Source organism: Paramisgurnus dabryanus, chromosome 11 (genome assembly GCF_030506205.2).
Source record: "Paramisgurnus dabryanus chromosome 11, PD_genome_1.1, whole genome shotgun sequence".
NCBI lineage: Eukaryota > Metazoa > Chordata > Actinopteri > Cypriniformes > Cobitidae > Paramisgurnus > Paramisgurnus dabryanus.
The window spans coordinates 30269903-30341991 of NC_133347.1; the positions used below are offsets into that span (position 1 = coordinate 30269903).

The following is a 72089-nucleotide window of genomic DNA, read 5'->3' on the forward strand; positions in this document are numbered from 1 at the left end:
TGCTTACTCTCTTTCTCTTTCTCCACAGGCAGCGGCTGGGACACAAAGACACAGTTAATCTGACTTGGATGGCTCTCACCTCTTCGCTGGCTACAGCTCCCGGTAAGTACAGGTTTCACACAGTTCGTTCGCTTGGTGCTTACTCTCTTTCTCTTTCTCCACAGGCAGCGGCTGGGACACAAAGACACGGTTATCTGACTGGGATGGCTCTCACCTCTTCGCTGGCTACAGCTCCCGGTAAGTACAGGCTTCACACAGTTTGTCCTCTTAGTGCTTATTCTCTTTCTCCTTCTCCACAGGCAGCGCCTGGGACACAAAGACACGGTAATCTGACTGGGATGGCTCCCACCTCTTCGCTGGCTACAGCTCCCGGTAAGTACAGGCTGCACACAGTTTGTTCTCTTGGTGCTTACTCTCCTGCTCTTTCTCCACAGGCAGCGGCTGGGACACAAAGACACAGTTAATCTGACTTGGATGGCTCTCACCTCTTCGCTGGCTACAGCTCCCGGTAAGTACAGGTTTCACACAGTTCGTTCTCTTGGTGCTTACTCTCTTTCTCTTCCTCCACAGGCAGCGGCTGGGACACAAAGACACAGTTAATCTGACTTGGATGGCTCTCACCTCTTCGCTGGCTACAGCTCCCGGTAAGTACAGGTTTCACACAGTTCGTTCTCTTGGTGCTTACTCTCTTTCTCTTTCTCCACAGGCAGCGGCTGGGACACAAAGACAGTTAATCTGACTTGCATGGCTCTCACCTCTTCGCTGGCTACAGCTCCCGGTAAGTACAGGTTTCACACAGTTCGTTCGCTTGGTGCTTACTCTCTTTCTCTTTCTCCACAGGCAGCGGCTGGGACACAAAGACACAGTTAATCTGACTTGGATGGCTCTCACCTCTTCGCTGGCTACAGCTCCCGGTAAGTACAGGTTTCACACAGTTCGTTCGCTTGGTGCTTACTCTCTTTCTCTTTCTCCACAGGCAGCGGCTGGGACACAAAGACACAGTTAATCTGACTTGGATGGCTCTCACCTCTTCGCTAGGTGCAACGTACAGTAAGTACGGGATTAGCAATAGTGGTTCCTCTCGTGGTGCTCCTCACGTGCCAGTCGTGTACAGTGCGTTCTCCGTCTCTGTCAATCAACGGCTTAAAGGGGTTAGTATACGAATTTTCAAGGTGGCGGACTTACAACAATTGGTCTTTACGATGTGTCAGACGGGGCAGCAGTTCCTATGTGGCGCCAGGGCGAACCCTCTCGGCGAGCTCGATGGTTGCAGAGGGGCAGACGTCACACCGTCTCACCGGGTCGAGCGCTGCCCTCTCCTCGCTACCCGTTGGGTGATCGAACACTGGACAGGGGCGCCCCTTTGTAGAGACCTCGGTACGGCGGAGTACCCACACCTCTCTCTCTCTGCAACAGTAAATACGACACAGATAAAGCATCAACAATAGTGGCCCCTGATCGTACTCACACAACTGCCAATTTTCCTGTTCTTCACCGCCACTCTCCAATCCGCCCAATGTTCCGACGGGAAGTCGTTCCGGGGCACCACACCGTTACTTTAGGGCCTGAAGCACGTTCACAACATATATGTACTAGTTTCTCTAGGACCGATAGCCTCTTCGTCCTTCCTCGACGAAGTGAGTGAAGGCGGGGGTTCGTCTAACAAGACACACAGCAATGCACAGCAATCCACAGCAATACACAGCACCATGTCAAAGTGAAAGTTACTACAGCACAAGGACTCACCCACCACACTCAGGTGTACACAAAGGATGCCAGTCTTCCTCCACTTCGCTCGGATCGGATCTAGCGATGAATAATACGGCCTAGTTGATCGTTTCGTCACCGTGACTGCTTCAGTAAATGCTCCTTCGGCTCACCCACCACACTAGCTTAGGGGTAGGGCCGCCCTCCCTCTACTGGAGGTATCCGGTATAAATGCAAGTTAGTATACAATACGTTTTCAATAGAATACTGGTACTCACGGCTGATTTCAATTTCTTCGTCCCACTATTCTCTGCTTCAGTTCACACTGTAAACACACCAACCACACTAACAGGGCGACTCTTTCCCCGACCGGGTTATACTGCAACTTCCGGTAACTCACACTCTTTCCACAGGTATGTACTCACATCAACGCCGTTTTCTTCTCCTTTGTTTTGTCTCGGTGTACAACGTGTTCCGATCGTTCCTCAACCTTTAAGGTTCACGATGTCCTCACCAACATGCAACTTCAGCCTGAGAGAGAGAGAGTTAGACCGCCACCAGCGGCGCACCAGACGAGCACAACACAGCGCTTCAACACACCAAAAACTCAACCCCAAACTGTGATTTACACTGGTCTTAAGTACTGCCCTGTATAGCGTGTCCTCCAATTGCCAGCCGCTCCTCCTAACTGCACACAGCTGCGCTCGATTTGTTGATTTCTTCCCTCGCGGCACTACCGGAAGTCCGGTGTCTATCTTTCCCGGTCCGGGTAGAAACTTCCGGGCGGAACCAAACTTCCCCAATTTTTGGTTCCGCCCCTGAAAAGATTGTCACCTTGTGACATATAGTTTTTTTGAGGGATCGACTGATATGGATTTTTTTAGTGCCGATGCCGATACCGATTTTTGTTTCATCAGCCTTGGCCGATGACCGATACAGGTTGCCGATTTTCTTGAGCTGATACTTGGAGCCGATACTGCTTCTGCTCACTCAGTTTACTTATAAAAATGACAAAAAGTAACATTTATTGAACTTAAAAAACTATATTTCTGTCTGTAAATAATGCCGGAAAAACTTGGTGAACACAGCAGCCACAAATGGGCCAATGCCGATACACATAAAACTCGCAAAAATCGGCCGATATATCGGACTATCACTAGCTATTTTATATGAAAATTTATTCAACCTACCTCAAATAAAAAATTAAGTTTACTTCTAACTCAAAAAAGTCAAACTTAGCAACAAGAGAATCAGTTAAGGAGGTTTAGAGAAGTTAGAATGTGTAATGGAAAAACAGGCACACATAGGGTTCCCGCGGGGTCTTAAAAAGTCTTAAAAAGTCTAAAATTCAGAATGTTAAATTTAAGGCCTTAAAAAGTCTTAAAAACGCCCAGATTTTTATCATAGGTCTTACATTTAAAAGCGTTGTCCGCAGAAAATAAAATAGTAATGTAAAACGCTGAAGAACTAATCAGTGGCGGAGGCAGAAAGATGGGTGGGTCTCTAAAAAAGAAACCGGCGTCCGCACTTTGTCATAATCCACGCAAATCGTGCCATAAGCTATATTACAGGTATTGTTTCTGAATGTATACTGTGAGCTGGGCAAGAAACAAACCTTAAACTTAGTTTTGTGTAAGCAAAAATCTTTTCTGGGTTAATTTAACCAACTAGCCCATGGCTTATCTGAGTATTTGCCAGGTTCTGAAAGAGACCCAGAAGCGGAAAAAAAATCAACTTTATTGAAAATCAACTTAAACAGTCGGGCTGTCGAGTCACAAGCCACCAACAGCGAGTCAACTTTAGTGTTACACAGTTTTCACTTTGGAGGATATTGTTTACCTCACTGCTCAAAGCATGTTTACTCCTTTGACTTTAATAATGCTCTCTGCTGCAATGCGCTCGAACCTAACGCGCTTCCCCCTTCAGCTCTCAACAAACAGCAGCGATTGGCCGACAGAACGCAAGAAAGTACCGTAATAAACCATATATTGCCAAAAAACGCAATTGTCTTCTTTTAGGAACAATTCAAACTTTTCATAGCGCAAATGCTTCAGGAGTTACGGTTAAATGAATAGCGATAGAATCAGAGCGTTTCTTAATATGAAGGCTGTATCTTCCGGAGGTCGAATAGGAAGGCTGCCGCATACATTATCAAGCCTGGTTTATTAGTTAAGTTAACTGAGCATTACATTCGCAAGTCATAATAAGCATATTACAACAATTTACGATTAACTAATTATCTATACTTTAAAGTTAATTTTAATGTTAATATTCTGAAATAAGACCTAGAAATGCGACCTCCGGCTATAGCCTTCAGATTGAGAAACGGTCTTCGTGGATAACGTTAGCAACACATAATAAAACACAAACAGCCTTTTAATGTTCAATTTCGTTTTCTTAATGCAGATAAACATGCATAAACATTATGGGGTGGTTTCCTGGACAGAGATTAGTTTAAGCCAGGACTAGGCCTTAGTTTAAGTGATCTCTTATTAGTGGATTTTATTTGTCAAAAATACTACTTGCACATATTAGTGTGATATATAAATATTGTAAATCAATGCATTTCTTGACTATTAATTAAGAAAAATCACAGCTCTTTGCCTCTAACTCAATGTATTTCAAGGGCTCACTATGAGCTTCCAGGAACTAACTGAAGTCTCCATGAATCACGTGACGGCCGAGCTTTTTGGACTTCCATTGTCAGTCTCTTCCTAAAGGGCTATGGATAGAATTTGTTGGTGCAAACACTCGTTGTCTAATAGGGTTAAGCATAATGTATTTCCGTGTATTTTGAGTATTTGTTTTAATAGTGTGTTTATTTTATATTTTTCTATAGCTGAATCCATAAAAATAGAAAGTTTTGAGAATTTCTGAGATCATTCGAATGCTTCTAGTAATGTGTCGTGTTGGTCTTAAATTTTACTCATAATGGTCTTAAAAGGTCTTAAAAAGGTCTTAAATTTAACTTGCTGAAACCTGCAAGAACCCTGGTTTACTTCCTGATTTTTTTCAAAACAATCGCATCTTAATGACGAAAGCGCGCCCGGACTCGGATCGATAAGAAGTACAGTGTGAGTGCGTGCATCTGGGGGAGTAGGGAGGGGTGACAATCGCGCTGGGGCATGGTTTGGTTTGGTTTGGATAATGTGAGTGCGCCCTTAAGTCTTCCCACATTCATTCTTTTGTCCCAATATTCCTCACTGAGCCATTAGGGGGTTGGGTCTCCTCAGGTGTGAAATACATCAATATTCATGACCATTGACCCCCCCTGCATATTGCCTTTACACAGTAAAAAAACGTCTTACAAAAGTTAAATCAATGTATTGTTTCATGTGAATGAGTGGGTAAAATGGTTTTGACATATTTTTGTAGCAAATTCAAAAAATTTAGTTTGTGAACAAATGGTCGGACCCCAGATGGTTAATAAATAATTTAATTCGTTAAATTTTTATAACGTATTTTTTGCAGCACTCAAAGTTCTTTACGTATGAAAGGGGGATTCTTCTCAACCACAACCAATGTGCAGAATTCACCTGGATGATGTGACGGCAGCCATATTGCGCCAGAACGCCCACCACACACCAGCTTATTAGTGGAGAGGAGACCGAGTGACATAGCCAATTTGAATATATGGGGATGATTAGTAGGTCAATGGGCAAGTTTATTTAAGATAATGAGATCAGACAGGAGAAACGGTACCTCTCTTTACTTTCATACAGAGTACATAAACAGGCAATATTTGTTTTCGATTGTAATTTGTTTGTTTAAAAGTAGGCATTTCAGGCTTTTTTAGATATATGTATCATGTTTGTGAGATAAGTATTCGCAGAGTTTCAAAGATGGTACAACTGCTGCTTTTGGAGACTTTTTCTTTCAAGGTTAAAGAAAAAGAAGATGGAAAACAGACTCTCCAATGAGCCAATCCTGACGCTCTAACCCTTTCCCCGGCTGAGATACAGCGGTCATTCCCCTGATTTTCCCACGACCGTAGCTTGGATGCCTTTAGGTCGCTTATACCCGAGGGGACTTAAGGTGCCCGAGCTACAGCCGTGGAAAATATCGGGGAAAGGACCACCGTATCTCGGACGGGGAAAGGGCTAGAGACTCGTGGGTGGCTTGTTGGAAAGGCCCTCTTGGGTAGGATAAGGGACCCGAAGGGCGAACGCCCTGGACTTACGATGCCTGAGCTAAGGCCAAGGAAAAATCCGGGAAGGGTTGACCATATCTCGACCCGAGAAAGGGCTAGAGACTCGCGAGTGGGCTCGTCGGATGAAGATTTTTTTGCTTCTTTGAAACCGACAACACATTAAGCCAGCAAAGAGTTGGATGGATATCTGGCCTGAGTTTCAGACACCAGGAAGTCTCTGCTCACGTTCACTGCTATTTGCAGCCTCTCTATCAAGACTACAGGGTTCTTGCAGGTTTCAGCAAGTTAAATTTAAGACCTTTTTAAGACCATTATTAGTCAAATTTAAGACCAACACGACACATTACTTGAAGCATTCAAATGATCTCAGAAATTCTTAAAACGTTCTATTTTTATTGATTCAGTTATAGAAAAATATAAAATGAACACAGTTTTAAAATAGATAATCAAAATACATGGAAATACATTATGCTTAACTCTATTAGACCGCGAGTGTTGGCGCCGACAAATTTTACCCATAGCCCTTTAGGAAGAGACTTCTGACAATGGAAGCCCAAAAATGGCTCACAGTGAGCCATTGAAATACATTGAGTTAGAGGCAAAGAGCTGTGATTTTTCTTAATCAATAGTCAAGAAATGCATTGATTTACAATATTTATATATCACACTAATATGTGTAAGTAGTATTTTTATAAAATTCTATTTACAATGTTTTTTGACAAATAAAATTCACTAATATTAGATCAGTTAGTATGGTCAGCTGCTGGTTTGTGCCTAGTTTTACACTGTCTCATACAACTTTAAAGCTAAAATGCAAACTAACAATCTACAATGATTTTTCACATAATGTATTGACAGTAAAAAAATCTTATTTTGAAGTGTCTTAAAATGACCATTTATATTGCTGTACACTGCAGAATCCCGGGAGTTAAATTAACACTGCTCAGTGTTTCCGTCTGCCAATCGCTGCTGTTTGTGGAGAGCTGAAGGGAAAGCGTGTTAGGTTCAAGTGCATCGCAGCAGAGAGCAATATTAAAGTCTAAAATATAAAACTGTGTAACACTAAAGTTGACACGCTGTTGGTGGCTAGTGACTCGACGGCCCGACTGTTTAAGTTGATTTTCAATAAAGCAGCATTGATTTTTGTTCGCTTCTGTGTCCTCTATGTTTCAGAACCTGGCAAATGCTCAGGTAAGCCACGGGCTTATAATTACCCAGAAAAAGATTTTTGCTTATAAGTTTAAGGATTGTTTCTCGCCAAACCCACAGTAAACAGTCAGATCACAACACCTGAAATATAGCTTATGGCACGATTTGCGTGGATTATGACAAAGTGCGGAACGTTTCTTTTTAGAGACCCACCTTTATACACTTTCTGCCTCCGCCATTAAGTTAGTTCTTCAGCGTTTTAAATTACTATTTTATTTTCTGCCGACAACGCTTTTTGGGAATGAAAAGAGGTAAGAAATTTAAGACTTGGGTAAATTAAATTTAAGACCTGGGATAAAAATCTGGGTGTTTTTAAGACTTTTTAAGGCCTTAAATTTAACATTCTGAATTTTAGACTTTTTAAGACTTTTTAAGACCCCGCGGGAACCCTGAGACTAAGACCTTGTTCACGCTGTCCGTCCAAATCTGATTTTGTTGCATGTCTGACTGGACAGACTCACTGTCCACATTGTGTATCACAACTGTTTAGATCCGATCTGTGCGTCCTGTAGGGTTTTGCAATTTTCTGGATTATCTGCACTGTTTCTATGGCAATGACGTCACACTGGCACAACAATCGTGTTTACATTTTACGTGACGCAACAGCATGACGTAACCGAAAAGCTACAAAAATACGATCAGAGCGGTCAGACTTAAATGTATTTCTGGAAATGTGATGTGAAAAGTATTTCAAACCACCTCTGGATATAGCCTGAAACAGAAAAGAAAAAACAGATTTCATGTGGTTTTTAGCCGTTCACACATTCTAAATGTGATTGGGTTCCAGTCGAATATGCACCAAAATCAGATTTGGACTGACAGTGTGAACAAGAATTAATACAACTCTTTCTGCACTGGCTGTCTGTGAGATGCTTGATACTCAATTTTGAAAATCAGCTTCTGCTTTAGTTAAATTCGAGGTTTCAAAACTTTGAGTAGCATGTTGGATACTGAAATTAGGTTGTTTTATAGTTGAAATACAATTAAATACAAACAGTTGTAAAGCAGGATAAAACCTGGTATGTGGTGCATTCACTTCATGTTTTTAGAGATTAAAAGCTTAAACAAGAATCTCTAGTTTAAATTTTTCCTGTTACTTTTACTTTTTTAATACTCAAGTACAATTTTAACGTGGTACTTTTTACTTTTACTCAAGTATGGTTCTGGCCAGATACTTTTACTTTTAATTAAGTAAAATTTACACTAAGTTCTTGTACTTTCACTTGAGTAACATTTTTGAGTACTTTTTACACCTCTGGTTGAAGGTGATACATTTTGAAATGTCATGCCAAATATTGGCTCATTTTGGATTTCATGAGAGCTACACATTCCAAAAAAGTTGGGACAGGTAGCAATAAGAGGCCAGAAAATTTAAATGTAAATATAAGGAACAGCTGGAGGAGGACCAATGTTTAGGAATAGGAATGTTGTCCCATTCTTGTCTAAAACAGGCTTCTAGTTGCTCAACTGTCTTAGGTCTTCTTTGTCGCATCTTCCTCTTTATGATGCTCTGAATGTTTTCTGTGGGTGAAAGATCTGGACTGCAGGCTGGCCATTTCAGTACTCAGATTCTTCTTCTATGCAGTCTTGACGTTGTAATTGATGCAGTATGTGGTCTGGCATTGTCATGTTGGAAAATGCAAGGTCTTCCCTGAGAGAAGAAGTCTGAATGGAATCATATATATATCTAGAACTTGGATAAACCTTTCAGCATTGATGGTGCCTTTCCAGATGTGTAAGCTTCCCATGCCACACACACACTCATGCCACCCCAAACCATCAGAAATGCAGGCTTCTGAAATGAGCGCTAATAACAACTTGGGTTGTCATTGTCCTCTTTAGTCCGGATGAAATGGTGTCCCAGTTTTCCAAAAAGAACTTTAAATTTTGATTCGTCTGACCAAAGAACAGTTTTCCACTTTGCCAAAGTCCTTTTTAAATGAGCCTTGCCCAGAGAAAACGCCTGTGCTTCTGTGTCATGTTTAGATATGGCTTCTTGTTTGACCTATAGAGTTTAAGCCGGCAACAGCGAATGACACGGTGGATTGTGTTCACCGAAAATGTTTTCTGGAAGTATTCCAGAGCCCATGTTATGATTTCCATTACAGTAGCATTCCTGTATGTGATGCAGTGCCATCTAAGGCCCCGAAGATCAAGGGCATCAAGTACGGTTTTCCAGCCTTGACCCTTACGCACAAAGATTTTTCCAGATTCTCTGAATCTTTGGATGATATTATGCACTGTAGATGATGATAACTTCAAACTCTTTGCAATTTTTCTCTGAGAAACTCAGAAAACTATTTTTCGCCGCAGCATTGGGGGAATTGGTGATTCTCTGCCCATCTTGACCTCTGACAGAAGCTGCCACTCTGACAGGCTTTTTTAAACCCAATCATGTTGCCAATTGACCTTATAAGCTGTAAATTAGTCCTTAAGCTTTTCCTTATGTTTACATTTAAATTTTCTGGCTCTTATTGCTACCCGTCCCAACTTTTTTGGAATGTGTAGCTCTCATGAAATCCAAAATGAGCCAATATTTGGCATGACATTTCAAAATGTCTCACTTTCAACATTTGATATGTTATTTATATTCTATTGTAAATAAAATATAAATTTATGAGATTAGTAAATTATTCCATTCCTTTTTTACTCACAATTTTTACAGTATCCCAACTTTTTCTGATTTGGGGCTGTATTTCTGCAGTATTTTTTCTTCCTGTTGACTTAAATTGCTTTGAATCGTGTCAAACGTCTTATCTCAATCTCAATCATATATCAACATCTCCAACCCAATGACTCATTTTCTCATAATTCTCTCCCTGATATATAATGGACTATATTAACCCCTTCATCTAAATAAATACTGACTGACATTACACTGTAACACTGATATCTCTTTATTAAGAATAATGCCAGAGTCAATATCACTGATACCCATGATGATATTTGATGTGATCATTAAAGTCTATCTGTAGTCGATTATTTATCAGTTAAAACTCTTCAACCCTGAGGACCCTGTCCCGGGTCCAAAATTTCGTATTTTGACTTAATATAAAATATTCTTTTAATCTTTAATGCTCCGTTTTGGACCCCAGTAACACATATGAGATACTGTTTGAAAGCTTAGAGTCTCTACTTTCTGCAGATATGCATCACTTTGACATATATTTTACTGTAAGAAAGTTATTTACACTTAATTTACATTATCACCCCCCCATATTTTTTTATATCATTTAATATTCACATATTTCATATTTTTCAAATATGACAAACATGGGCAAATCTTATATCAAATGAAAGCTCTCATTCTCAGGAATAAGGCATTATTTTTGTTCTAATATCAACACATATCCAACAATCATCGAATGAATAATAGGGTAAAAATGTTTTTTGTAAATTTATCTGAAACTTGAGTGTGGACTGCCTCAGATAGCACAGATAGCCACAAATGCTACACCATCTTTTATTTTAGGTCCTACTCTAAACAATGAGTCCATTCACAGCTTTTTCTTAGGTTGTGTGGATAATTAGTCCCTTGCTATTTATTATATGTGCAAAACAAAAAATTTATATTTATATGAAAATGTATTTTCACACCCTTCAGTAAAATAAGAATATCTTTTGAATGCGACAGAGTTATACACTATCAAAGACAGTGTTTACAACATAAAAAAGAAAATTTGGTGTTTAATCATATGAAAAACAACATAAATAAGAAAATTTGTCACAAACAGCAGCTTTTTATGTAACTTCAAAGGGTTTTCTTTAAAATGATATAAAGAAATTGCATTTATTCATCTGTATGTGGTTATGGGGACACATGTTTTTAGGCAGAAATTGTATACAAAAAGGGTATTATTCCTCCCTTCAGCTGGAGTAAAATAACATTTGCATAGATTATGATAGAGAAAAAATTCCTTTTTCTTCTGTAAGCTGACAATTGCTGGAATCAAACAAAACTGTCTGCAGGCAGCTGAGACACCCAGAGCCAGAGTTATATACTGACATCACATACAACCATGTTTAGCACTTTCAACAGTGTTTTATGTAATTTCAAAGGGTTTCCTGTAAAATGATACCAAACTTTTGTTTGTAAACCTCTGCATGTGGGTATGGGAAGCTTTTGAAATTGGGTAGGCCAAATCCAGGCGAAAATCCCCAAAATAGCTTCAGGGTGGAAGAAGTTAAAACTCATTTTTGATCATGTCTTAAAAAGGCTTGAATGTGACTGTACACCATTACTTAATTTAGTATGCGAGAATACTTGGACATGCAAATTAATACCCACCTCTGCTGAATAACAACAGCTTGTACCATCTGATTCACACTCGATGTGATTGGTTACAGCATGATTATGATGTAGAAAACAAGGAAGTTTGCAAACTTCATTCTTGAAAGCCAACCCAGTCTCACCCCATTTCGTCAATATTTGACGACACTTGACCATTCGTCATATGTTGACGTGAAGGGTATACCTTTCGCGTCATTTTTTGACGAACTGGGGACTTCAATACTATTACGTCCGTTGCATTCTCTTTCCTATTTTATTACCATTTGCGCGTCGGTTTAGGGTTAGATTTACATAATGACATCCCTACCCAAACCTAACTCTAACCCCAACGCCAGGTGACAACTGTTTCTAACCCCAACGCCAGGTGACAACTGTTTAATTTTGCGTACACTGTTTAATTTCGCGTACACTGTTTAATTTTGCGTAATCTAACCCTAAACCGACGCGCAAATGGTAATAAAATAGGAAAGAGAATGCAACGGACGTAATAGTATTGAAGTCCCCAGTTCGTCAAAAAATGACGCGAAAGGTATACCCTTCACGTCAACATATGACGAATGGTCAAGTGTCGTCAAATATTGACGAAATGGGGTGAGACTGTGTTACGAGAGCGTCTTTAGTAAACTGGAGAAAATGTTCAGCAGTGCTGTTTTTGACTGACAGTAAGAGTGTCGAGTAAAATGAAAAGTTGTTCTACCCTTTTGTAACATGTATTACTATTTTACTATATAACCTTTAGAAACCCTTAGAAGAGTTGTATTATGCTATATCACCTTGAAAACTAATACTAACCTGTAGGTTATTTTTAATATGTGCACCAAGCATTACTGTAACCATTAAGTTAAAAGAAAATCAATGTTAAATCACATGTTGTATGTTATAGGAAAAACAAAAACACAATATTGTATTCACTGTTTATTGTAGTAGAATAAAAAAAACACATGTTTTAGAAAGAGTTATGCTAAAATGAGTTACCATCAGATGGGATATCTTGCAAACACGTCGGAGGAGAATGCAGAGAAGGCAAGCCAGAAGACGGAGAACAAAGGAATATTGGCGTATTTATGCATATCTTTTGAAGGCATTCCCCAAGGACTGTGAAATCACTGAATGGGAATTTGAGGAATTTGGACTTGGCAACTTGTCTATAAAAGAATGAAGTTTTGATGAGTCTGACAGAAACTGAACATGGCTTCTTTTCTCCGGTGACTGACAGTCCATTGATCTTTTACTTTAAATTGGGGTATTAGACTTTGTTTTTTTATTTTTACTTAATTGGAAAATATATTTTTTGTACCATCACAAAATTTGATTCATTTAACTTATAAAAGACAAGAAAAGGGCTTGCTTCTACTAGAACCTTAGCAGTAACGAACATCCCACGAAGGAAGTCTCCTAATGGAATTGGAGTGAGAATAATTTTATTAGCTTGTTAGATAGATGGGGACATAGTGATTATTGTACTTACTACAAACAAAAATTGGTAGGTTCGACTTTCCTAGCCTAACCTGAATAAAAAAATAAATAAGGCTAAAGGTGTTTTTAAACCTGCACTGTAAAACAAGAAGTATAAAGAACAACAACTAGAAGATAATTTTAACACTGTCAGGTGAAATGCTTAACATAATAAGTAGACAATTAGGGATGAAGCAATGACACTTTACCTGTATCATGTAGATAGTAAAACAAGCTCAGAGTTACAGGATTTGCTTGAGTTGAAAGAAACAAACTGATAAGATCAGGCTTTGCTGGTGTCATGAAGCAGCTTATCAACTTTCTCTGTAAGGCTTTGATCTCTTAACTTGTGATTAGTTTGCAAGTATGTGTTCACGGTTGTGGTGAAGTGGAGACAGGCAATGACGATGAGGCTGTACATAAACATACTTTTACTAAAACAGAAATAGAGAAATACTTTTATCAACACAATACTTGACTTTATGTAAGGGATAATGTATAGGCATCAGGTTGTTATTGCAAAAATAAGCCCCGACAATGTGATCAGGTCTTATTCCTGCAATAACAAATGTCGGACTGTCAGAACCAAGACAATCAGAATTTGAGCATTTGAGGGAGCCGTGTAATAAACACAGAGGTAATATGAGGACTGACCAGTGAGCACGGGCCTATACCATGAAGCTGGTTTAGTTGGCTAGCCAGGTAAGTTTAGGATTAGTTTGTGCCAATCCTGGGTATTGGGTCGTATGAAAGCTGCTCATTGGTGTTCGTTGCCATAGTAACTGACGCTACACAGCTAACTGGCTCTGAGGGAGCTTATGTTGTGGATCAAAGATCACACACGAAAGTTCATCCAGTCAGCTTTGAGGAAAGTGACACGTGAGTGGTGCGACTACATCACAGTTCACAATTCAGATGCAATCTTATTTTATATTTTTATACTGGGGACATTTATGTGCACATGTATTGTTACAGTATAGTAAACGCATAGTATGCATGATTTTGGTGGATTAATTGCTATTGGTGTTACCATAAGTTTCTTGTGAATCTGTGGTTACTGCGAATAACCCCCAAAACATGAATAGTTTTTATAAAAGAATGGTTGGAAGAACATTTCATAACTGAGATAAAACATACATTATATGACATTACTAACAATTTTGTTTAACTTGAACATTAACACAATTATCATCTATCAATAATAGCAGTACAATGTGACTAACTAGAATAATCAAGGTTTTTAGTATATTTTTTATTGCTACGTGGCAAACAAGTTACCAGTAGGTTCAGTAGATTCTCACAAAACAAACAAGACCCAGCATTCATGATATGCACGCTCTTAAGGCTGTGCAATTGGGCAATTAGTTGAAAGGGGTGTGTTCAAAAAAATAGCAGTGTCTACCTTTGACTGTACAAACTCAAAACTATTTTATACAAACATTTTTTTTTCTGGGATTTAGCAATCCTGTGAATCACTAAACTAATATTTAGTTGTATGACCACAGTTTTTTAAAACTGCTTGACATCTGTGTGGCATGGAGTCAACCAACTTGTGGCACCTCTCAGCTGTTATTCCACTCCATGATTCTTTAACAACATTCCACAATTCATTCACATTTCTTGGTTTTGCTGCAGAAACAGCATTTTTGATATCACCCCACAAGTTCTCAATTGGATTAAGATCTGGAGATTGGGCTGGCCACTCCATAACATTAATTTTGTTGGTTTGGAACCAAGACTTTGCCCGTTTACTAGTGTGTTTTGGGTCATTGTCTTGTTGAAACAACCATTTCAAGGGCATGGCCTCTTCAGCATAGGGCAACATGACCTCTTCAAGTATTTTAACATATGCAAACTGATCCATGATCCCTGGTATGCGATAAATAGGCCCAACACCATAGTAGGAGAAACATGCCCATATCATGATGCTTGCACCTCCATGCTTCACTGTCTTCACTGTGTACTGTGGCTTGAATTCAGAGTTTGGGGGTCGTCTCACAAACTGCCTGTGGCCCTTGGACCCAAAAAGAACAATTTTACTCTCATCAGTCCACAAAATGTTCCTCCATTTCTCTTTAGGCCAGTTGATGTGTTCTTCGGCAAATTGTAACCTCTTCTGCACATGCCTTTTTTTTAACAGAGGGACTTTGCGGGGGATTCTTGAAAATAGATTAGCTTCACACAGACGTCTTCTAACTGTCACAATACTTACAGGTAACTCCAGACTGTCTTTGATCATCCTGGAGGTGATCATTGGCTGAGCCTTTGCCATTCTGGTTATTCTTCTATCCATTTTGATGGTTGTCTTCCGTTTTCTTCCACGTCTCTCTGGTTTTGCTCTCCATTTTAAGGCATTGGAGATCATTTTAGCTGAACAGCCTATCATTTTTTGCACCTCTTTATAGGTTTTCCCCTCTCCAATCAACTTTTTAATCAAAGTACGCTGTTCTTCTGAACAATGTCTTGAACGACCCATTTTCCTCAGCTTTCAAATGCATGTTCAACAAGTGTTGGCTTCATCCTTAAATAGGGGCCACCTGATTCACACCTGTTTCTTCACAAAATTGATGACCTCAGTGATTGAATGCCACACTGCTATTTTTTTGAACGCACCCCTTTCAACTAATTCAACTAATTGCCCAATTGCACAGCCTTAAGAGCGTGCATATCATGAATGCTGGGTCTCATTTGTTTTCTGAGAATCTACTGAACCTACTGGTAACTTGTTTGCCACGTAGCAATAAAAAAATATACTAAAAACCTTGATTATTCTGGTTAGTCACATTGTACTGCTATTATTTTGAACAAGACTGTATTTCTGTTTTGCGACGGTAAGAACAAAGATGGGCCAAGTTGAGCAGTGATTTAACTAAAACTGCAACAAGAGTCAGTGTCTATTTACTTCCATCATTGCTGGTCTTATCAAAACATACACAACAAGCTGCTGCTTCTTAACACTAGAACAGCCATGACGGTCAAAATGACCGTTTTGAAATTTATATTTACAATAACTTTGTTAATTAAAAAAATACAATCTTGCTGGTTTGTGACTTTTCCTAAAACCATTTGTATTTTTACTTACAATAGATTTTATATAAATTACACAAAAGGCAAAGAAAATTTGACCATTTCTACCTATTTCAGCCATAGCGGTCATATTGACCGCTCTAAATTTTGCGCAATTCTATTGTCCTTTCCTCCGGTTTATTTTCTCTGTCAGCATCTCCTGGGGCCTATTGCACAAAACTAGGATAAGGGATTAAGCCGGGATATCTTGGTGATCCTGGCTCAATTGATACGTGATCCGGTTGCACTAAAGCTGGATAGGGGGCAGGAGGATATGTTATGGTATAAATTACCATGGAGATCTATTCTGTGGAGCTAGCCTGCTCCAGACCAGGCTAAATTCCAGGATCTATTTAATCTCATCCCTTATGTCAGTCAGCAATCACCACAAATGGAAACCAATAATTATTTCACTGCCCAATATACATTGTTATCACATATAACTAGACCCACTGTAATTTTATTAAATGTTTGTGATCATTAATTTTTATAATTTTGGATAAATTATGATTTTTAGATGCTGCTATCATTATATAATTTACAGTTTCCTAAAGACTATAAGGCCATATATAAAATGATAGAACATTAGGGCCACAGAGAAAAAAAACAGACAGAGAATGAAGTTGTTATATTGTAACTTGTTGTTTTAGAGGAGGACAGTTGTTACAATAACAGTTGTGGGGCATTTCGTGGAATTGTACTTCAGTATGGTTTCAGAAACAAGGAATTACTTAATCAAATTGTTATAAGTATCAGAACTGTAAAAACAATATGCATCTTTCCACAGAAAGCACCAGCCTCAAATGTATGACTTTCTCCTTTCCTTGGTGTGGCCCTTATACTCTTATAAAATACACATTTCGTATAAATATAAAAGCACAAAGTGTAACATTATGTTTCTTTATTGAATAAGGACAAAACAAAGCAGGTAAACCATCAGCTCCTTTCGACTGCACACTGAAATAAATGCAGGACAAATTCATGCACATTAACTGAACAGACAATTTCAGACAACTGAAAACAAGACAATTAATGAATGCAGTAGCCTCCCTGCAAGCTTGTATTACAAACAGTATACACACAGTATACAGCACAAACATCAAAAAAATGTGAAAGCACACATACTGACTAAAATAATTCAACACATATTGGTCCCTCAGCAGCCGACCACTGTTGTCATCAGAGAAGATTTCCGGATTGTCCCAGTCCATGGCTGGCGGCACTCTGGGTGCCCTCTCCTTCCTCAGGCAGGCCACATTGTGGAGGACACCACAAGCCACAGTAATGTCACAATCCCTCACAGGGCTGACCCTTAATTTGTGAAGGCAGTGAGAGCGTGCCTTCAGGAGGCCAAAGGTCATTTCAACTCTGGCCCTAGCATGGGCATAGTTGTAGGCCTGCTGTGCTTCCTGGGGGTCTGTGAAAGGTGTCAGGAAAAACGGCTGGCAGCCATACCCCCTGTCTCCCAGCAACACACCAGAGAATTCACCTGTCAACACAAAATCTCATCATTACTACCTCATAAACACAGTGATATTCTTGACACAGCCATTATGTAAAAAGTGGTTATATATGGGTTGTGTGGCTCACCTTGTGATAGGCGCTGATAGATTTCAGAGGTCCAAAAGATTCTGGAGTCATGGACTGAGCCAGGCCATTTTGCCAGTGTTCAATGGAAAAGATCAAAAAGTTAAGTTCACCTGAACATTAATGCTGTAAAAAGATTTCATATTTACAAAATCTGCCTCATGGGCACCTGAGGGGGCTTTTATCCTTATGTTTGTGCAGTCCAGTGCACCAATGACTCTGGGTCCTGTAAAAAAAATGAGATTTTGTGATGGCTCCCAATGATGACTCCTTTGTATAGTACTTTCACAAGTTTGACATGATACCTTATGCCTTTTGGAATCCAGCGAGATGGTCTCCTCATCATCATCGCCGTTATGTGCTGATGAAATGGGGCCTTGACCCCATCACATTTAATCGGATTCATATTGAAGCTAGTAGACAAGACATGCCAGGCCTACAGTATGCCTTTGATGGAGTACTCACTGGATCAGCATCGTCAGGTGCTCGTGCTGGTGGCTTTAACAGTAACACAGTGCTGCCAGACACTTCAAGGCAATAGGCAAACCAAAGTCAGACAGTCCAAATAGATTCAATATGAATGTGATTGTGTCCCATGTAGAGATGGAAGAACATACCTTGTATGAAGCGGGTGGCATCTTGTGAGGGACCTATGCTTGTCTCTTTTCCCCCAGGGATCCCCTCCAACAGGCCTGCCTTTATTTAGCTCCAAAACTGGCCTCTGCTGGGGTGAGGTCAGCTTTTGGTGACCCACCACCCGTGCCTTGTCTCTGGGTATTCTTTTTCACTGCTAAAACAGTACAGACAATGTGTGAGCAGGCACCTTCTGGGTACAATCTATGCTTGTGCATTATTAAGTATTAGTCAGGGCCCTTATCATTCTGCAGATTTTGATTTTGACCTGCTGCCATGTCCGTTTTGGCCCGGTCATATTTAATCTACATCACACAACACCACACACAAAAAGAGAGACTTTCTTTAACACACAAGAACATTCAATGGAGTCACACTGCAAAAAATGACTTTCTTTGTATTGTTGTCTTGTTTTCAGTAAAAATATCAAAAACCCTGACCTAGGAAAATAAGCAAAAATATCAGCCAATGGAATAAAAAAATGTTTTAAATTAAGTGTTTATGAAAAAGTATATTTCAAGAAAACTTTTAATACATCTTAATTTAAGAATTTATTGATATTTGTACTGAAAACAAGACAAAAACACGAAGAAAGTCATTTTTTTGCAGTGCAAAGAGCAAGTGACCTTGGGTCGCTTTATAAATTAAATTGATTATTATTAATAGCTCATCTATTTATTCAATTCAAGAAAAAAAAACCGGTGGACAACATAAGAAGCAGAGTACATAATGAGCGTAGTAATAATGTAAGGCTTTCATAATAATTTATTGAAGCCTTATCCAGTGTGATGGAGTTACTTTACACAATTTCACTCATATTTGCAGTCCATTTCAATAAAAAAATTAACTGTTTTATAATCAGAGTACAATTGCGTTTTTGGAGATGTGAATTAAATATTTTAATTGTAATTGTGATGTTTCAGCGGAGCGGTGAGTGTGTAATTGTGCACTACTTACGCATTCAGGCGGTCTGCAATACTTTGTCACGCTTTTTCTCTCTGCTTTACCACTGTGGCGGTGTTGCCTTTCTTCTTAATTATGTCTTTTACCTCCTCGTATGGATTTGTGCCTCTGACGGGGAAAAGAACGCCGCTAGTTGCCATGGTGAATCGGTGAATCTGTGATCGGTGGCGGGGTCTAGTTGAGTGAGCCGTGAGCGCGCACCTATCCAGGATTGGTTTCACCTGGCTTGATGAATCCGTGTCTGATCATCCTGGCTCGGTCTTTGTGCAACCAATTAAGCGTGGACGCACTTGTTTTGGCTTCATTGAGCTCAGCTCAGTCATTTAGCCTGGATGTCTTAATTCTACTTTTGTGCAACAGGCCCCAGTACTATAAGCATATGCTTGTTTGCTTACAAATGCAAATTATTGGAATACAAATTATTATTGCCTTTTAAAAAATAGGTTTACAAAGAGTTTATAGGGAGCGTTTTAGAAATGTGATAATAATAAAATGAAGAGAAATATGACTGCTGTGACAGCGACCTTTCCTGGGTGCAAGACAACAGTTCATCCTCATCAAAAAATGAGTCAGAGTCCTTACCGAGGAAAAAGATGCGGCTACCTTCATGGGAGATTAGGGATCCAGATGTTTCATTCACATCTGACAAGCTTGCGGCTGCCCTGCTCTCCGCTATGCACCGCTGTCCTATCGAGTGCTGCTCTGCGCAAGTTATATTCACTAGTTCTGCTGGTCATATTATTATTATTAGAATATTACTATTATTATTATTATTTGGACCGTCTTTCAGTCAACTGAACGTCCAGGGAGAAGGCAGAGCCTTGTCCTGACTGAAGCTGCTGGCTCCACCGCGCACGTGAAGCGCAACATCGAAGATGTGCTCACGGCCTTTCTGTGTTTGTTTGACGATGCCACAAACCCTTGTGCGGAAATTGTGCGAGGAGAACAAAAGTAACTTGTGTTGACTGTGAAGCTTAAATAGCCGAGCACGGTATTGATCTGTTTATTTAATATAAAATTTGTAGCCTAATTGTTTTATGGTTCTAAACTTCGTTGTGGCTCTTTTTGTTTACTTTATAGCAGCTTGTTTTCAGCTTTTTCGTTTATGTTCTGTGTTATAAGTGTATGATAAATGTTAAAACACATTTTTTCATAGTCAAATAGATCCTTTAATTTGTTATTTTGTTGTTCCGAGTTATGTTAAATAAATACAGAGAAATACTGAATATAGCGTATGCAATAATTACATTTTACTTTATGAGATGGTGTGAATATTTATAAATGTATAATTATCTTTTTAACTAAAAAAATGTAGATGTTGGGGTTATTTGGTTTTTAAAAATATATCCTCACACAATTAATACATTAATCTCTCATTTGGGGAATTTATCATTAGAGATAATAGAGTTTATAATCTAGCGGTCAGAATGACCGCTAACGGCTGTTCTAGTAGTCTTGGAATTCTGGCGCTTCTAGTGTTAATTTGTTGTTTACTGGCCAAGCTGCTTCTTCTTTGGCGGTTGAGTTGCTACTGTGGTTATATGCGTGAATAGTGCCCACCAGTCTACACGTGTTTGCTCGTGCAGACGTATATATGAAAACGACACATGCTGTAGGACGTACGCACAACTATAATGAGCATCACACGTTTCCGTCCAAAAAGGCAATCACCAACGTCTGCAACAAGATGAAGCTGGGGAGAGCACACCTTCACTTCAAAAGACCTTCATCTGTGTGTTCCGGATTGTTAAGGATTTTCTGCACAAACTCCAGGACTGCATCTGCATGTTCCAGATTGCTAGGATTCTCTTGTTGCTTCAGAAGATCAGCATTTCACAGCACTTCGAGTTAAAGGTTGTTGAACAGAATCTGACTCCTTTCTTTCCGGCAGCACAGCAAAGCCTGACACTCGGCTGACGTGCCACCACCGGACTGCATATTGGATCGTAGAGAATGTAAATATCACTTAACCAAACCTCTTTCCTGAGACCTTGGCATTGATTTATTCTGTCAATAACTCAATCGATTATTTTCACTTTTGTACCGGGTTACGATCTCTCTTCCTCTTTCTCTACCAGCAGATTGGCAATCACATTGCATGGCATTAGAGTTTGAGCATACTTCTAAAACACAATCGATCAAAGAATTGCAGAGGTATGACTTCATAAATCATTTGCACCATGATCAAAATAAATTGTTTTACTGCACTAACCACATTTTAACTGGTACACTTTTAACATAGGTTTGAAAGGAACCTAAACATTTAGTCATGTGTCAATCATCATTTGGTAAACGGGAGTCTCCGTGCCTCCGCACCCAGCCACAATTCTTCTGGCATCCCTCCTCCTTCTCTGCTCCTTTTTTTAAGAGGTCATCATACTTAAATGAACATCCTGCAAGTTTCAGAACTGAAAACGTCCGTGCTACTGAAATATAACCGTTTTTGGCACCAAGCCAGTAAAACAAGCCAGTGTGGAATTCGGAAATCTATGACGTCAAAGTAGAATTGAAGCACCTTCCCATAGCAAAATACAAGGACCACTTTTGTAGCCCCGCCCACAGCTTCGTGTGACACACGTGTGTCTCAACAAGTAAATATGTCTTTAAAGATTGACAAATGTAACCAAAATGACTTTTAAATACATTTTTTCTGAGAGACTTTTATTTTGACGCGGTGATCTGTTATGATAGACAAACCATGGAAACGCATTTTTGGTTGTGGAAGAACCGCGTGGGAACAACACAGAAGCTAAATACTTTAATTCGGAGGCTTGGAACATAACATTAAACGCGTATAAAAAGTTTGCTTTTGAAGAAGTTCCAGCTCGCGTGGGGAGTGTTTGTTAACTTTGTGTACACGGATTCATTTGTAAAGAAGTCGATGCTGGATTTGCAGAGAGACTGTGATTAAAAGCACCACTTATATTAGGGGTGGGACGGTTGTCATGACCACCGCACCACCGCGGTGGTGCAATGCCACCGCAGTGGTGAAGTGCCACCGGCGGTTGTGTGACGTCACATATCAGGTGAATTATTAAACAAAATAATAAGTAAAAATTGCAGTTTTTTTACACGTGAAATAATAATAACAAAAGTTGTACAGTAATTTAAAGCCTAAGATACAAATTTATAACATTGTTTTATGTTAATACACAAATCTCCGCTACATTACCATGTATGGCGTTTCCACTAAACTGGTGGATTTTAGCATAACTCAGCACGTTGGAGTTTAGCCATGTCACTGTGTTGTGCGTCTGCTTTAGTTTCTTTTGGTCTCCAGTGACAGTGATACATACACATCACGTTTGTCTTTTGTTGTGAAATAAAAATTTTACCAGGTTAAAGTCGCGCGCATCAGGAAGCGCATTTAGTGAAACTTTATTTTCTTTCACCATTTAAACCACCCTAACCCCCCCATGGACCCCACCACTGCAACACCGGCGGTTGTTGTTGATGGTTCCACCGCGGTGGTAAAAATTTGCCACCGTCACAGCCCTAACTTATATTGGATCTGACAACAATGACACAGCATTATACACAGTAAGACATTTTACTTTATTTAAGTTACTGCGTTTCACTATTGCTTTGTTAGAAGAGATTGCTTGATATGTCCTGTTGTAACATCCGTGTTTAAACACGTTTGTTTGACTGTTTTAATTTACTAAAAACATTAAACGATTAATAAAGGTACAACACTTAACAATACGACTGCAATTTAAAGGTAGAAATATACAAAGTTAGTTATAAGGAAGGATTTATCATCCGCAGTTTAGATTCTGATGCCCGTTTACTGTGTTGTATACGGTAATTTAGGCGAGTTACGTTTGAAAGGTCCAACACTCAACAAAGCTTTTTTATCATATAACTGTGGTATTTAACATTACGTGAATGTAAAAGCAACCTCACAAGCACAATCGAAATATACAAAGTTATTGATAAGGATTTATTAGCCGCAGTTTAGATTCTGATGCGCGCTAACTGTGTTGTATACGGTAATTTAGTCACGTCGAGTTTTGTTTCTACTTTAATATATGTATTGTCATTTATGTGTATCATATTTAGCACCCAGAATCTTTTGTGGCTCAAACATATTGTGTTCGGCTGCTATTTTTATCACATTCATGTTTTTAAAACATTTGCCCACATGTAATGATGGGGAATGAAGCCGTCCAGTCATAGCAGTGGGTGTTTACGTCCAGGTCTTCAGTGCGGCCCGCCCCTTCAAACGAACCGCTTCTCCAGACAGCCACTAATCCATGTTACAAAATAGCCTATTACTTATTGCTTTTGATGTTTTTGAATGTAAAAACCACGCGAACATCATAAGTAGACATCAGGCAACAGTATAAAACAATTAAATCGACAAATTCACCGCCCCTTTAAAATAGAGACGTTATTCATGCATGGTTCTTTGATTTTTACTTCCATTTAAAACATCATACATTGGTGCAAAGGAGGATCAGCACCTTGTTTGAACAGCAAATTCTCAGATTATTTCTCAATAATAATAATCTGCAATATTAAAGGAATATTCCATTTTCTTAAAAGAAAAATCCAGATAATTTACTCACCACAATGTCATCCAAAATGTTGATGTCTTTCTTTGTTCAGTCGAGAAGAAATTATGTTTTTTGAGGAAAACATTGCAGGATTTTTCTCATTTTAATGGACTTTAATAGACACCAACAATTAACACTTAATTCAACACTTAACAGTTTTTTTCAACAGAGTTTCAAAGGACTCTAAATGATCCGAAACGAGGCATAAGGGTCTTATCTAGCAAAACGATTGTCATTTTTGACAAGAAAAATAACAAATATACACTTTTAAAGCACAACTTTTCGTTTAGGTCCGGTCCAGCGCGACCTAACGTAAATGCGTAGTGACGTAGGGAGGTCACGTGTTACATATATAAAACGCACATTTGCGGACTGTTTTAAACAATAAACTGACACAAAGACATTAATTAGTATCAGTTGACATACAAGAACGTAGGAACGGTCCTCTTTCACCACATTTGTAAACACTGGGGCGGAGTTTCGCGTTCGTCCTCTGTGACCTCTTGACGTGATGACGTATTGCGTCGGGTCACGCTAGCGCATGACAACAAACGAGAAGTTGTGTTTTTAAAGTGGATATTTGTTATTTTTCTTGTCAAAAATGACAATCGTTTTGCTAGATAAGACCCTTATGCCTCGTTTGGGATCGTTTAGAGTCCTTTGAAACTCCGTTGAAAAAACTGTTAAGTGTTGAGTTGAGTGTTAAGTTGTGGTGTCCATTAAAGTCCATTAAAATGAGAAAAATCCTGCAATGTTTTCCTCAAAAAACATAATTTCTTCTCGACTGATCAAAGAAAGACATCAACATTTTGGATGACATGGTGGTGAGTAAATTATCTGGATTTTTCTTTTAAGAAAATGGAATATTCCTTTAAGCATGAAATGTATGGCTGTCTCTTCCTAAATAGTCTTAAGTGAGTGTACTTGAGTTATTCATTCTGTGTATATGAGTTAAAACATCTATTGTTTCCTACTTTAACACGAGACCATACTTTATGTCTGTACAGATGCTTCAGATAAAGCATTTACATCATTTCACATACAGTGTTACTGCTGGACTGTGTAAACCACAGCACTGGTACATTATTCTTATCATTATACATAAAAATAAAAATACCCAACACACTAACTAAATGTAGTTTTGTTTCACTGATGAGTGAATTGGTGCATGAGGATAATTCATTTCCTGTGTGTCACTAACATTGACCTATTTTTCTTAACACACACACTCAAAAAGTCCACAAGAGGTCAAAAACCTTTGGTTCCCACAACATGATGATTACCAGGTACAAACACACACACACACACACACACACACACAAAATGGTAATACATCGCTAATGTAATTTTCTTATTTATTAAAAAAACACACCAGCACATGTTTTGGAAATCATTTGAATACAAATAAATTAAATGTCCTGGGTTCACCAGACAAAAGCGGCTCGTTCACGTAACATCCGTACACCAAAACGCTGCCATTCCCGCTGATGAATCCACAGCTCCTGTGTTGTGTCCAAACACGCCAACACCGCTCCACCCTTCCACGCTATAAACCGAGGATCCATGTCCTGTGTAAAAACATTTAAACAACAGTTCACTCAAAACACATTTATTCACACTCCCATTCTCTGATATGTAGATGATCACATCTTTATCTTCAATGGAACAGTTTTACCTGTAACCACGGACATAAGTTCAACAATAGGGGTGCACCGATAAATGCCGATACACACTAATAATACGTGGCCGATAACTATTCTTAATCACACAGCCGATAATATTCACATCTATTTCATGTACTACGGCTTTTATCGATCCTTATCAATCTGAAATCACTGTTAGGTTGAGTTGTTTATAACATGCATTTGAAAAAGCAACACTCGTCAAACATGATCATTATATATATTCTTTATTATCATGAAAATACCTGAAAAGAACAGCAATATAAATATATCCTTAAGCTCCTGGAGCTGCGTTTCATTAAAGCAGCGTGTGTATTGTTCTTCGTCTACAACGCATATTGAGTTTCTGCACAAGAGCGCCCCCCTTGGCTTATGGATGTAGCGGCATTTCAGCGTAATTCATTGAGAAGCATAGCAAGCATCATCGGCTGATATATCGGCTGATATTCAACAAGGTAAAAATTCCACAACAATCTAGGAGACGAGGATAGAATCACACAGCTAATGGACTCTGGACAAAATAATCAACTGATCACCGTGGATTAGCAAACCAGTTCAACCCGGAGATTCAGAGAGAGAAGATTGTGTCTAATAGAGCCTAAGCTGACGCAATCCCGACGAATCTGACGTGTGCCTTCAATGAATAAATTGAACGGTAAGTCAATTACGAATTGCCTGCATATACGTAGGACTAGCTATCCAAAACAGTCTGGGGTGTAGAGACTGCACAGGAATTCACGAAGTCAAAAATTGTCTGAATGAATGTAGAGACTGAACAGGACTTAATATGGGACAAGGAAGTTCCAAAGATGACACAACTAACAGTCAGCCAATTTATAGAGAAGTGATAAAAAAAGTTACCCCTAAACCCCAGACAAGGGCAACCATGAAGACAAAGACTGTGCTATCATTATCCATGCCAATGATACAAGTGTCCGACCCAGAAAGTCTGATGCTGGTTTTCAGACCATGGACTTTCTGACCCAAGCTATGAAACACTTACAGACATTTCTATAGGCAGATGAAGGTTCAATGAGAAATTCAGAGACTTTTGGAAAGAATTTAATTTTATCAACGCTGACCGAAATGTCATGCTGAGAAAACAAGGAAAAGGGAAAGAAGAAACAGACTGAGAAAGAACTGCATATTGCTATGGTCCATCTGGGACAAATGTCTGCTGGACAGTTCCACGGTCCTAGGCGTTACAATGTACGTGGCAGTGGTTCTCAAAGTTATTCCTGGAGGCCCACTGCTCTGCACATTTTGTATGTCTCCCTTATTTAACACACCTGATTTAAATCATTAGCTCATTAGCAGAGATCTCCATGAACTGAACTGAGGCCGACAGATAAGAGAGACATACAAAATGTGCAGAGCAGTGGGCCTCCAGGAACGGAGTTGAGAAACACTGCGCTTTGGCCAATAACAACATCCAGGTCGAGCCTGTGGATGGGGCAGACCAGAATATGATTCAAAGACTTGTTTTAATTGTGGCAAACAAGGACATTGGCGAAATGATTGTCCGGAAGCTCAAACGCAAAGAAGAGGAAAAGAGCATGGCGACTGAGACTGATTATTCTTACACAATAAATTCAAGAAAAATTCAAGAAAAATTTACCTTTTTGCTTGTTTTATGAACAAAATCACTTGGATTGAATATTTTGGGTCTAAAAACTAGACTTGTTTTCTCGGATCATTTTGCTCATCAAGAAAAAGCATCTTAATTTAAGAATTTTTAGATATTTTTTCTGTAAACAAGACAAAAATACTGCTTGAAAATAAGACAAAAATACTTCTTGAAAATATTTTTTTGCAGTGTAGTATGATGGTCGGAGAGCAAAATTTATGTTTTATGGTAGATTCTGGCGCAACTAACTTTGTTATGAAGCATGATGAAGTGTCTGCGTCACTTACTGAACGGTCAGTAGTGTCAGTGAGTGCCGCAGGCCAAACCAGAAGGGAATTTTACTGTGAACCTTTAATATGTGAAGATCAAGGTTGAGCCTTTAAACAGTTTTTTAGTCAGCCATACTTGCCCTGTGAATCTGATGGGAAGATAACTTATGTGTAAAATGGGTTATTCTGAGAAATGGGGAACTGAAACTTAGAAATTGGCAGTGATTCATATCTGGAATAAGAATGTGTATGTAGCTCTCGTACAACTAAACAAATCCCAAAAGATGATGTACGATGTTGAAGGGGCTGTTGCACACATCTCGCTTGCCAAATCGCTCTCTGCAGATTGACAGGATGTAGGTTTATTTGCAGCTGAATGTGCACACACAGCAAATTGGGCAGGTGATGAGAACTTACAGTTTTCAGAGACGTGATAAGACGTTTAGTACGAGAAAACATGTTTAAACTTTCAACCTTTAAACATGTGAAAGGTTTTTTTCCCATTTCAGAAGATCACTGCAGCAGAAGCGTCATCTGTATGACTAAAAACGTGGGAAGAGGAACTGTCACAAGGAAAGCATGGCCCTCCGACCACTTTATGTTTGACTATATTAAACTAACATCGGCTGAATGCAAGAAACATTGTCTAATACTGGTAAACATGTTCTCAATTAGAAAATTGAAAAAGAACAAATTGGCAAAACTGGCTTGAATTGTGTACAGGCACTACTTATTATACTGATGTACATGAGAATGAGAGTAGCAAGAGAACGAGAGACAAGATCTCCATACAAGATACTGTTTGCAAAACCTCCACATGTGATGTGGGAGCCAGGTCAAAAGCCCCAAACCTTTGACCACATGGAAAATAACATGCTTATATATTGTGAGAAAATGTGTGTGGGTTGTTGTCAAATATCTGCTTAACAGGTCAAAGCAGCACTCTCAGGGCCAGCTGAAGGGCCATTACCTATGATTTGAACTAAGGTAATTTGCTTGTTATCACAAATAAACTACTCTAAAATTACTTTGTTGTTTGATTCTTTGTGGAGTAGGGCTGTCACTTTTGAGAAAAATCAAATCCGAACGGATATCGAATATCATGCAATGTATCCGAATATATTCGAATATCTAGGTGCCCCCCGCTCGCATAAAAAAAACACCGTAATGGAGATTCAATCACACATTTATTATCAGTGACAGTCATAAACAGGACTGTCTGGATTACTTTTTTACTTAATGTTTGAAACAGCAGGTTATCAACTTATGAATAACAACTTATATGAAAAAAACTATTCAGAACAGGTACAAACAATAACATGACAACTTAAACAGCAGCAGGTGTTAGGCATATAGCCAAGCCCAAATGGAATTCGCGCCCGCAGATTTCGGCGGAAAATTCAGCAGATTTAATGCCCGTCATTGACAAGCACACATATACCGCACTTGAGCGTGTTTGTGAGAAGTAATCTCATTGACAACAAGCACACATACATAGCCTATGCCGTACATTATCTCTGCGCAAGCTGTTTGCTTGACCGTTTTTAATGATAGAGAGCGCAAACCATTTGATATCGGAGATGAAATTAAACTTACTGTCGTCCATGTGACGCGCAACAGTCAGCACATGATCATTTCAAATCCGTTTACAAGACAAATGCTGTTGTCGTTAAATATAAAGTTTACATTGCATTGTAAAAATGATGACATTATTTTCATACATGCTAATTTCATAATGCGAACGTATTACCACAAGTTTTTTATTCTTCTATAATGTTTAACACTTTCAGCAGTGTTAAATATGTCATTTTATATACAAACTATAATTCTATCTTCACATGCACATTAGGTTCATGTTGGTCCATTTTGATTCCCTCTCTTGCGCACAGTTGCTGTCGTCGGTCTCACTCTCAGCCTCCTTCCTATTACGAGGTGTTACTGTAAAAAATGCGCTACACATGGCATTTTAAAAAGCGGATGGTTTATTTATAGTTCGAATACGGATATTTCAAGTCATGTTCGAATGCATTTTCGAATATCGAATAAAAAGTGACAGCCCTATTGTGGAGTTTACCAGAAGTTATGTTTGTTCCACAAAAGCAGTTTGTTTATGTTGTTACTGCAGATGAAACCGTCTATAGGTCTACAATTCATAGACATATAAATCTCCATTAAGCAGAACACAAATTACTTGTAAATGATTGATAAATGTCATCAGATATTAACATGAAATGGTCTTATACCTTTGGTCGCGTGATGACCTCAACGTTCTCGACCATACAGCGGAAAGACGGTGGCATTTTATTAAGAATACGATGCTGTAGAAACTCCTGAGCACCGTGAAACAGAAGTCCACCTCCAACCAGAAGAATACAGCCGTACATCTTACGCTTCGTTTCATCTGATGCTGTCAAAACACAAATACATCACACATCTTTTCATAAATACTTTAAACAAGTTAACATACAGCCATTATATACACTTACAAGTCTATTTTAGATAGACAAAGTGAAATATATTTGGTTTTTATTAGAATAATCAGTACGTTTTTCCACGACAGTACTAAGAATGTCAGAGGTTTGAAATGTCACAACCTAAAAATCATATCAATTCTAAAACACTGTATCTTAAAAAACTATTCTGACTTTAACCATTTATGTTTTAACAATTCCTCTGCCAGAATCTACATTAAACATATAAACTGATTATATATATATATATATATATATATATATATATATATATATATATATATATATATATATATATATATATATATATATATATATATATAATTTAGAGCAGGGGTCTCCAACCTTTTTTCATTGGAGAGCTACTTTCTAAAAAACAAAAGTGGTCGAGAGCTACTTGTCTCACGTAATACCTAAATTAGGGAGTTAATACACAACGATCTATTAACTCACTGTGATTTGAACTATTTCCTCTACAGCATTTTTTTTTTAAGTTGCCAGCCAGTGCCAGCATTTTTTTAAATATTTTTCACAAAATTTTAATACCTCCCAGAAAATGCATTTCTTTAAACATTAACATACGATACATCAAATGAAAGTACAGATCCTTTTAAACAACAACAACAAAAAAAACTTTCATGTTGTCTTTATTTATACTTTTTATTACCTCTTATATATGGGTAGGATTCTTAAAAAAAAACAAAGTTTGAATTAAAAAAAATCATTTATTAAAGATCAGATTTAGAAAGATGATCCAAACATACATAGAGTATTTACTGCTTTTGTATTCATAATAGGTATGTATGCCATTTTTTTCATTTAGATTAATCCATATGTCTGAAAAACGAGTACTCGATTAACTGAGGCAATGAAAGGGCGTCATTGTGAAAATAAAAATATTTTTATTAAACACTCAAATAAAATTTTATTTTGAAGAAACTATGACAAAAAAATTTATATTAGAGTATTAATGAAATAGATGTTTAACAGAAACCTCTAACAGGAAAAGCTGCGTGATGAAGTGAAACTTAAGGGTTAATAAACACAAACTGATGCGCTTTATACTGTATGACGCACTCTACATAATATTAAGCCTTGGTACAACATAAATGTATTATAGAAAGTGCATCTGCACAAAATGTAAGACTTAAATTAAGTTATACTGGACAGAAAGTTTAACTCCTGTTTTGAATGCGCATCATCAGCATGCTTTTAAACACGTCCAGTCAAAGCACAAGCTTGATACACTCTCAGAAATAAAGGTACAAAACTGTACCTTTTCTGTCACTGGGGCTGTACCCTTTCTAAAAGTACAGCTTTGCACCTAGGGATTTCATTTTAGTACCTCAGAGGTGCATACTGGGACAAAAGAGAGCTTATTAGTACCTCAAAAATATACATTAGTATCTCAAAGGTACATATTGGTACCAAAAATTTACATATCTGTACCTAATGGTCCATACAATTACCTTTTTAAAGGGTCCTGCCCCACTGACAGCTAGGGTACACAATTTGACTTTTTTTTTAACAATGTAGGTCATTAAGGTACGGTAATCTACCAAAACTTGTATTCTGTTTCGTACTCCTGTAAAGGTACCAAACGTAAACTTAGGGTACAGCCCCAGTGACAGAAAGGGTACAGTTTTGTACCTTTATTTCTGACAGTGTAATATTAAGCAGCCTTAAGTCTTTTGCTATCATTTTAGTGATTAACGTTAGCTGTGTCATGTCATCCTCTTACCTGTTCTCAGTCAACATGTAATGCTCATATGGCTCTCTGGTATTTCTTGACATTTGATGTTTAAATATGAGATGATAACCCATTGAACTTGTGACAACGACTGTATTTTCGTTTTACCAAAAGTGAATCCGAAAATCACGGCATCCTTTTTAAACATAGTGTCTCGATCCGAGGTGTGTTCGGCTTCAAAGCGTCGCACGCATCGGTAGGTTGCTGTGGCGCGGGCTTCACAGCGTTGCGCGGATGGATCGGCCGGTTGCCGGGACGCAGATGCGCGGACTTTTCTGTTTGTTTTTGGATCATACATGTTAAATTACTGATGTCATACGCCGGTCTACAACGTGACGTCAAACACGCACCGAATTTTTAGTACCACAGGCGCTTGTAACACTAACCAGACATCAAAATGCGCCATAACCACAGAAAATAAATAAATAAATAAACCCACAAGCGAGCTACCTGCAATTAAGACACGAGCTACCAGTAGCTCGCGAGCGACGTGTTGGAGACCCCTGATTTAGAGTATTGTGCAAAAGTCTTAGGCCACCATCACCAGCTTTGTTGTTTTAGAAGTTTTAATGTCCATCCAAATTCATTTTTCAATCTATTTTATTAAGATACAAAAAGAAAATAGAGGAAATATGTACAAAAAATTAAAAACAAAATAATTTTCAGAACTAAATGTCTTCTTCAGGCATCAGTCAGTATTTAGTGTGACCTCTCTAAAAACATCTTGAGCTTTTTTGAGGAGACTGAAGTCCTGAAATCATTTGATTAGAGTTAGAAATTTAGATTTAATTTTATTTATGTTCAAGAGATCCTGCAGCTGCCTGCTATTGCTCAAGTGGTAGGAGAGTTTACCCTAAATACTTCACACTTCAGCTTATACTTTTATACTGTTTTTAATAGTACATAAACATGTCCTGTATTTTCTGGTTGTATTCTAATAAAGACACTGAGTAATAATTATATACTGTATGATCACTATACAATTGCAAAAACAACAAATCTAATGGTGGCATGGTGATCTAAGACTTTTGCACAGTACTGTATATATATATATATATATATATATTGTTAATACTATTATAGTGTTATAATACTATTATATTTTAATATATATAGTGTAGTAGTGCGTGTAGTAGTGGGTGTAGTAAGGTGTGTAGTAATGTGTTTAATAGTGTGTGTAGTAGTTAGGGGTGGTATGGTTCACAAAGCCCACGGTTTTAGGGTCACGGTCTTCGGTTCTGTACGTTTCTTGTTGTTGTTTTTTCTTTTAATCGTTAACACTTCAGAAATTTACTTTAGCATATGATATATAGCTTAATTATCCACATTTAAGGATACAGTTTTAACAAAATTGTTATATCGTGTAATCATGCACAAACTGAATTTGACTTGACTTTAAGCACATTATTGGGAACATCTCTGAGGAAAGCTAGGTGAGATTTTGATACAGCAAGAGAGAAGACAAGACATTGATGACATGCTTTTCATTTATTTGGCAAAAAAAAGGAGAATGTGTATTGCTATCTCTCCAGGAACGTATGTGCCTTTTTAGCACACAAAGATTGAACTTGAAGCTCACAAAGAATAAACTGAAGAATCAACTTGCATTTATCAAACTGCCAACTTCAGTGTAGCATTAAGCCTTGTTTGTGCCTGGCAAAAATGACTTAAACGCGGAGTGGGCGGTAGTGCGCTAGACCCCATTTTGCTTGGCGGTGTGCACGTCAAACTTTGCGCGCGGCTCTGCAACCCAAGAAGCATAAGCTCCAGGCGAATCTGGCCGAGCATGAGGTCTCATCACGCCGGCACCCAGTCTGTGCATCGAGTATAAACACCTCCCGAAATGTACAAGGTGCGCTCGCAGTCAGCGGAGACTCATGCTGTGGAGCCAGACGAAAAAATACGAGGCTTCAGGTAACATTCTGGCACTAGGCTACATTGTGCATGCGTCGAACCGTGCGACACACCCACGCTCCGAACCGAGAAAAGCGAACCGAGCGGTTCCGATATTTTTTCATGTACCGTGCCACCCCTAGTGGTAGCGCGTGTAGTAGTGTGTGTAGTAGTAATGTGTGTGTAGTAACTCCAGTGTAGTTATTGTAATGCTCTATGCAGTACAACACAAGAAAGATAAAGCAGAGATATGAATGAAGTGGACATTACACTGTATAAAGCAACAACACTGCACATCATATTACAGAAAGAGAGGGAGGTTTTTACAGAAGAGATGTGTTTGTGTGTTTATATTTACAGCAGGAGTCGATGCTGTGTAAGATGGCTTTATCCACACCGAGTGCTTTTCCCTCAAACAGAGTCATGGCGGCTGTGCTCCGGCTGAACAGAAGCGAAGTGTTTTCCTCTGTTTCTGATCCACTAATGAGAGATTCAGTGTGACTATGAGCCAGATCCACATCATGAACCATGTTTCCTTTCTCGGATAGATCACATGTGCTGGATTCTCCTTCAAAACCAACAGGCTTATGGAAAGACTTTCTGTCCGCTGTAGCTTTAGATGACTGTAAAAGAAAGAAAAACACAACAATGAGACCATACGGCACCATTCCTCAGTCTTGTTCGAAGGTCTGAACATTATTTACTTTTAAGTATTTATTTTAAGCAGATGCTTTTATACAAAACTTGCAGTGCATTTGTATCTGTATGTCTGGTAACTGAGAGCATTAAAACAGTTAAAGATCAAACTTAATGACTTCATTCATTTATAATGAAAGAAGCAGATCTTAAACCCAATACAAATGATTTTAATATGTTATTGATTCGGTTGAAGAACCTTTGTCTTGATCACTAGCAGTTTGCTGATACAGTATTAGGTTTAGGATACAAGGACAAGTTCGGTATTTTACACTCAAAGCCCTGTTTTCAGATTGTTTATGATGAAATAGAACGGTTTTGACTGAAATGTGGATATATGATGCTGTCCCGGGAATTTTCGGGTGTTTGTACTATCACCTCCCACCTCTACAATGGGTGTATAGGTGCACTGGAACAATCCTTCCTAAAATGCATTAAACTTTCGTTTACAAAGACGTGAAACTCACCAAGTGGTCAGGGGTGTTCACTGAAATGCTCACACAAAAATCGCTGCAAAAGATGCTTTCCATCTCATTTTGCAACGAAACTCTTCATATTAAATAATGATTGAATAAAAGCATCTACTAGATGAATAAACACATCTAGATTTACCTGGTCTTGTTTGCTTTGTGTGGTCAACAGAAAGTGTTCATCATGGGGATCTTCAGCGTCTCCTTGCGAGCGATGCTGCAGTGATGTCATCTTCTGACCCACTATACCAAATGCAGCAGGGTAAAATAAAGCCATAGGAGCCTGAACACACACACAACAATGATCAAACAGCATTTGCTCAAATGATACTGATGACATCGCATCACATCCACATGAAGTACCTGAAGTTTCTCATCTCCTAACCGCAGCTGAAAGAGAAGAAGTGGAGAATCTGGAAAACGTGTGCGAAACTCGTGATCCTGAAGTCCAGAAATATCCTACACAAATCAACGAGACACTATTATAAGACATCATCACCACTAAACATTTATTGGTGATGGGTTAACACCAGATTCATATACTATAACTGCACAGCTATAAGGTTTATCCAGATCTAATAAATGCATTATAATTCCTTATCACAGTAAGAAATCTCATGCTGTCTAACCATGGGTTCACACCAGATGCGTTTGAGGCGTTAAATTCGCATCTACCGCGTCTAGTTTGCTGCTTAAACATTTTGAGTTTGAGGTAACACTTCACAATAAGGTTCATTAGTTAACATTAGTTAGCTACATTAGTTAACATGAACTAATAATGAACTGCACTTATAGCATTTATTGATCTTTGTTAATGTTAATTTCAACAATTACTAATACTTTATTAAAATCTTGTTAACATTAGTTAATGGACTCTGAACTAACATGAACAAACAATTAAAGCTTACATTTTTATTAACTAACATTAACAAAGATGAATAAATACTGTAACAAATGTATTGCTCATGGTTTGTTCAAGTTAGTTAATACATTAACTAATGTTAACTAATGAACCTTATTGTAAAGTGTTACCGAGTTTGCTTGCAAATTGAAAGTCAAATCATGACCTTGTGAATCAGAGCTGAATCGAGACATATGAATGGATACTTAGCCCTATAGTTTTTGTGTTAAACGTGTAATCCTGCAAGTGTGTGTTGTTATGACGTCTGTATAGTGGTGTTCACCTGGTTCAGATGACAGAAAGACTCTTTAAGTTGTTGCAGTAAGATGAAGTCGAGTTTGTTAGTGAGTCGACACTCTCTGTAAGGAAATCCAGCTCTCTGCATTAACCAGAAGAAACAGCGCGTCACATCTGAGCCACCGTACGCAAGACATAACCTGGGTTCAACACACAAAAACATACGACAATACTCTTAATACAATTCATTTCATACAAATCATAGAGAAAAATGTTTACAGGAGCTTATGGCAATCACACTTTATATAAATAAATTACACAATCATTTCTCTTTTCAAAGACTAGAAAGGCACATATGTTTAACTGTGATCTCTGATGTGTGTGTGTGTGTGTGTGTGTGTGTGTGTGTGTGTGTGTGTGTGTGTGTGTGTGTGTGTGTGTGTGTCTGTGTGTGATTGTGTGCTTCACCTGGAGTTGCGGTGAGATACTCCATCTTCAACACAACACACACTGGTCTTTTCATCGCCCACGTCCACCACACATGCACTGCTTACACCACTGCCCAACGTCGTACACACCGACTCCTGATGCACAACCACAGCTACAAACACACATAACACAAATAAACACAAATACACACATTATGTGCTATTTAAATGTAATAATAGTGTTTGGGGGTGCCATTGGTAAAGAGCATCAAAATTCATCATGCAAAGTGTATTAGAAAGAAACTAATACTGTACAAGGACAATTCATTTGTTGTTTGTTTCATACCTGAGAATCCAATGTTAACCAGCAGCATATTGACAATTTCCTTTACATGCTGTCTGTTATAAATGTCTGGAATCAGAAGGATGCATCTGTAATACTATAAAGTTGTACGTGTTAGCTGATGAATAATCTGACACAAAAGATATTAGTAATCAATCAGTAAATCAGTAAATTGAAATGATTTGTAAGCCGGATTCGATTACAAATTTTATGTAGCAAAATGGTTTTAAGGGTACAAGGACCGTCTAAGTGACTAACGTCCTTTTATATAGGATCCTGTAGATGATGAGGTGGCCTTCATTCACATGGAGTTACATTTTGGGAAAGGATTTTGAAGCCCAGAGTGGATTTTTGTTATATGTCCGATAAGTGCACTTTTATTTAAGTGACATACGGTAATTGTCTTTATAGTCATTTAGACCAGTGGTTTTCAAACCCTGGGTCGCGACCCTCTGGTGGGTCGCGGAAATTAAAAACTGGGTCGCCACTCGCCAGAAAGATTTCAAAAAAATGTTACTAAAATAATTTATTCAATTTTATTATAAAAACTATAATAATTACAACACACTTGAATAAAAGCACAGTAAAATATCTTTTAAATACACTAAAATAAAAAATACTCCACCACTGTGTCACATGACCCATGTGCGTGCGCAGCTTACTGTATTAAATTCATAGACAGCAGATTAAATTGCGCACGGGGTCACAGGCATTTTTTAAATGATGCAAGGGGAAATAAAAACTCCTAAATAAAAATAAAAATGTGTTTGGTCTGATTTAACAAAATATATATTTTTAATGTATTTGATTGGTTTGTCGAAAGTGAGCGCGGAAATGTTTAGTTGTTTGCTAAGCAAAGCGCCACCGTTACGACACGGTTGAGTTTTGCAGTAAGACTGACACGTTATGGTTCTGCTGTTATCTTTAAACTATTTTCGCTGCTGAAACCACAAAAACAGTCAACATTGCGTCTAAAATGTAAGTGGCTTAATATTAATTACTTGTTTAGTGAACTGTCATGAAATCTGTCACATTTTCAACCGTGATGTGATGCTGCTTAACTGTATCATGTTATTAAAAACTTCACATTTTTACCGCAGTATGTTTAACCCACTTTGTCAGTGTTAACTCACTTTGTGTTTGCTGCGGTTATTTGTTTAACTTAGCGTTATTACATTATGCACTTTCGGTTGTCATTGAGACTAAAGGATGCAGAATCATTAGCGTGTTTTGGTGATTGTTATTGGCGTTACTTGTCCCTGATAAGCGGACAAGCATTGATGTCGAGCTCTGCGACGTGTTTTTAGACTGCTTCAGTATAAGCTAGGTCCAATCTTTAAGACTCCTCCGTTGTGTTGCGTATGTCAGTTCTTCCTCGTTTTTTGCCCATTTTCATAATTAAAGATATTATGAATTGCAGTGAGGTTGATCTCATTTGTGCCCCCTGAAAAAATGAAATGCCCATCCGTGAATTTGTGTCTGGCGTCGGGTCTGCTCATTAGGTAATACATACAGATGCGCGCGTGGACGTTTCACCGGGCTCACTCCACTATGACGGCTTTCGGCCCCGCCCTGCTTCATGCTACTGGGGGGGGGGGGTTAGAGTGTGGGTCGCATAATTTTTATTTTTTTAAATTAGGGTCGCTCCTAAAAAAGTTTGAAAACCACTGATTTAGACCTTGTCCACAAGAACATGGGTATTTTTATAACCGTGACTTTTACGCGCTTCGGCCGTTCATCCACACTTAAATGCAGTATCACGTCACTGAACCCGAACATTTTTGAAAACCCCTGAGGTTTTTCAGAAACGCCGGTTGCAGTGTTGTTGTGTAGACAGTACAACCAGGGTTTTTTCTTCTGATTAAGGCTTCTGATTGGCCAACGTGCCTTTACGAATAGGGTTATATCACTGCCTGCTGGTGTGGCATGCTCTTGACACTGTGTGATCACGTGTTTTTACGTATTCATGCTTCAGGCTTTTTATAGTGGTTGTGCACGCACAAGTAAGTTTACTATCAGTTTCTTGAACTAACTCATAACAGCCGTTCTGAAATTGAAAACTCAAGAGTTTCTCTTCTGAGTAAAAAGGAGTTTAGGTTGTAACTCAAGAGGTTAAGTTGTAACTCAAGAGGTTAAGTTGTAACTCAAGAGGTTAAGTTGTAACTCAAGAGGTTAAGTTGTCCATCTCCTTCCTTATTGACACGGGCCTATGGAGTGTTTTAAATTACTTTCATGAGCATATTGTGTGTGTGTGTGTGTGTGTGTGTGTGTGTGTGTATGTGTGTGTGTGTGTGTGTGTGTATTCAGTGACTGGTACTACACTAACAGCAGCAGTAGGATTCACACACACCTTCAGATCCTTCAGTGGGATTTCTAGGAGCTTCTGGAGAACGTAAGACCAGATGGTCTCAAGGTCTGCGAGCACAGCTGTGAGAGATCCACCTGGAGCACTGTGAATGTTCAGATGACCCCTGCGAATGGGCCAGTGAATACTGTAGCTGTCCGTTGGGTTTACATATAAAGCCTGCACAAACACAGACAGAGAGACATCAGACAGATCAACAGACACAATAGAGAAAGTCTAGTGTCCTTTCATTTTTAATGAGTGATTTAAAAATTTGATTTTAAGAATGAAGTACAGCATCCAGATAATAATTTTTTACTGAACTTGATCATACATGTCCTCATCATTCTTTTTATTGTGATAATCAGATTTTTTATCCTTATGTTAGAAGTCCCAAAATATATATACTTAACAGTATATACTCCGGGATTTCTCCTTCATTTAAATGTTTTTGGTGGATGACAAAATGAATTTCTTTTCTGCCAAACCATTATTTTATCAGTAAATGTGATTGATGAGAGATGTTGATAATGATTGTGGGAGAGAGAAAGAAAGAGAGACCCCAGTCTCTGTTCTCTCTCTCACTCCCCGCAAATATTTATCAAAACTAACTGATGCATTAACAAGATTTTCCTACAAGGGCTGTAAACCTTATCTTGCTGATCTGGTTAAATTTATACCAGAAGGACAATCTGAATGGGAGTTTTCACATTATCCCACCGTTTTTATCATTATTTCTGATCTCTGGTAATCAGTCCCACAACCCTTTACATTGCTAACCCATTGATCAATGGTAGGAACAAAGACTAAATGTAAGAATGAAGACTAAATGTAAGATGTCATGTATAAGATTGTATATTTTTAGAAGTCATTGTTTCATTATTGTTTTCTTACATCTTCTCCTACGAGGTATTCAGGCTGATGTGCTGTATTTGTCCACTTTACTGAAGAGTTTGAGTCCAATACTGCAGGATTTATCTGTCTGTTGTACAATCTTGCCTGTAAACACACAAACACAAACATACACAGGTAGCAGTAACACATATACACACACTTGTATAGGTGGTTTATGGGGACTCCTCATAGACTGGTTTATATATTGTACAAACTCTATACTCAATAGTGGTGTGAAGGATCATAAAACACACAGTTTGGATCACATTACGGTTTTTGAGGCACGGATCGGATAATTTTTTGGAACAGCAGAAAAAGGGTTGGGAAAAATCTAATAACAACAAATAAAGAAATTAAACATTTATAAAAAAAAATGAAAAAGTTGCACATTAAATAAGGTCAAAAATTAGCATTAGATACAGAAATTGACTGTATCAACTGTCTTTATTGTATAAATTAGATATAATGATTATTTTTTAGAGCTACAGAAGTGATTTTCTATTTGTCTTGGGTTGTTTGATTAACATTAATGACACAGACTTAAAGGCAGGATAGGCAGGAATTATCTAAAAAACTTATTTACAAATTTGTTTAAACTGTCTTTATATACCAATACATAAGTTCAATGGGAAGTACTCTGAAAAAGAGAGTATAAAACTCGAGTGTCTGTAGACCTCTCATGACTAATTATTTCCATTCGGGACGAAACAAATGATTGGCTTGTGCGACTATCACCCTCTCTCGTGACCATGGCTACCACCCCTGTTGCTATGGGATCTGCCCACACATGCGCACACCTGATGGATTGGAACGTGCACGAGGCACGAAATCTAGGAAGAGCAATAGTATGGCAGAGAAAGAGCATTCAGAACTCACAGTACCTGCATATGTAGTCAGCGGAGGCAAACAAGGCAAAAAAAAGGAATAAACAAAGAAATCAAACAAGAGTAAATATCGCGTCTTTTCCTCGAGTCGACTATGCGGTAGCGGTATTGTCTCCGGTGTGTAGTCCTCATCAGTGTCAACAATGCTTTCATCACGGAAACTCTTCCAAGCAAAACACCTTTTATGTTATGAATCTTCCACGAAATTCACCTTCATCACAGTGTAACTGATCATAATAAAAAAACTTGTATCAATGCAATCTGTCTTTAGCTTTTCTTATAAATATAACTAGCTCGTTTGTTACCGAATCAAACAAAATATATTTTTAACTTTACCAGTATCAATATGCTATCTTAATAGTGAGTACTAAAAGCCATCCTATTTGTTTATATTTATAGTAATAAAGTTAGGTTAATTATTACTTGTGATTGTGACATGATGTTACTACATGCACCGCGCTCATTCCTTTCCGCTCGTCTCAGGTAAATGCTTCTCCCAGCAGAGCCGGTTGGCGTCGCGCGTTCATGTGTTTTGGGGCGTGGCTTTATAAGAAACCCAGGAGGGAGGGGGTGGAGTGAAGGGAAAAATGAGCTGTGTTTAAAACAGTCGTGAGAGGTCTACAGACACGCGATTTTTATACTCTCTTTTTCAGAGTACTTACATTTTACTTATGTATTAGTATATAAAGACAGTTTAAACAAATTTGGAAAAAAGTGTTTTAGACTTTTTTTAGACTTAAACCTGCCTACTCTGCCTTTAAGTAGGTTAATTGAATTTACTGTCTCTTTAAGATAAGCAAAGACTGGTTTCTGCCTCTAATCAATACATACACTTAAGAGACTTCAGGCGCAAACACACGGTGTACAGTGCTATTTTAGCCTTTCATTGATAAACTAAAGCGCTGATCTCTGCAGTTTCATTTTGCAAGCGTGTGAAAGTTACGCGATCCTATTTCATCAATTGCGTTCAAAAATTCAGAGAAAGCTCTAACATATACAAGTAAAAAACACTGTTCAGCATGTTTACTTACAACAAAAGCAGTGGACTCAAACATAATATTAGTTTGCGTCCATATAAACTCATCATTACTCCCGCTCGCATTTAAATGACAGCGGAGAGACTTGCCCACCATCTCGACAGACCACCCCCTCAAAGTATTCAGGACAGAAGCGGTCATATGCGGACAACAGAGACGGATTTAAATACCAGGTGTACAGTAAACGTGATGTGTCTCTCTCGTCCACTTGTGATCCGATCGATGAAAACACATCTTAGTACCAAGTGTAAACAGCCCCAAGACATAAACAAATGTTTTTATTAGAAAAAGAATACTGTGGTTTTTCCAGATCATTTAGTTTGTATGTGTCCTGATCTTTGAAAGGATAGGGATGATCATGTATGATTGGAGCTGGACCAGATACGTTCAGTTGCATGTGCGTCTGTGTGTGCAGAAAACTGCTCACTTTAGTGCCTTTTTGCAATTACTTAAAAACAACATTTGCAAGCCTTTGAAACATGAGCAAATGATAAACGTTCCCTATTTAAATTTGCTTATTAATCCGTGAATCGCATGCAAGCCGAACCGTGCGTCTGCAATCCGGTACACCACTACCATTCACCTAAACATCAAAGAAAACTTCCTGATATTTTTAATTTAGAAAGAAATTACCATATAGTATGTTTTTTCCCTCTCTCTCTCTCTCTCTCTCTCTCTCTCACACACACACACACACAGGCATATGTGGTTTACGGGGACAATTCCATAGATACAATACATTTTATACTGTACAACCTATTCCCCTAACCAACCCCAGTCCCTAACCCCAACCTTAACAAAAACCTGTTGGCAGTCTTTAATCTATGAAAAACTACCATTTAGTTACCATGTTTTTAAGCCGTTCAGTTTACAGGACACTTCCTGTGTTTATAGCATAATAAACATGTCATTATACTATATTCATGTCCCTGTAAACCACATACATCATCCCTCAACACACACACAAACACACACACACACACACACACACACACACACACACACCTGTTGTGCAGACACAGGAACTCTTCTTAGACCATTAGACATTTTTTTGGACCAGATGGATTGATCGATCATCTTCAGGCCGTTCTGTCTCTGTTCATTACTCTCTGATGTCTACAGAACAAACACACACGCACAGAGAGTTATCATCTGTCACATCTACATCACATATTCATACTCATCATGATAAAGTTAAAATACATTAAGCCCATCTCGTAGGAGACACTGGTCCTCGTATGGGTTCTGTCCGGTCTGTTTGTGTCTACGGGCGATGACGTGGTGTACAGTCTGTGGCTGTGTGTCTGTAGCTCGTCCAATCTGCAGTGTTTTGGATCCAGGATGAATCACCACTATAAAGTTGGCCTGAATTTGCTGGAAAAAAAACATTAACAAGGAAAGTTTAACAAAAATAATAAAGTATCTTGAACAAAGATTTGTTTTGTAGAAGCATCAATGTATTATTTGATAAGATTAGCCCATGACTTAAAAAGATTATTTTATTCATTGTGGTGAGAATATTAATATTAAAGATTCTTGTTTGGAGGTGGTGTGGTGTGCCAACCTTGTGACACCCACCAAAGATAATCACTGACTATATTTGATAACAAGACCGCTATAATGTCCATCTCTGAATCTCTCTCACCAAACGACGAGGGACCACCGTTTATAAACGGTTATCATAGAAATCATCGCAAATGACATCTGGGGCAGCTGAAAATCATACTGTGTGAAGCTGGCAATCGCTTTCTTCTCATGTAATATTACTGCTCCCAGCACAATAACCATTATAATAGTGTTAAGGAAGAAAGTAATTGACAAATTAATTTAAAACAGTTCAATCTATTTTAATGATGAAAGTTTAAATAAGTGGGCAAATATCTGTATTGGCTTCGGCCCAAACTCCAATTGGTGTGTATACTTATTTTTTTAGTCTAATGATATTTTATGAAAAGATTTGTTTAATGTAAGGTTCAGGGTAAAGTTTGACTTTGCTCCATCAGATAAGGGAGTCTGTCGATGTGCTTCTAATAACATCAATAACTGAAAAAATCATTTCAAAGGTCATTTCAAATAAATATCTTCATACGATTTAAGTGAATCTGAATATTTTAGTCCTTGAATCATTAAGACATATACAGTTTAAGTACAGCTGTGACTCCATCAAGCTCTGGAGAGAAAGGGGCTACTGTCAAGTGTTTCAAACAAATCTGTAAACATCATGAGATGAGTAATTATCAACTAAATAAACATTTTACATGGAAATATAAAAAGTGCTGTTTATTAAGACAGCCACACAGCAGCACAAATACATCTCTGAGACGTTTCCTGATAGACATTTACAAGATGTCTGACGAGGCTGAATCTAGCTTCTTATTCGCAGCTTCTTATTGACGCTTTTCGTTCCACCTTAAAAGACGCGACACTTCCGCGTTAGCAGTTTCTTTTTCACGCACAGCTTAGGGACCGTAGCGCATTATCTCTTATTCGTGCTGTTTTGAGTGATTATGTTTATTTTGTTACTGTGAGAGTAATATACATTTGCAAATAAACAGAATAACAGAGTTATGAAAGTAAACTGAGTGTCAGAATGTAAAGATACACGAAATATGTTAATGTAAAATTAAATTGTTAAACGTGTCATCTTTGGATTGCATTTATGAATGATCCCGATTTATATGTCTTTGTGATGTTTGTGTGGGTGCGTGCCTGCTTGCGTGTGTGTGTGTGTAAGTGTGTGTGCGTGCGTGCGTGCGTGCGTGCGTGTGTGCGCGCGCGTGCGGATGCGTGCTTGCGTGTGTGTGCGCGCTCAAGCGCGAGTGTGTGTGTGTGTGTGTGCGCGCGCGCGGGTGCGTGTGTGCTTGCGAGTGTGTGTGTGTGTGTGTGTGTGTGTGTGTGCGCGCGAGTGTGTGTGTTTGTTTGAAGTTTGCAGATGACTCTAGAAATGATGAATCTACATACAGAAGAGAGGCTGGCTGCTTCAAACTGTCGACATGAGAGAAGATTTCTTGAAGAGCCCCTTTCACTCCCTCTCACCATTCTCAAATTTACTGTGCCAGAAAATTCGTCCCACAAGACATCTTCACCTTAAGCAGTTACACAGTAGCATATTTGCTCCGACCTTGCAGTTTTAAAGTGCAGTATTGCATATTGCAATATCCCACACTAGGGTTTAACAGGCTTAACTGTGTAAATACATTTGTGCAATGTACATTATATGCATTTTTATATACAGTACTTGTAGATATTTGTAAATAACTCTCTCACTTGCTTCTTATCTATGTTATTTGTTTTAATTTTCAATTTTACATTAAATGTCGCTTTTTGCTGTTTATGTATACTGTATGTCTGTAAGTACCAAACTAAAATTAATTTCTTGTGCATGTGTGCACAATTCGCAAATAAAGCTAATTTTGATTCTGGTTCTGATTCTTATTGTAGCTGTTTACACTTTACAAGATATAATGACAAAACAACAAATTCAATGTCCATTTATTATACAAATTATTCCTTATTACATAACACTCTCAAATCATTTTAAAGACCAATTGCATTGTCAGCTCAGTTGTAGGCACTATATCTGAGCTGCTTTTTGGGGTGCGTTTAAACTTTCACTGCAGGGTCACACTCATTGCTCTTGTCTATCCTCATGAAAAAAGCAGACTTACTTACAGAAGCATTCTAAACTTATGATCCCATAAACTTGGCATTTTTGACAATACAGTTACAGACACTGCATTTCTAACCAAATTTGAAGTGCTATATCTCAGTTGCCCTCTGGGGTGCGTTTAAACTTTCACTGCAGGGTCACATTAAGTGCTCCTATCTATCACCATCCATATATCTCAGTTACCCTCTGGGGTGCGTTTAATATTTCACTACACAGCAGCATTTTAAAGTTATGGTCCCATAAACTTGGCCTTTTTGACAGTAAAGTTACAGACATTGCATAGTTTACCTGTTATATCTCAGTTGCCCTCTGGGGTGCGTTTAATTTTGCACTGCAGGGTCACAGTCAGTGCTCCTGTCTATCACCATACCAAAAACCAGACTTATTTTCAGCAGAATTTTAAAGTTATGGTCGCATAAACTTGGCATTTTTGATAATACAGTTACAAACACTGCATTTTAACCGGATTTGAGGTGCTATATCTCAGTTGCCCTCTGGGGTGCGTTTAATATTGCACTTCAGGGTCACAGTCAGTGCTCCTGTCTATCACTATACCAAAAATAAGACTTATTTACAGCAGCATTTTAAAGTTATGGTCCCAGAAACATGGTATTTTTGACAATACAGTTACAGATATTGCATATTTAACCTGCTATATCTCAGTTGCCCTCTGGGGTGCGTTTATTATTGCACTGCAGGGTCACAGTCAGTGCTCCTGTCTATCACCATACCAAAAACCAGACTTATTTACAGCAGCATTTTAAAGTTATGGTCCCAGAAACTTGCCATTTTTGACAAAACAGTTAGTAGACATTGCATATTTAACCATATTTGAGGTGCTATATCTCAGTTGTCCTCTGGGGTGCGTTTATTATTGCACTGCAGGGTCACAGTAAGTGATTCTGGCCATCACCATACCAAAAATCAGACTTATTTACAGCAGCATTTTAAAGTTATGGTCCCAGAAACTTGCCATTTTTGACAATACAGTTAATAGACATTGCATATTTAACCATATATGAGGTGCTATATCTCTGTTGCCCTCTGGGGTGCGTTTAATATTTTAATGCAGGGTCACAGTCAGTGTCCCTGTCTATCACCATACCAAAAACCAGACTTATTTACGGCAGCATTTTAAAGTTATGGTCCCAGAAACTTGCCATTTTTGACAATACAGTTAGTAGACATTGCATATTTAACCATATTTAAGGTGCTATATCTCTGTTGCCCTCTGGGGTGCGTTTAATATTTCAATGCAGGGTCACACTCAGTGCTCCTGTCTATCACCATACCAAAAACCAGACTTATATTCAGCAGCATTTTAAAGTTGTGGTCCCATAAACTTGGCATTTTTGACAATAAAGTTACAGATATTGCATATTTAACCTGCTATATCTCATTTGCCCTCTGGGGTGCGTTAATTATTGCACTGCAGGGTCACAGTCAGTGCTCCTGTCTATTACCATACCAAAAATCAGACTTATTTACAGCAGCAATTTAAAGTTATGGTCCCATAAACATGGCATTTTTGACAATACAGTTAATAGACATAGCATATTTAACCATGTTTGAGGTGCTATATCTCAGTTGCCCTCTGGGGTGCGTTTAATATTGCACTGCAGGGTCACAGCCAGTGCTCCTGTCTATCACCATACGAAAAATCTGAGTTATTTACAGCAGCATTTTAAAGTTATGGTCCCAGAAACTTGGCATTTGTGTTAAAAATGCAAATTCTTTAACTGTATTGTCAAAAATGCCAAGTTTATAGGACTATAACTTAAAAATGCTGCTGTAAATATTTCTGCTGTTTGGTATGATGATAGATAGGAGCACTGACTGTGACCCTGCAGTGCATAATTAAACGCACCCCAGAGGGCAACAGAGATATAGCACCTCAAACATGGTTATATATGCAATGTCTATTAACTTTATGGTCAAAAATGCCATGTTTATGGGACCATAACTTTAAAATGCTGCTGTAAATAAGTCTGATTTTTGGTATGATGATAGACAGGAGCACTGACTGTGACCCTGTAGTGCAATATTGAACGCACCCCAGAGGGCAACTGAGATAAAGCACCTCAAACATGGTTAAATATGCAATGTCTACTAACTGTATTGTCAAAAATGCCATGTTTATGGGACCATAACTTTAAAATACTGCTGTAAATAAGTCTGGTTTTTGGTATGGTGATAGACAGGAGCACTGACTGTGACCCTGCAGTGCAATAATAAACGCACCCCAGAGGGCAACAGAGATATAGCACTTCAAATATCTTTAAATATGCAATGTCTAATAACTGTATTGTCAAAAATGCCATGTTTATGGGACCATAACTTTAAAATGCTGCTGTAAATAAGTCTGATTTTTGGTATGATGATAGACAGGAGCACTGACTGTGACCCTGCAGTGCAATATTAAACGCACCCCAGAGGGCAACTGAGATATAGCACCTCAAACATGGTTAAATATGCAATGTCTACTAACTGTATTGTCAAAAATGCCATGTTTATGGGACCATAACTTTAAAATACTGCTGTAAATAAGTCTGGTTTTTTGGTATGGTGATAGACAGAAGCACTGACTGTGACTCTGCAGTGCAAAATTAAACGCACCCCAGAGGAGAACTGAAATATAGCAGGTTAAATATGCAATATCTGTAACTGTATTGTCAAAAATGCCATGTTTATGGGACCATAAGTTTAAAATGCTGCTGTAAATAAGTCTGATTGTTGGTATGGTGATAGACAGGAGCACTGACTGTGACCCTGCAGTGCAATAATAAACGCACCCCAGAGGGCAACAGAGATATAGCACTTCAAATATCTTTAAATATGCAATGTCTAATAACTGTATTGTCAAAAATGCCATGTTTATGGGACCATAACTTTAAAATACTGCTGTAAATAAGTCTGGTTTTTGGTATGATGATAGACCAGAGCACTGACTGTGACCCTGCAGTGCAATATTGAACGCACCCCAGAGGGCAACAGAGATATAGCACTTCAAATATCTTTAAATATGCAATGTCTAATAACTGTATTGTCAAAAATGCCATGTTTATGGGACCATAACTTTAAAATGCTGCTGTAAATAAGTCTGATTTTTGGTATGATGATAGACAGGAGCACTGACTGTGACCCTGCAGTGCAATATTGAACGCACCCCAGAGGGCAACTGAGATATAGCACCTCAAACATAGTAAAATATGCAATGTCTACTAACTGTATTGTCAAAAATGCCATGTTTATGGGACCATAACTTTAAAATGCTGCTGTAAATAAGTCTGGTTTTTGGTATGGTGATAGACAGAAGCACTGACTGTGACTCTGCAGTGCAAAATTAAACGCACCCCAGAGGAGAACTGAAATATAGCAGGTTAAATATGCAATATCTGTAACTGTATTGTCAAAAATGCCATGTTTATGGGACCATAAGTTTAAAATGCTGCTGTAAATAAGTCTGATTGTTGGTATATTGATAGACAGGAGCACTGACTGTGACCCTGCAGTGCAATATTAAACGCACCCCAGAGGGCAACTGAGATATAGCACCTCATATATGGTTAAATATGCAATGTCTATTAACTGTATTGTCAAAAATGGCAAGTTTCTGGGACCATAACTTTAAAATGCTGCTGTAAATTAGTCTGATTTTTGGTATGGTGATGGCCAGAATCACTTACTGTGACCCTGCAGTGCAATAATAAACGCACCCCAGAGGACAACTGAGATATAGCACCTCAAATATGGTTAAATATGCAATGTCTACTAACTGTTTTGTCAAAAATGGCAAGTTTCTGGGACCATAACTTTAAAATGCTGCTGTAAATAAGTCTGGTTTTTGGTATGGTGATAGACAGGAGCACTGACTGTGACCCTGCAGTGCAATAATAAACGCACCCCAGAGGGCAACTGAGATATAGCAGGTTAAATATGCAATATCTGTAACTGTATTGTCAAAAATACCATGTTTCTGGGACCATAACTTTAAAATGCTGCTGTAAATAAGTCTTATTTTTGGTATAGTGATAGACAGGAGCACTGACTGTGACCCTGAAGTGCAATATTAAACGCACCCCAGAGGGCAACTGAGATATAGCACCTCAAATCCGGTTAAAATGCAGTGTTTGTAACTGTATTATCAAAAATGCCAAGTTTATGGGACCATAACTTTAAAATTCTGCTGAAAATAAGTCTGGTTTTTGGTATGGTGATAGACAGGAGCACTGACTGTGACCCTGCAGTGCAAAATTAAACGCACCCCAGAGGGCAACTGAGATATAACAGGTAAACTATGCAATGTCTGTAACTTTACTGTCAAAAAGGCCAAGTTTATGGGACCATAACTTTAAAATGCTGCTGTGTAGTGAAATATTAAACGCACCCCAGAGGGTAACTGAGATATATGGATGGTGATAGATAGGAGCACTTAATGTGACCCTGCAGTGAAAGTTTAAACGCACCCCAGAGGGCAACTGAGATATAGCACTTCAAATTTGGTTAGAAATGCAGTGTCTGTAACTGTATTGTCAAAAATGCCAAGTTTATGGGATCATAAGTTTAGAATGCTTCTGTAAGTAAGTCTGCTTTTTTCATGAGGATAGACAAGAGCAATGAGTGTGACCCTGCAGTGAAAGTTTAAACGCACCCCAAAAAGCAGCTCAGATATAGTGCCTACAACTGAGCTGACAATGCAATTGGTCTTTAAAATGATTTGAGAGTGTTATGTAATAAGGAATAATTTGTATAATAAATGGACATTGAATTTGTTGTTTTGTCATTATATCTTGTAAAGTGTAAACAGCTACAATAAGAATCAGAACCAGAATCAAAATTAGCTTTATTTGCGAATTGTGCACACATGCACAAGAAATTAATTTTAGTTTGGTACTTACAGACATACAGTATACATAAACAGCAAAAAGCGACATTTAATGTAAAATTGAAAATTAAAACAAATAACATAGATAAGAAGCAAGTGAGAGAGTTATTTACAAATATCTACAAGTACTGTATATAAAAATGCATATAATGTACATTGCACAAATGTATTTACACAGTTAAGCCTGTTAAACCCTAGTGTGGGATATTGCAATATGCAATACTGCACTTTAAAACTGCAAGGTCGGAGCAAATATGCTACTGTGTAACTGCTTAAAGGGCGTTTTGCAGGTAAAATTTTTCAACGAATTTGTGCAATTTGCTTGTTAATAATAAACATTTAAACTGTTACCCATTGTATTTTATGTTGTTGAGTATCACAAAACCCGAAAAAGTATGAAGAAGTACAGCGGTTTGCAATGATTCTCCTTTCCCCCACAACGCACTGTATGACGTCACGCTGGGGAGAGAATTTACCAAAGCAGCCTTGAGAGCATTGAGAATGACTATAGAAAGACGAGTAAAGTACAGTTCTGATAGCGCAGATTATTTACATAGATAGATAGATAGATAGATAGATAGATAGATAGATAGATAGATAGATAGATAGATAGATAGATAGATAGACAGATAGATAGACAGATAGATAGACAGACAGATGGATAGGCTAGTACTACAGAGAGATAGGCAGACAGCCAGATAGCATAACGTTAGCATATTATCTTCGTGTAGAAAGTAAACAAACAATTAACATACTCGTGCATGCTGGCTTGAGGGGGTCCATGATCCTGCCTGAAGTGGGTGTAACTTTTATGCGATCTTCAGCACAAACGGTTTTGGCAGCATGTCTCTAATCCTGGAAGGTGAGTGAAGCACGTCACATCTGTTCGCGGGGACCAGCGACCCAAACGCACTCACTTTCTTACAGCCAGTAGCGGAATGGCAATCGAGAGAGTCGGGACTTTCCCGGTGGGTCGATCTGATAATAGTTATACGTTTCGAGTTAACAACACCGTCTGGCGGCGTGATGTGCGCCGGTTCCCGCAGCCCGCTGGTCAAAGTGCAGCCTCTCTGCTCAACAAAGTATATGAAAGTGCTCAACCTGTTCGGCGGGTCCAAACATGTACAGGATTTATAAAAATACGGTGATCAATGAGCGGTTCCTCCTCAAATGGCATAGTCTGTCGTGATGTAAAAAGCCGCCGAACGCCTGTTTATTACAGTATGTATGCGGTCGGATCCGAGTGTGCTGCAGCTGCTGACTGCTGCTGCGTATAAAATGATCGTGTGATTCGTTATAATCACATAAACAATATAACAAAGCATCCTTTTATTTCACAAAACAATATATTTGAGATATTATTTGATAGACTAGTAAGTGTGGATTAAGGATGTTTAAAAATCTCTAGCCTGGTGGTCAGGACATGAATGGATCAAATCAGCAGATTTGCGAAGTTTTATTTATCTCCACATATATCATAAATAATAATTAGCATGGTAACTTTGCAGTATAACACATTATATATTTCCTACGATGTATATATGATTTCCAAATTATATACGTAAGTATTAAACAGCAATAAATGTCTCATCTATCTCTATGGCTCTGGCTGAGGCTTTCTCCACTTCTCCCCAACGTGACGTCATCGCAGAATTGCGTTAAAATAACCGTTAATACCAAAAACGTAAAAAAAGTGGTATTTAAGACCATTTTTGAGACATTTTAAAAATTATACACATATCTTGAGTGATTTATGTACCCATTAATCGACAGTGGTGGTTAACCTGCAACACGCACTTTAAGGTGAAGATGTCTTGTGGGACGAATTTTCTGGCACAGTAAATTTGAGAATGGTGAGAGGGAGTGAAAGGGGCTCTTCAAGAAATCTTCTCTCATGTCGACAGTTTGAAGCAGCCAGCCTCTCTTCTGTATGTAGATTCATCATTTCTAGAGTCATCTGCAAACTTCAAACAAACACACACACTCGCGCGCACATAAACACACACACACACACACACACACACACACACACTCGCACACACACTCGCAAGCACACACGCACCCGCGCGCGCGCGCGCACACACACACACACACACACACACACACACACACTCGCGCTTGAGCGCGCACACACACACACACGCAAGCACGCATCCGCACGCGCACACACACACACACACACACACACACACACACACACACGCACACACGCAAGCAGGCACGCACCCACACAAACATCACAAAGACATATAAATCGGGATCATTCATAAATGCAATCCAAAGATGACACGTTTAACAATTTAATTTTACATTAACATATTTCGTGTATCTTTACATTCTGACACTCAGTTTACTTTCATAACTCTGTTATTCTGTTTATTTGCAAATGTATATTACTCTCACAGTAACAAAATAAACATAATCACTCAAAACAGCACGAATAAGAGATAATGCGCTACGGTCCCTAAGCTGTGCGTGAAAAAGAAACTGCTAACGCGGAAGTGTCGCGTCTTTTAAGGTGGAACGAAAAGCGTCAATAAGAAGCTGCGAATAAGAAGCTAGATTCAGCCTCGTGTTCAGGGACAGCAGCAGTAAGTGTCGTCATGACGATGATGAAAATGATGTGTGTGTGTTTACCTCGTGCAAAGGTTCAGGCACAGCCGCGGGTGCGATGGGTCTCTTCACGCCGCGTGCCTCTTTCTCGCGATCTTTTCCGTTTTCTGCATCTCTGTCTGTCTGTGTCATGATGAAGATGATGCCGAAGAAGAGAAAATGAATCAGCTGAATGTTTACAAACACGCTACCGACGGATGAAGCGGTTCCTGCTCTTCTTCTGTAGTTGTACAGCAGGTGAGTGTTGTGTAGCAGTACCGCCACCTGCAGGACGCACGCAGCCACGCACGGGCACACACCAGGGATGATGATAAAACTGCTGTGTTCTGAGGCTGTTATTACAGAAAGGAAGGATAAATAACCTTACTGACAGATTAACACCAAACTCTCGATTGATTAGCACAAAACTTGCTGCTGGTATGTGGGATCAAAAAATTTAAACATGAGTCGATCGCTGGTTTACCATCATAGTAACCATGAGTTAAAGTTTTTAATAGTTGCTCATGGACACAATGAAGATAATAAAAAACTACTGCATTAGCCAATGAAAGAAAGTTGGCTTGGAAAAAACAACAGTAAATGTTTGAGTTTATAAATCAGTTAAACTTTTTTTTTTCATTTAAATTTTTTTCATTTACATTTCCTTTAATTTCTTAAGATTACTGTGCAATGTATATTGACTGGTAATACATCGTGTTCTTGTTTTAAAAGTATGATCCAGAAGAAGATAAAACTATTCTTCATTTATAAAGTGCATAAGCTTTTACTGATCCTATGTTAGATTTTATATTACAGTATCACTGTTGTGATTATTGTCATTAAATATTTTTAGGTTTCTGTTTGCTAGATCAGAATCCTTATCTAATTTCATTGTAGGATGAACTAACTGAAAATGCTGGGAGCCAATAAAGGTATGATGTATAATGCATTTCAGATTTTTTCAGAATAAAATCTAATACAAAGAGATTAACAAATGGTATTTGAGCTGTATAAAGTTCATCAAGGCTAAATATTGATATAGTGTCATAGAGAGGGACTTTATACAGTAGGCTGCAGCTTCAAAATAGAAAAGTTTACTGTACTAAAGAATACTTAGTACTGTACCTTCAAATGAAAGCACCAGCTTAAGATGGAAACAATGTGCATTTTTTCTGTCATTAACCCTGGAGAACCCAAGAACCCTTTTCTCAGCAGCAGTTAAAATAGGCCAAATTTGACCTGTGGGTTCTCCATGGTTAAATGATATATAAAGCAATAAATAAAAAACAAAGTAAATAAAGAAACAACATTTGACTGTGAAGTGATTTTAATTAAAGTGAAGTTTCCTAAAACCCTGTCATCTCTTTTGTCAGCTGGGTTCCTTTCTAATGCGATGTTAAATTATAAATATATATATATATATATATATATATATATATATATTTCAAAATATACAAAAAAGTGTTAAAATTACATTATAGAAAAACATATTTTAAAATATATTTCAGTACAGCATTACATAAATGTGTTAAGTTTGATTTAAGGTTTCAAAACAATTCTTTTGAAAAACAGAAATTCGAAATTTGGCTATGAAAACCCATCAATATACGTGGTCTTATCAAAATCTCACAGCACAAAATAAAGATCTGTGCTTCCACATTTAAGTAATTTTTTAAAAGGTAAACAATCCAATACTGAAACAAAACCTCTTTAGAGAATACATCACTAGTATACCTACTTACACAGCTTGAAAGTTTTTGGAACTAAACCTTTAATGAATTTTTTGTCTTGAACTGACTGTGTTGTGTCACATTATCTGCTACCCGTATAGTCCTATATAAAGAGCTCCAGCCGTGATCCAAACACATCTCAAACATCTCATCAGTCTTCAGGATTACTTCAACAACTTCAACAATGTGTTTTGATTAAGATTGGAGCTAAACAGGAGGACAGCAGATCAGCAGATCAAGAGTTGACCCAGTCTCTCTCTCATGCACACAATTTATTATTATAGAAAATTATTATTATTATTGTTCTAAAGAATATACTTTATTATATTCTTTAGAACTACATGTATGTAAATTTACCCGATTCCAGAATTGGCAGCAGTCTCAGTTTGTCTTAAACACTTTCAGATGCTCTTTGATGTTTATGCTGCGAGTAGTTTCAGTATTAGATTCGTCTGTGGTGACCGTTGGACAGATGCAGTCACACGTTACAAGCTTATTTATTTAGCTACTATCAATATTGCTCCAGTCTGTTCACAAACCACAGCTAGAATGACAAACATTATTGACCCATTATGGACCTGACCAATATTTCACACGCATTTCATTTTTATCCACAATGACTTAATTAACAAAAAGATGATATATACGTCACAGAAACCATCAGCATAACTTACTTTATTGAAGCAAATCACATATACAGAGTCTGCTACAAAAACATAACTCTTATAAGATCAAAATAAAAACAGAGTGAGCAACGGGTTAGAAAAACAAACACACAAAAACACATATTTCATATGATATCGATGAGGATCTGATCTGCCATATTCAGTCACTCCGGCCCCTTCATGAAGGAATTCCCAGAGTCACGTCACAAATCTGCAATACGAGCAGTGACAGATGTGAAGAGAGGAGTTTGTCATACTGTAGACAAGATGATGATGATCTTATCTGAGCAGTACATCACTCTCCTCAATGCCCACAACAATGTGCAGGCATTTACCTGTGTGTGTAACAAAGACAAATCTGAATTAATGTCATTCATCTTTATACACGTATGAGAGTCAGCTTTATATACAGTTCTGCGTAGGACCTACGCGTCATTGTTCATTGATACTTCTGTGTCGTTTTTCACGTCAACGTGTAACTACACATACAGATAACTAGTAGGCAGTGTCCATGGGCATGTTACAGTATCACGGCAAAAGCCACAGAAGAAGTGGCTTGTTGTTCGAAGAGCATCAGCAGTGATGGAGGTAAATGGACATTGCCTTTGTTGCAGCTTGAGTTGTTATATATATATATATATATATATATATATATATATATATATATATAGTTCATATATATATAGTTCCTCAACTTAATCCCTTTTGTTTACACCATCGCAAAGCAGAAATATGATGCAGATTGTTTGTTTTGATGGGAGCATTCTGGTCTGCGTAGAACTGATGCGTTTTTACATTTTTGGAAAAATGCACGGCAGTCTACACCAAGGGTTTGTTTAAATGTGTGGGCGATCTCGTACAATCGACACAGAAGTATAAATTGGGTTTTAAATGTTGTTTAATCTTTCTAACCGTCCTCATCCTCCTCCAGCCATAGGAGGAGGGGTGGGACCTGCGCCGTGGTTTATTCTGCCCATCCGTCTGCGGCCAGGGAACCCCGGAGGACTGCGAGGGAGAGAGAGAGAGAGGGAGAGAGAGAACATTACAATTTAAATATTCACCGGAAACAGTTTCATTTTAATGTAAAGCATCATAGTCTGTGACATGCAGGCTAAAGTCTAATGATGATTTGATTAATTTGTTTCAATCTGTGTCATGATCTTACTCAGTCATTATTAAAGATATCAAAATGTTATATTTTCACAGAATGTTCTTTACATTATGTAGGATGATTTTATATAGAAAACAGTAAATCACTTAAAAATGACTTGAGTCTGGTTTTTACAGGCAGTGTCTAGGGATGTGGGTTTATGTCATTTTTTCATTTCGATTAATCCATAGGTCTGAAGAACGAGTACTCGATTAACTGGGGGCGGGGCAATCAAAGGGGCGGGGCGTACACGTCATGGTGAAAATGAAAATATTTTTATTAAAAACACTCAGATAAAACTTAATTTTGAAGAAACTATGACAGAACAATGAACACATACTAGATTTTTAATGAATTAAATGTTTTTTAACAGAAACCTCTAACAGGAAAAGCTGCGTGATGGAATGAAACTAAAGGGTTAACAAACACAAACCGAAGCGCTTTCTATATGACGCACTCTGCATAATTTTAAGCCTTTATACAACATAAATGTACAACGTCCATCTATCTGCATAAATGCAAGACTTCAACTACGTTTTCAACTAAGTTATCTAAAAAAAAAAAAGAAAGTTTAACTCCCTTTGTGGATGTGCATCATAAACAGCGCACTTTTAAACACGTCCAGTCAAAGCTCAAGCTTCATAACATTAAGCAGCTTTAAGTGTTTTGCTATCATTTTAGCATTTAGCTGTGTCGTGTCGTCCTCTTACCTCAGTCAAGATGTAAAGTCTATCTCTTGACATTTGATGTTTAAATATGAGATGATAACCCATTGAACTTTTGACCCCGCTGTACATTTTGCACCTGACTGACTGTATTTCCGAAAATCATGGCATCCTTTTAAACCATAGTGCCTCAGTGATGTGAGGTGTGACCGGCGTCGCGGGCTCGCGGGCTGCCGCGCATTACGCGGACCGGCGGGTTGCTGATGCGCGGTCACGCGGAATTATCTGTTTGTTTTTGAATCACGCATGGTAATGCTACTGATGTCGTACGTCAGTCTGCGTAGCTCGACACGACGTCAAACACGCATCTCCTGACCCAGTCTTTACTACCACAAGCGCTTGTAACGCTAACCAGACACCCAAATGCCGCAATATCCACAATAAATAAATAAATAAACCCACATGATCATCGTTTTCGTGATCGATCATCGATGCCACGTTCGAGTACTCGAGCAATCGAGTACTCGTGCCCATCCCTAGCAGTGTCACATATCTGAAACAACAGTGTGTGTTGGTAATGACAGATCTAGAAGACAGTGTATGAGCTAAATTAAACACAAACCCTCTTCCATCACTGAAGCGAGACGATGAGCTGTTGTTGCCCTCTTTGGACATATCTGGCTTAATGAGAGTCTGGAAGCTGGTGACATATAAATGGATTTGGATATTGACAACACATCCGACATGTAAGCCTTATACAATGATAAAGCATGATAAGGTAGCCAAACACTTACAACAAGCCAACAAACTCAACTACGCCCCAGAAGAGGTCACTAAAGAACGACAGTCTCCATGGCGACCGAGTCCTGCTGTCCAGAACTTCACCTGAATATAAACAACAGACCAAACTGTACAGTTATTCTCATCACTTCATACAGGAGAAATTATTCATGAACAAATCTAGTGAAGTTATGAAACACAATACGGTAAACTTTTTAGTTACGTAACGTGTGCGCTGGTCTGTTGATAAATTAACACGATTACTAATTTCATAGTCATTATCTAACTAATGAGTTCCGTATTTACTTTAGTAGCACATTAAAAACCATAAATGTGACATTAATCTAAATAATATATCGAAAGATCAAGCGACGATCATTTACATCACATATGTAAAGTAGGCAAAGCCCAAAAACATCTGTGTCGTATATTAAAACACGTCATGACTCAAGTATCCCGATATTAAGTAACTGATAAAAGATGAGATTAACACATCAAACAAACGCGTCTAAATGCGTCGTATTATCCGAAACAAAGAGTTGATTTTTAGCACTTACCATTTGACACATACACCATCGTCGTCACAACTGTTTATCCGGAAACTGAGCTGTACATCCGGTACTGCGCACTGACCCCTTCTGCCTCTTGTGGGCGTTAATAGCTCCACCTGCTGCACGTACTCTGCTCATGTTCAAATATGTGTTGAACATACACTGTTTTTAAATGCATTGTAAAAAGTGTAAAATATTTTGACTGAGATCTTGTTGCTTTTTCAACGTTTTCAACGCCAGCAGGTGGCGCCATTTTGCTGTGTTTCGAGCACTTTAAAGCATTGAATAATTTTTCGAAGCAACTAATATTTTCTTCCAGAGAGAAAAAAGCATAAAGTACAGAGTTGGTGTTAAAGATATGCAACATTTACAAATGTGCCTTTTAACGATGCAGCTTATAACTATATTCAGCCAATGAGCTTCTGACTCTCTCCCACGTCACTCAAATATGGGCTGTCATTGGACAGTTATGATCGTCATCCATCTCACTCCTTCTGTCAGGTACAGTAGATCTTATACGGGGGCGCTCAAGATGGCGACGTGAGTGGTTGTGTTTTTCGAGCTGAGACAGAATAATAGGGTCCACGTAATTTAATAACTCTTTAAACTCTAATGTTGCTTAATTTTGTTAACGGAACGTTTTAAAGTTACCTTCCTCAAACTTTTGTGACTTTTTGTGCATTTTAACAACTCTTGATAAGCACGTGTTTGACGGCGTCAGTGACATGGAGGATTCCATGGGCGAGGCTAGCCACTTTTTAGGGGTGCTTCAGCACCCCTAAAAAGCAGCTCAGCACCCCTAAAACTTGGAGCAAGAAATTTATTTATTCTAAAATGTTCGTTCGTCTTTGACAAGGTTAAATAATGTCCAAAACATACTCCGTAGTTTGTGGTTTAAAATGTATATGTTAAGGTAGAAAAAGAAAACCTCCCCGCTTAGCAAATGGTGTCATCCTCTTCTTCTACTTCTCTGTACCTGCATCTCTTAGCCAGAGCGCGAAACACACGCAGAGTGAGAATCAGTTAAAAGTGTTGTGATGCAACTTTTTTGTTCAAATCTTACAAAATGTTTACGTTATGTTTATAATGAGCGAGTACATCACGAATCAATCTTTCAAGCCGTGTTTTTGTCTTATACTGAATCACCATGGTACACGTATAATAAGTGTTTATTTTCGGATTATTTTAGTCCGGCGGGTACACTACCCGCGCGCTGCGGAGTAGTACAGTACCTGGGTGACTCGTCCATAGACTTAAACGGAGAGAAGTAGCGCCGGTTACAATGTTCTTCCGCAAGACGCATGCAGTTTTGTGCGTCTCAGTGGGTAGTTGCATACAGTACGTGTGTCTCCGTTGTTAAAGTTTATTGTATGATTTATCGTTAATTTGAGACTTATTTTAACAATCGGGAGTCATGTAAACATGACGTCACGTGCGTCTTTTCTGGTCAGTCGTCATGAAAACATGGCGTTTGGAACAGAGTAAAAACCATAGATATGTATATAAAGGCTAGATGGCTCGTCCGCGCTGATGGCCAATTGAGTTGAACGTCCGCATTTTGGCGGCCATCTTAGGACAGGGCGCTCGCTCACTCGTAGCATTGAGTTTTAATGATGCAGGTACTTTTAAATGACCATAACTTGCTTAATTTTTTACCGATTTTCAAACGGATTGGTTTGTTATAAACGTCAAAGATGTACCTATGACACTGAATACGTATACTAAAAATAAATAAAAAATTCATGAAACATGTTAAAGCATCCATAATTATAGCCACGTTAATAACGTTTGTAAAAAACCAAACCGTTTGTAAATCCGTCAAGAATTCAGCAAGTTACGAGCATTTTAGTTGGCGTATGACACTCACCTTCCGTCCACAGCAGCAGGGAGCAGCACTATGGCAGCACTGACCTAAGATGGCCGCCAAGTGACGACACAGCTGACGCCGCCTTGAGCCATCTAGCCTTTATATACATATCTATGGTAAAAACAACCTACATATCACTGTATACCACCAGTACCGGTAAGTTATGTGTCAAATCACTAATTATCAAACTAGACAATAAATATTTTTTAGTTTGTCACATGTAGATTAATATGAAGGGGATAACGTTTTTAACCCTTAGTGCATGAGTCACAAGTGTTTTGTTTTAGACATAGTAAAGGTAATGGTTCAATTAAAGGACTGTTAAAAGAAAAGCTGCAAATTAACAAACTATTAATAAACCTACCATATGTTGTAGGCATAAAAGTTATAAATTAGGAGATTTGTCATTTTGACAAAGGCTTAAAACGACACACTGTATATCCACATAAAACCATACCCACACTGCTGCTGTAGCCCACCTTTTGTCCTGAGACTTTAATATGGCATTAATGGCAAAAAAGTGCAAGCTCGCCACTAATTAGAAATAAAAAGGTTGGCAAAAAAATGAATCTCAAAACTCATCAGATTGATGCTTTAAAATATGTAATTAAAAAAAAAAAATCTAAGGGGGAGCATGCTCCCAGACCCTAGAGGGGTAATATTCTTCTCATCTTTTTCACCCCTAACCTGTTTTCATGCCTGAAAGGTCTCCAAAAAAATCTGGATTTTGGAGTTAGTTGAACCAATGTTAAAATGATAGCTATTTTACAATAGACATATTATTGGTTTCTGTAGGAAAAAAGAGTGGGTGGTGGCAGCGGAGCTCATTGGATGCTCAGCACCCCTAAAGCTCTAACCCTAGAATCGCCTCTGGAGGATTCTACGATGGAGACGCAGACTGTGAAGGAAAAGAGAGGTATTAAAGATATCCACTCTTACTCTTGCAAAATTCCGGAAGGCGGTGTCTGTAAAAGTGATCCAAATAGCCCAACGAAACATCAAATTAAAAAAGCTAAGAATGATGATGGTAATGAGTTGTCATTGAAAGAAATGCAGGAGAACATCATCCGCATTTTGACTGAAAAAATTGACCAAAGAGCTGACCAAACTGACATGGCAGTCCAGCAAAACACTTTACAAATCGAAGGACTGAAAAAGTCACTTGATTACTGTTACCAAGACATTGCTGATTTAAAGAAGGAAAATGCAAACCTTAAGACACAATGCATGGAATCTCAAAAGAAGATGGAAGAAATGGAACAGAAAATTAATGATGCAGAGAGGTATAACAGGCGGTGGAATTTACGTCTTTATGGAGTACAAGAGAGATTTGATGAAGACATTAAATCAACAATAAAAGAAATCTGCAGAGAGATTCTCCCGGAGGCTGACTGCATTTCGGTGATGGGTGGCATCGACGTGGTCCATAGGATCGGAAAAGTCCCGGAGCAGAGAAAGAACGTCAAACCGCGACCAGTGATCATCAGGTTTCTGTCCAGGACGGCGAGAGATTTAGTGTGGAGAAATGCCAAAGCCAACGAATATTTGGTGAGGAAACATCTTCGTTTCAAAGAAGATCTTACTGCTGCAGACAAAGAGGCACGCATTAAGCTGTGGCCTCTTGTGGAAAAGGCACGCAAGGAAGGGCAACGAGCATATTTTGTAGGTAACAAAGCTTACGTTGACAAGAAAGAAGTTCGAATGACCTAATGGCTTGAATTATTATGTTACTATTGCACAATCAATATGTGTGATGTGTAGGTAACAAGTTGTAGTTATGGCAAAGACTTGTTTGAATTCCGCCACATGGCATAGCACTGTTAAAAAAGACGTTATATGGAAGGGTTGCAACAAAAAATATTTAAGACCCTAAGTTAATGGTTTATACGTTAAAAGAGTAACTTGAATTGTAAATTGGTTAAGTTGAATGTCTATTTCGGTTGTATCTATAAATGCCAGAGGTTTACGTAATTTATTGAAGAGAAAATCTTTATTTTTGTATTGTAAAGGGAAGGGTGTTGATTTTTATTTTATACAAGAAACACATGCTTGTAAAGATGATGAAAAGTTCTGGAGGAGTCAGTGGGGAAATGATGTATGGTTTTCACATGGAAGTACTAGATCTGCAGGTGTCGCAATACTAAAAGGTAATTTCAAGGGTCAGATCCTCAGCCATGAGAGTGATTGTTCAGGAAGAATGGTAATATTACATATTATTATCGATCATACTCATTACACTCTTGTTAACTCGTATGCCACCAATGATAAACAGCTTAATTATACATTTTTTACGAATATTGAAACTAAATTAAAACATATTAAGAACAAATTCCCATTGACAAAGATAGTATGGGGGGGTGACTTTAATAGTGTGTTTGATGAGGACTTAGATCGTTGGCCATCAAGAAACAGAGACACTCACAGTATAATTAAAGATGTATGTACCCGAGTAGGCTTAATTGATATTTGGCGACTTAGAAATCCAGATAAAAGAATGTACACATGGAACAATAAGGATTATTCACAACAGTCACGCATAGATTTTTTCTTAATATCTGATGATTTAGAAAAGTTTGTCCAATTAATTTCTATAGACCCATCTGTTTTGACTGACCATAAGGCTATAAACATTTCCATTAATTCACGTGATTCTGCTGAATCTAAATTCAAAAAAGGTTACTGGAAACTGAATAAAAAATTATTAGATGATGATCATTTTAAAAGAATGGTAACAAAGCTAATTGACAAACACTGGTCTCAGGCTAAATTAAACAAGGTTTACGGTGTGCAATGGGAGGTAATGAAATATGAAATCAGAAAGTTGGCTATTTCATTAGGGAAATCGATTGCCTTGACTAAAAGATATAAAGAAAATGAAGTTATAAAAGAAATAATGCACTTATCTAGTAAAGGTACTTTAAATGTTCATGAATTAACAGATTTATCATCATTACAAGTTCAATTGGATACAATTTATGAAGAAAAGGCAGAAGGTGCATTTATTAGATCAAGGTATAAGTGGATAGAACAAGGAGAAAAAAACACTAAGTATTTTTTTAATTTGGAAAAAAGAAATGGTGAAATGAATTCTATTAGTAAATTATTAATTAATAATGCAGTGGAAGAAGATTCAAAAAAGATATCACAGTTTGTTACTCAGTTTTATAAGGATCTGTATACTTCCAATGTAGTACCTTCTGATCTAAATAGCTTTCTGAATAATTTGGTAGATAAATCTAAAGTTATTAGTGATGATTTTAAGCACTTTTGTGATGAAGAAATAGTGCTTGATGAAATTAAAGAATGTATTGGAAATCTTAAAGACAATCGATCTCCAGGCAATGACGGTTTTATTTCTGAATTTTATAAGGTCTTTCAAAATGAATTAGCCCCATTTTTGTTGGATGTATATAAGGAATCTATAGAAAAAGGAGAATTGCCCACTTCTTTAAAACAAGGTGTCATTACCCTAATCCCAAAGCCAAACAAAAATCATTTTCATTTAGAGAACTGGAGACCCATTAGTTTATTAAATAATGATGCAAAATTGTTTGCCTTAATATTTGCCAAGAGAATGAAGAAAGGATTAAAAGATATTATAGATGAGGAACAGACTGGATTTATACAAGGAAGACACATTAGTAATAACATTAGACTGGTTCTGGATATGGTGGACTATAATGAATATATTTTAGATGAAAGTTTTATTTTATTAATCGATTTTCACAAGGCATTTGACACAATAGAGCACAGTTTTTTGTTTAAAGCAATTAATTTTTTTGGATTTGGTAACTATTTCTTAAATTCTATTAAAACTTTATACAAAGGTTGTACCAGTTCTGTTAAATTAGCAAATGGGACATCTGGAAGATTTGAAATGGGTAGAGGAATAAGGCAAGGATGTCCGATTTCTCCTTTTTTATTTTTGTTGGCAATGCAGATAATGTCTCTTCATATTAAAAAAGGAAATTTTCAGGGTATTACAGCTTTAGGGAAAGAATTTCGGTTGTGTCAGTTTGCAGACGACACCACTTTGTTTTTAAAAGACAGAAATGAAATCTTTAAGGCAGTGAATTGTATGAAAGAATTCTCCATTGCATCTGGGCTAAGAATGAATGTGAATAAATCAGTTTTGTTTCCTTTGAAAGAATGTTCGGTAAACCAAATATGTAATATTCCAGTGGAAAATCAAGTAGTGTATCTTGGAGTGGTGATTTGTAAAGATGAACATTTACGGAATAATTTAAATTTTAACCCAATTATTGATAAAATTAGTAAGAGGTTTAATATTTGGTTGCAAAGGGACTTGTCAATTCAGGGACGGGTATTATTGTCAAAAGCTGAAGGGGTTTCTAGGTCAGTGTATACGTCTTTATCATTGGATGTTCCTCCCAAAGTCACAAAAAAATTAGATCAAATGCTTTTTCAATTTATTTGGAGGAATAAACCACACTATCTGAAAAAAGAAATCTTATGTAATTCCAAAGATCACGGTGGCTTAGAAGTACTGAGTTATGACACATTAAACAAGGTATTTAAAATAAATTGGATTATTCAATATCTAAAGAATAAAGATAGTATATGGAATTCGTTTCCAAACTATTTGTTTAAACAAATGGGTGACCTTGCATTTTTATTAAAATGTAATTATTCAATTGAAAAACTACCAGTTAAACTTGCTAATTTTCATAAACAAGCTCTCTTGGCTTGGACTCTGGCCTATGAATACAACTTTTCCCCTAGGAGATTCTACATTTGGAACAATAAAGATATGCTGTATAAAAACAAAACACTTTTCTTTGACCATTGGTATGAAAATAATATTGTACTAGTTAGTCAGTTACTAAATAAAGATGGGAATTTATTAACGTATAAAGAATTTTTGGATAGATTTAAAATACCCATTAAACCCAAGGAATTTGCTGTTGTGATGGATGCGATTCCCCAAAAGGTATTGACTCTTTTTAAAAATGTATCACAAGATGGAGATCCAAACCTTATTGACATAAAGAACAAAATATTTATTGGGGATATAAATATATTGCAAAACAGAATCACAAATAACTATATTAGAAACAAATTTAATAGAATTGTTTATCCTCCAGCTCGTTTTTTTTGGACTTCTGTTTTTGGGAATGTGAATTGGCGGAAAGCTTGGCGAACAGTGGACAAATTTTTTATAAATAATAAAATAAAAGAAGTCTCTTTTAAAATAATGCATAGGATATACCCGGTTAAGCATGTGTTGGAAAGGTTTAAATTGGATATTGATTATTTATGTTGTTTTTGTCAAGGTGAAAAGGAAACCATTTTTCATTTATTTTTTCATTGTATACACACAAAGATGTTTTGGGTTGAATTGGAAAGATTTATTATGAAAAAACTGAACATTGTTTTACAGCTAACTGGACTGGACATATTAATATACTTCAATGATCAAACACTTGATAAAGAAAAGGAATATCTTATTCAGATGTTGATTTTACTAGGGAAATTTCACATTCATAAGGTAAAATGGTCTGACTCCAAACCAAACTTCGTGCACTTTAAAAATGAGCTTAAGAATTACTGTACTATGCTAAAGAACTGTAACAGTAAAAAATCTGACAGAGCTCACATGATTACAAGCAAATATGACATTGCTAGTTGAATGACATCATTTTTTTTCCTTCTCTCTCTCTTTGTTAATTTATTTATTTTAAATAACTCTGGCTTGTTGATTTAAAAATTGTATACTTTTGTTTGATTGAATATTTCTCATTGTACTATTGTTGACTGCAAATAAAAAAAAAAAAAAAAAAAAAAAAAAAAAAAACAGTAGATCTTATACTGTATATATACCATTGTCTTTTATATGTATAGTATAGGCATATTATGTCAGCTGTGAATTGAGAGAAATAAACTTTAGACAAATATTGTTATTAATTTTAAGATGCTATCTTACATTGATGTTTTGACTTCAGTTTATGTGTTTACTTATTGATGCCTTTTCTGGATGTCCTGTGAAACTAACTGTGTCAATCTGCCTTTTAAGAGGCAGGATTTGTTTGAAGTTAAAAATGTACCAAAACAGATTAAACCTGAGATCAAGATTAAACCTGAGATCAAGAGGGGTAAGATTTTGGGGACATAAATTTAACTTGGTTTTGATAGCTTGGTTTTTCAAATATCATCTGATCTGTCATGGGACGCTCACATATTACACGTCCAATAATCTACTATCTTAGGCCTTACTTTACACTTTCAGATTTTTTGCTTATATGTGACACAGATCGGATGTGTTTTATGGCAGTGTAAACAGGAAAAAACGCATACGTTGGGATCTTTCGAGATCCGTTTCAGGCCTCATGAATATGTGTAAATAAATCACATATAAATCAGATATGTCCAATCAACTGTCGTGTAAACAGGCAGATTGGATTTTCCGAGGCATTGTTTTCTTTACGTCATTAAAACTGCGACAATTTAGTAATTCCCTGTGGTTGGATGATGTCATATTATACTTAAGCGGAAGCATGTGCGGAGGCGGTAAACAACAACGCAGGAAACATGGAGAAGGAAAAGAGACTTGGATTACTCTGCTGATTTTGGACATACAGATATGATTTATACATCATTTATAACGTAAAAGTGTCATTTTTTGTGTGTCTATAAAAACTGAATGTTGTTCTTTTCACAAAATTAAGAAAATATACAAAATGCGCGTTCTGTTGTCTCTCCATCAGTGATGTCTTTTCAAAAACGCGTCAGAAAAATTACTGTAACTTAACGAATACTTTTACCATCAGAAGATAAATGTCATGTCTACAAAATGCTTGAAATCTCTTTAAAATGATGTAAGTGAAGTCGTACATTGCTAATACTACATGATTTCACTGTATATGCTGGAAGTGTGGTAATTTTCTTGTGGACTGAATAAAGTCTAAGATTGCCAATTCTTTTTACAACAAAACCCAGCACCATGTTTTCATTCTTGACGTGATCTTTATAGGCTACTGTATGAGTGTTAATTCGACTGGATTGCCACATTAAACTTGAAAGCGCGTTGCACAGGGGCGTAACTATCGGTAAGCAGGGTAAACGTTGCTTACGGGCCCGGACCAATCAGGGGCCCGCCCGATCTGGAAGAATTTGATTGACAGTCGGCCCTATCACATATTCGTTGCTATCCGCTGTTTCCAGGCTTTCTCACGAGTTTTCAATGGGGCCGTCCGGAGCTAATGCTGCGTTCCAGGCAACCTGTAACCCGTAACTCACGACTTCAAAACCACGACTCACGACTTTGAACTGGGAGTACATCGATCTAGTACGAGTTCACGGGTGGGAAGTCACGGGTTTGACTGCCGTTCCAGAGCACTTTCACCGGTAGAAGGTTGTAAAAACACAAGTTACAGGCTGCCTGGAACGCATAGGGTCATGAGTCGTGGTTTTGAAGTCGTAACTCACGGGTTTAAAAACCTGCCTGGAACGCACCATAAGCCCCGGCACATAGGCTGAAGGTCTCGCTCTGCTCTTGCCAGTGTACCAGCTGCGCTTGTGCGCGTGCACTCGCTGCGCTGGTGCGTGTGCACTGAAGTGAAGGGAAGAATGCGTTTCCATTCATTATAGGGCATACTCACCAACGCAAGTTTAACGATTTGCGCGAACAGATTACATACAAAGTAAATGCAAAGACGCAACCAGGTGCGTTCTCACAGGGCGATGCAAATGACGCGAATTGGGCGGCGCAATTGCCGCGAAAACACACGCTTTCCCCTTTAAACGCGTCTTCGCACAAGTTATGCAACTCAAGCGAAAAAACTCAGAACTGCAAGAACGCGCTCTCACACAGGATCATTTGACATTGTAGAGGAGAGAGCGAGCGAGCGAGAGAGAGAGAGGTAAGAATGGTGCCCACATCGAGAAAACTTAATAGAAGACTAGAAACGTGTAATTAAATGAATTAAAGTATTTGTCACTCATTTAATTACAGTATGTTCACTGGATAACACTGGATATAACTCATTGTATAGGCATAGTTTAATAAAATAATGTATTTTGATTACACAAATCAAACCTAACTATATGATTGTTTTAGCTGCTGACCACCAGCATAGGGAATCTCTATGGCTAATTTATAAGACATGTAAGAGTCTTTTTGGGTATCTTATGCCTAGAATTATTCAAGGAGGTTAATTCTTTTAACTTCCTTTAAAATGTGATCAATTGTGCATAATGACATGTGGAACAAATGGATATAGGTTGTCAAACTCATAGATTTGCATCATTTAAAATTCAGATGCTCTTTTTAAAATATTTGTGGTCAACCTCTGGCACAGCTGAAACTTATCAAATCCTATCAGAGGTCCAGAATGTCATTGAAACACACCAGTGGCTTTGCTGTCATCAGTATTAAACATGTTACCCATCGAAGTACCCCTCCCCGCAGAGCCCCCCCCACATAACAAATCCCAATTTAACCCCTGAATGTAAGTGAGCATCTTTTTATGTATTTAGACCTATGTGTATGTGTGTGTGTAGTCATAGCAGTGAGTAACAAAATGTTATAGTGTGCTGTCACCAGCAGTGTTGTTTCATATGTTATGGTGCGCTGTCACCGATGTTATGTTTTTGTTGTGGTGCGCGTAGGCTATTTCTGATTTTGTCAGTCATCTCATGTCTCTATGATCCTGTCCTGTCCCATTCATTGTAGCCTGCTTGTGGACATTGCGTCATCACGTGCTGTAGTAAAGGGCCCGCCTTGATAATCCTGCTTAGGGGCCCGGTGTTGGCTCGTTACGCTACTGGCGTTGCACATATCCGATAGTGCGCCTGCACAGGCAGAGCATAAACGACTTCATGTTCACGTCTTTTTGGCTTAAACGGACAAATGCTCATATGTCAAAATAGCTGTCTTGGTGATTTTCATACTAAACATTTGGTTACTGTACGTCTTAAACGAATAAACATTTTATTGCATTCAGTCTTAGCCTAACCTGTTGAAGTCTCTCTGTCATTAAAGTTAATTAAATATCAAAAGAAAAAAGAAAATTTTTGCATCTTCTGTATCTTCGTAAATAAAGATTAATCCAAACATCCTTTGTGTTGAGCTCTGCTATTTGAAGTAAGTTTAAGGTTTATCACGGAGTTTAGATTTCCTGATCTTTTGCTTCATTAAAGGGATAGTTCACAAAATGAAAATTCTGTCATCATTTTTACATCCTTATGTTGTTCTAAACCTGTACGAATTTCTTTTTTCTGATGAACACCAAAGAAGATATTTTGATAAATGATGGTATGCACACAGCTGTAACCATTGACTTCCATAGTAGGAATAAAAACAATATGATGGAATTCAATGGATATACCATTAATTGTGTGCTTACCATCATTTATCAAAATATCTTCTTTTGTGTTTATTAAAATAAAATACAGGTTTAGAATAGCATAAGGGTGAGTAAATGATGACAGAATTTTCATTTTTGGGGGAATCCCTTTAACAGACAGTAAATCAGATGTAAGAAATACAGTAGAAAGATTTAAAATTCACCCTTATTATGTTTACATCTAATGCGATCAAAAGATTAATTTATGCTTTCTTGATACATGGTTACACGTCATTTACTTTTATGGACTATGGACCCCATAAAGTAGCTTTGCCCACCCCCTGGCCCCACCCCATTAAAAAAATTCTAGTTCCGCCACTGCTGGCATCTGTGGCGGTTTAGAGAGTGAAGCTGAACCAGTGCAACAGTGTAACAGAGTGAGGCATTATTGTGTATCAGCATAGAATAGCTAATATAGTGGCTAAGAGGATACATTATTACTTTTGACATCATTAGAGACATAATATGTAACAGTGGCGAACCGTGGGTACTTCAGCTGGGCCTTCAAAATATGCAATGAAGTGCAAATGCCTCTCCATCCATAATACTAGGCTATTCGTATTTCGTTAAATCATACAGTGAACGTGTAAAAATTCTGAGCACGCAAAGTTAAATTACAGAATGGGCATTGTCTGCCTTTAAATGCAGTTTTAAAGTTTAAAATGACTTTAATCTAACTGATAAACACAAATACAGACTCTGCTGCTCTGTAAATGACAGGGGCTCTGTAAATTTGCATTTAACATGCTTAAATGATGTTCTTTAATTTATTTTTTATTTTTTGGAAATATATATTTAGCTGTAGGATACCTTGTTAGTCTTTTTCTTAAGGGGAAATATAGCACCCTGCGTTCTCAGTGCACCTCCTTGAGGCTTATAACTGTTGTTAAAAGATATCCAGGGCTCGCAAAATCTCTAGCCCGAGCCCCGAGGGCTACCAAAATGTATCTCCGCCCTGCCCATCGGGTATAGCGGGGAAAAAAATATTTGAATGTTTTCGCATTCTCTCAGATTTAGTTAGGAAATTATATTGTATGTAATTCGGCGTCGTCTGTCAGTCATTACTATCCTCACGTAACAAGTGAAACTGTCAGGAAGTAAAAGTATAATTAACCCATTATTTTTCTCGTGTTCGCGTCATATGCTCAGGCTCCTCTGCACGCGCTTCTACCAGCTGTGCTCTTCACGAGTACGCGCTTAAGTAATTTCGTTTTTACCTCAGCCCTATCAAGCTAACCACAACGTCAATCACGTTTTCCGCCATTTACCTCAACCACTCTCACCGCAGAAATTCGGGCCATTAGACTGTATTTATATTAACGGTCTATGATCTTCGTCTTTGGTGTTTTACGGCAGCTCGCATCCAGTTTGTTGCATGCTTAGGACTTCATGAAGGCTTACAATGTTTTGTTTTTTACCCGCCCACTTGAAATCAAAACGTGATTGGTCGATTTGCCCGTCACTCTCCACACCAAAACACATAGCTTGGCCTTCCCTCGGATTCATGAAGTCCTAACCAATGAATGAGCCAGATAACCGGGCCTTAATAGAGACAGACGATTCTGATTGGATTAGATGTTTTCATGACATGAACCTGACAGTAAACGTTAGACCATAGATGAGAGAAAATATATTACATGTATTGTATTAAATTGAATTAAATAGAAATGTAAAAAATTAAAAACATATTTTTATTGAATACTATATTATTTATTTGTATTATTATTATAAAAAATATTTTTAATTAATTTTTTTAAGCCTTCTCTGAAGGCGTAGAAGGCCCTGAAGGTTCCCCACTGATATGTAATAACATAATGATATAACTGACATTCCTTTCACTCTTAGACCCTTACAGCACACTGAAAAACAACTTCAGCACCATCAGATTGCTAGAGCGCCGATACAGGTAGCCGCTAAGTAATTAATTATGTGTTACCTATTGCTTCAGCCAATTAATATCTTAACGTAGAACAGCTTTAATATTATTTTTAAGACTTTCTTAAAGGTAGGGTAACACATTTTGAAAAATGCTAACGGTAGCCGCCTAGCAAGGAAATCCCGATCCCACCCTCAAGTCAAATCGCCATCCAAAGTCACGCCTCTTTCATAACACATGAACACGCACAGATCAGACGTTCACGTCTCATGTCTCATTCACCAGTGAGAAAACTTTGCAGTACAAAGTGAATAACACTTCCAAAATAACCAACATAAACAACTGGTTTACATCAGAATGGACTCTATGCATGGCAGCGCTTGACGTGTTTCCGGTGATATCTCAGGATGCTGGACTACTTCCGCCAGTCATAGAGCGCTATGATATTAAGGACCGTCGGTTGCCCAAACAGCCAAAATAACACAGCAAATTGTGTTGATGCTTGTTTACTTTACATAGAAATAACGCTTAGGTTACTTACGTAACACCGGTTCCCTGAAATAACGGGAACGAAGCATTGCGTCAGATGCGCACGTCCCTATATAAGCGCGGTTTAATCGTCAGGAGCTCATTATTATTCGACTGAAGCGCGCAGCCGAATAACACTCGCTGCGTAGACGTTTGTAGCACGGCAAGAGACGCAATGCTTCGTTCCCGTTATTTCAGGGAACCGGGGTTACGTAAGTA

The 72089-nt window shown here is 38.0% G+C and overlaps 2 protein-coding genes and 1 long non-coding RNA gene across 5 annotated transcripts; all 3 read right to left on the reverse strand.

Annotated features, from left to right (window-relative positions):
• Nucleotides 1-16836: 16836 nt before the first annotated feature.
• On the reverse strand, nucleotides 16837-19422 carry LOC135729878 (uncharacterized). Of its 3 annotated transcripts, XR_010525779.2 has the most exons (5): nucleotides 18083-19422; nucleotides 17771-17992; nucleotides 17635-17691; nucleotides 17469-17522; nucleotides 16837-17367 (listed from the first exon to the last, which is right to left on the reverse strand). It is a non-coding gene; the product is annotated as an uncharacterized lncRNA (long non-coding RNA). The 3 variants fall into 3 exon arrangements; XR_012337870.1 differs by lacking the exon at nucleotides 17469-17522 and having other exon boundaries at nucleotides 18083-19419; XR_010525778.2 differs by lacking the exons at nucleotides 16837-17367; nucleotides 17469-17522 and having other exon boundaries at nucleotides 17593-17691; nucleotides 18083-19413.
• A 5134-nt stretch (nucleotides 19423-24556) lies between these two features.
• actr8 (actin related protein 8) lies at nucleotides 24557-52961 on the reverse strand. The gene is made up of 13 exons (XM_065247759.2): nucleotides 52739-52961; nucleotides 42750-42920; nucleotides 42552-42662; nucleotides 39626-39730; nucleotides 38738-38911; nucleotides 36391-36484; nucleotides 36085-36217; nucleotides 35663-35816; nucleotides 34842-34937; nucleotides 34621-34761; nucleotides 33671-33935; nucleotides 29442-29605; nucleotides 24557-25188 (listed from the first exon to the last, which is right to left on the reverse strand). Exons 1-13 carry the CDS (start codon nucleotides 52844-52846, stop codon nucleotides 25045-25047), a joined length of 1860 nt encoding a protein of 619 aa, XP_065103831.1. The 5' UTR covers nucleotides 52847-52961; the 3' UTR covers nucleotides 24557-25044.
• Nucleotides 52962-55078: 2117 nt separating this feature from the next.
• Nucleotides 55079-58376, reverse strand: selenok (selenoprotein K). Its single transcript, XM_065247768.1, has 5 exons — nucleotides 58241-58376; nucleotides 57698-57788; nucleotides 57526-57603; nucleotides 56001-56093; nucleotides 55079-55423 (listed from the first exon to the last, which is right to left on the reverse strand). The coding sequence occupies exons 1-5, from the start codon at nucleotides 58257-58259 to the stop codon at nucleotides 55420-55422; spliced, it is 285 nt and encodes a 94-aa protein (XP_065103840.1). The 5' UTR covers nucleotides 58260-58376; the 3' UTR covers nucleotides 55079-55419.
• Between the last annotated feature and the right edge of the window lie 13713 nt (nucleotides 58377-72089).

Excerpts from the sequence above, each read along its gene's own strand:
- actr8 (XM_065247759.2), bottom strand. The coding sequence starts at position 52,846 with ATGACACAGACAGACAGAGATGCAGAAAACGGAAAAGATCGCGAGAAA. Across the intron at positions 42,663-42,749 it reads TCCTACGAGATGGGCTTAAT|ACATCAGAGAGTAATGAACA; the intron begins GTATTTTAACTT and ends TTTGTTCTGTAG. Across the intron at positions 29,606-33,670 it reads ACACAGCATCGACTCCTGCT|CATCAGATGAAACGAAGCGT; the intron begins GTAAATATAAAC and ends GTGTTTTGACAG.